The sequence below is a fragment of the Schistocerca nitens genome, chromosome 1 (assembly GCF_023898315.1).
Source record: "Schistocerca nitens isolate TAMUIC-IGC-003100 chromosome 1, iqSchNite1.1, whole genome shotgun sequence".
Lineage (NCBI taxonomy): Eukaryota > Metazoa > Arthropoda > Insecta > Orthoptera > Acrididae > Schistocerca > Schistocerca nitens.
The window spans coordinates 305742610-305814698 of record NC_064614.1 but is presented as its reverse complement, the minus strand read 5'-3'; the positions used below and the strand labels follow the sequence as shown (position 1 = coordinate 305814698).

At 42.7% G+C, this 72089-nt stretch overlaps 6 non-coding genes across 6 annotated transcripts; all 6 read left to right on the top strand.

Annotated features, from left to right (window-relative positions):
- Nucleotides 1-31596: 31596 nt before the first annotated feature.
- Trnat-ugu (transfer RNA threonine (anticodon UGU)) lies at nucleotides 31597-31670 on the top strand. Its single transcript has one exon. It is a non-coding gene; the product is annotated as a tRNA-Thr (tRNA).
- A 363-nt stretch (nucleotides 31671-32033) lies between these two features.
- Trnat-ugu (transfer RNA threonine (anticodon UGU)) lies at nucleotides 32034-32107 on the top strand. The gene has a single exon. It is a non-coding gene; the product is annotated as a tRNA-Thr (tRNA).
- Nucleotides 32108-32470: 363 nt separating this feature from the next.
- Nucleotides 32471-32544, top strand: Trnat-ugu (transfer RNA threonine (anticodon UGU)). Its single transcript has one exon. It is a non-coding gene; the product is annotated as a tRNA-Thr (tRNA).
- Nucleotides 32545-32907: 363 nt separating this feature from the next.
- Trnat-ugu (transfer RNA threonine (anticodon UGU)) lies at nucleotides 32908-32981 on the top strand. Its single transcript has one exon. It is a non-coding gene; the product is annotated as a tRNA-Thr (tRNA).
- Nucleotides 32982-33344: 363 nt separating this feature from the next.
- Nucleotides 33345-33418, top strand: Trnat-ugu (transfer RNA threonine (anticodon UGU)). Its single transcript has one exon. It is a non-coding gene; the product is annotated as a tRNA-Thr (tRNA).
- Nucleotides 33419-33781: 363 nt separating this feature from the next.
- Nucleotides 33782-33855, top strand: Trnat-ugu (transfer RNA threonine (anticodon UGU)). The gene has a single exon. It is a non-coding gene; the product is annotated as a tRNA-Thr (tRNA).
- The last annotated feature ends 38234 nt before the right edge of the window (nucleotides 33856-72089 follow it).

Genomic DNA, 72089 nt, shown 5'->3' with positions numbered 1-72089 from the left:
AAGGGAACGATCTATTGATACGTAATCAGCATGGTTTCAGAAAACATCGTTCTTGTGCAACGCAGCTAGCTCTTTATTCGCACGAAGTAATGGCCGCTATCGACAGGGGATCTCAAGTTGATTCCGTATTTCTAGATTTCCGGAAAGCTTTTGACACCGTTCCTCACAAGCGACTTCTAATCAAGCTGCGGGCCTATGGGGTATCGTCTCAGTTGTGCGACTGGATTCGTGATTTCCTGTCAGGAAGGTCGCAGTTCGTAGTAATAGACGGCAAATCATCGAGTAAAACTGAAGTGATATCAGGTGTTCCCCAGGGAAGCGTCGTGGGACCTCTGCTGTTCCTGATCTATATAAATGACCTGGGTGACAATCTGAGCAGTTCTCTTAGGTTGTTCGCAGATGATGCTGTAATTTACCGTCTAGTAAGGTCATCCGAAGACCAGTATCAGCTGCAAAGCGATTTAGAAAAGATTGCTGTATGGTGTGGCAGGTGGCAGTTGACGCTAAATAACGAAAAGTGTGAGGTGATACACATGAGTTCCAAAAGAAATCCGTTGGAATTCGATTACTCGATAAATAGCACAATTCTCAAGGCTGTCAATTCAACTAAGTACCTGGGTGTTAAAATTACGAACAACTTCAGTTGGAAATACCACATAGATGATATTGTGGGGAAGGCGAGCCAAAGGTTGCGTTTCATTGGCAGGACACTTAGAAGATGCAACAAGTCCACTAAAGAGACAGATTACACTACACTCGTTCGTCCTCTGTTAGAATATTGCTGCGTGGTGTGGGATCCTTACCAGGTGGGATTGACGGAGGACATCGAAAGGGTAATAGGGGAGAAAGTGTGGCAGATATGATACGCGAATTGAGATGGAAGTCATTAAAGCAAAGACGTTTTTCGTCGCGGCGAGATCTATTTACGAAATTTCAGTCACCAACTTTCTCTTCCGAATGCGAAAATATTTTGTTGAGCCCAACCTACATAGGTAGGAATGATCATCAAAATAAAATAAGAGAAATCAGAGCTCTAACAGAAAGGTTTAGGTGTTCGTTTTTCCCGCGCACTGCTCGGGAGTGGAATGGTAGAGAGATAGTATGATTGTGGTTCGATGAACCCTCTGCCAAGCACTTAAATGTGAATTGCAGAGTAGTCATGTAGATGTAGATGTAGATGTACAATAGCAGGATATCAAGATTTAAGTGAGTTTGAACGTGATGCTATTGTTGTTGCACGAGCGATGGGACACAGCATCTCCGAGGTAGCGATGAAGTGGGTATTTTTCTGTACAACCATTTCACGGGTGTACCGTGAATACCAGGAATCCGGTAAAGCATCAAATATCCGACATCCGTGCGACCGAAAAAAGATCCCGCAAGAACGGGGCCCACGACGACTGGAGAGAATCGTTCAACGTGACAGAAGTGAAACCCTTCCGCAAATTGCTGCAGATTTCAATGCTATGCCATCAACAAGTGTCAGCGTGCGAACCATTCAACGAAACATCATCGATATCGGCTTTCGGAGCCCAAGGTCCACTTGTGTACCCTTGATGACTGCACGATACAAAGCTTTATGCCTCGCCTGGGGCCGTCAACATCGACATTGGACTGTTGACGACTGGAAACATGTTGGTTGGTCGGACGAGTCTCGTTTCAAATTCTATCGAGGGGATGAACGTGTACGGTTATGGAGACAACCTCATGAATCCATGGATCCTGCATGTCAGCAGCGGACTGTTCAAACTGGTGGAAGCTCTGTAATGGTGTGGGACATGTACTGTTGGAGTGAGGGAGCCCTGATACGTGTAGATACGACTGACAAGTGACACGTACGTAAGCATCTATTCCTGTCCATTGTGCGTTCCGACGGACTTGGGCAATTCCAGCAGGACAATGGGACCGCCCGCACGTCCAGAACTGCTACACAGTGGTTCTAGCAACACTTTTCTGAGTTTATACACTTCCGCTGGCCGTCAAACTTCCCAGACGTGAACATTATTGTGCATATCTGGGATGCCTTGCAAAGTGCTGTTCAGGAGAGATATTCAACCCCTCGTACTCTTACGGATTTATGGACAGCCCTGCAGGATTCAAGGTGTGAATTCCCTTCAGCACTACTTCTGACATTAAACGAGTCCATGTCACGTCGTGTTGCGGCACTTGTGCATGCTCCAGGGGACCCTGCACAACATTAGGCAGGTGTACCAGTTTCTTCGGCTCTTCAGTGTATATGGCCTCTGGAACTGTCTAAAGGCGTTGAAAAAGTTTGTGCCGTTGTCTGTTGTGGTGCTACATACTTCATTTCGTATCTGATATTTTAAAAAGTGTTCATTTCTTCGGCCAGAGCATCGTATGTGTGCCTTTCTTTTATGCGTCTAAAGGCCAACACTCTCATTTTTCTTTTTAGTGTGATTGGTTCAAGCCAATGACCAGTTATTCCAATGAAGCTCCTAAAACACAGTAACGTAATGTAGTTGAATAATCAATGGACTGCCCTTGAAAACACTAGGAAAGCTGATGAGAACTGTGTTGATCTGCACATTAAATTACATAATAGGCTAAGTAAATAAATTAAATAAGAAATAATATAATCTAAAATGATAAATTTATGAGCGTACCTTTTGCTTTACTTCATACATCGGTGGTAGTTGCTACCACGTGGATACCCTCGCAAGTTCGCCTTGCATTTCATGCTTCATTCCTTGTTCAATCTTTCGCTTACATTTTTTCTTTACACAACTGACAGAGATTATGGCAAACCCGAACCTACAAGATCTTTAAATGACGGCTGCTGTACTATTGGAATGTCTGAGCAGTATCTATGATAAAGTTCGTTACTACTTCAGGCTACATACTTTGAAGTCGAAGGGTTGCTCCAAGATGAACCAGTAATGCTACTGCTGTACTCTTTTTTTTCTGCCTTGCGATTTTTTTTCTCAATTTGTTTTAAAGGATGTGGGTATTTATCTAAAAGAAAGCTGAGAATTGAAAATATTAGATTGTTCACGTTTATCATAATAAACGTTGAGAATATATCCTATTTAAATAAAACAGTGCCATCAGTTACACTTTTATTTCAATACCTAAAGCCGCTTTTACACTGAGTTTAAAAATTTATTTCTGTTCGCAACATTGTTTGTAGCTTGTTCTGTAACATGTTGGCAACATTGTTAGTTGTTCGCGTTCCCGTCTAAACTGGCGACAAACATGTCTACACACGTATTCGCATTGTCTGCTACGCTAAACTGGCAGCAAACAGTTCACACCGTGTACTACCCTGTGACAAGTGAAGAATTAATAATATGTGGTGCTGCGTTAACAGTTTGTAACTCCTTTTTTTTTTTTTTTTTTTTTTTTTTTGGTAACAGGATATATCTAGCAATCCTTATATATTTCTATTTATTCCACATTTCATATCCAGCCATATCTCATATACTTCCTGCAGTTTGTGAAGCTTTGGATGAAGGATTACGTAAACGTAATTCAGTTATATTAATATCTCTGAAACATATATTTAATTCATCATATATTTGTTTTTATCTTCACATTAATTAATCCAAAGTGTCAATTTCAGTACAAATAACTTATTTAGCCTCAACTTCACTCACACTGCCAATGAATAAAGAGAGGAATCTGCTGCTGACCATCCTGAATCGCATCCGAGTTTACTGCTGAATGCTGCCTCCTACATACATTCATTTCTGCTTCATAGAAAGCTTCGTGATTTTTGTTGTTGTCGCCGCCCTTTCGTAGGCTGGTGACTCACGTAACTTTTGACAAATTTTCCAGTTGCTGCTGCGGTATGGACAAGTGAGAGACTTAATTGATGCATCTACTTCTTTGCTGCTGGTGGAATTCTTTTGTAGGCAGTAATACTTCTGTTTAATATTTTTCTATGACTTCGAACAATCCAGAGACACTTCTCTGCGACGTAGAGTGGGAGAAGTTTGTAAACTTCGTTTCTTGTCCACCTCATTTCGTAAACCAACACATGGAAAGACAACAAGTAACACTACAGATGAATGTTATGAATGAATGAGCAAGATTAAATGCTGCAATGGCACTAAAAAGGATAGTAACTCACACATTTTTTAAGTACGTTGTTAAAAAGATTTAATTTCGTAACAAAAATTATTTCTTTTATTTCAAAATAAAGGCTGGTGTTATGCTGTCTAGTGTCTTGGTATTCTCACAACACAATCTGTTTCATGCGATTAAAAAATAACGACACTTTATTTAAATCGTTAGCAACAAAATAACTTAGTCACAGTTTAAGTTATGTTATGGAAATAATAACGCCGTTACCAACCGTTACCATAAAAGAGTAAACGTTACTAGTAACGGCTTTACAAGTAACGTGTTACTCCCCAACCCTGATGTCAGCTAATGGCTATCCAATTCACATTTTAAGTGACAACCGACTGAAGAGTCTGTTTATGTTCAGTGTCACTGTGAGCTGTGTTTGTGAAATTATATTTATTTTCCCTTCCTAACATTTTATATTTTATACAGTTCGGCATTCTAACGCGAACTACTAATACTTAATTCTTACCAGCTAAGAGAATCATTAATTATATAAACGCCTCTGGCATTTACTCTGGTTGCCACATAAATTATGTTGTTATAATGACACAGATTTTATTACTTGTAATGGTTTGGTAACTGACTGGTGCGTTCACGGCATACATTTATCGCGTCACTGTCAGAGACTAACAGCTGCATCAGTTCTTTCCGTATCAATACATGTGGCCGCGAAAACTTTGTACTTTTCCTGATGGAAGGCACTTTATCACAAGTGTCAGACAACCAAAGGAATGACGAAACCCCATTTAAATTCACGGAAATATTGCGTAAATTTCGCAAGTACGAACCGCAGCTGTTGTTATGGTTAGAGTATACTCGGAAATACAGCTTTGTGGCAATCCGATATTTTTTCTTTCTAGTTCTTATCATAACTGGTCAAGCCTTTTTTCAAAACTTTTTGCAGCATTCGACAAATTGCAAATATAACGTTATAGGTACTGTTTTACGGTTTCCATTTTGCTGTCAGCTTACTTGTTTTACTAAATATGATGTTTGAATATAGCTTAATTTTCAATTTTTCATAGGTTAAAAATGAGAAAAATTTGTGGGAATCGCGTCAAGCCATTAAGTAAGAACTCTAAAGAAACGTCACGGCATTTCGACGAAGTCATCCGGCGGGAAGGTCGCGTGATTTAGCGACCCAGTCGTGGTGCGATAGCGTGCCTCAGTGTTACTTTAACCAGGAATGTATGCTTGAAGCACTGTGAACAGGCCTGTTCTAATCTAGGAAGACGGGAGTGTCCACCCATTCTCAACGTGAAGATGTAGAACAGAGGGCGGCACTTTCTGATCTGGAAAGTTGAAATAAACATTCTGGTTCACGGTCATGGTAACCTGAAAGAATGGGCCCAAGTCACGATACGAAAAACATCTCCAAAACATGGCAGTACACTCGATGTCTTGCACGATTTGCAAAGAGGCAAAATCGCGGCTCCTCAGAACGAATTACACGCCTCAGTCAGCTACAGTCCACTTCCTGTTTTACTTGGCCCATACAAGACATGCAGCTTTTTGTGCCTCTGTAAGCAATGGCCTTTTGCAAGCACCAGACTCCAAATGTCTATTGAATGCAGTCTCCTTTTGCTTGTGTACCTGGAAGCTTGTGAGGTGGACCTGCATTTATTGACAGCAGAAATTTCTGTTCGGTTTGAAACCAACTGTAATTGGCCTGTCCCTGTCGGTTAGGATCTTTTTATGACCACTTTCGCCATTCCCTATAGTTACGTTGGACAGTTTGCGCTGATACACCAACAAACCGAGCAACTCCATTCTCGCTGAGTTTATGATCTCGTCCAAACGCGGGACCGCCTTTCCGCCATTCTGTCGGGTCTCCATGCCGACCCATCTTACCGCACTGACCCAGACAACCGACTGGTAGGACGTACGTCAGCGGTGATGGCTTCATGACCTGCTGTTACTTTACAGCTCTCCAAAGTGTGCTTTTTTAAGGTGAGCTTACTGATGTTGACCTTTAAAGAGACGTGGGCTATCCAGTGTACATCTTAGAGACGCTTGATCTCTGTTCCACTCACATGGAATCACGTGAGAAGACATGTGCCTCCAACGACTTTTTTTTTCCGGCGCAAAGTAGTGTGGCGGCATTTTACGCATTTTATAATGCTACTAATAACAGAAATAAGCAAAACAACTCCTTCTCCACACAAAACGATGTGGATTCTCCACGTCTTTCTTTTGAAGAATGAATACGACTGAACCCATATTCACTTCTCGTTGCGAAGCACGTCAGACATGATGTCCGTCATGATTACTGCACGCTCAGAAACGACCTGCTGCATCTCACGGAACATGCTCCTCTTCGTGATTTGTTACAGCAGCGCAGATCACACACTTTCTTTACGAAAATGGACGCACGTAAAATAGCTGCGTTAATTCTGTTAGCGACTGTCGAAGAAGAACGGGGAAAATTGCGAAAAAGAATCTGCACTCGTCGTTGACTTGAACAAAAGTCCTGGCAGAGGAATACTACATAATGCTGTACGAATACCTGAGACCCATACTGGTAGAAGTTATTTGTTAACCCGAATGGATTTCCATCTCCTTTACGGTTTTAAATTGAATATGCTTAGACTATAGTGTTCATGCTTAAGCATGAATGTTATCCATATTCTCGATGCTGTGTTGACTATTATCACTCTAAAGCAACATTCTTCACAAAGGTTTCAAGATGGGGATTCGTTTCGTAATTTCATTTGAATGGAAGAGGAGATTTTTTCGAAGCCGCTCACCAACGTTGAAAAAGATATTTACCGGAAAGATACAAACATGAGGCGGACCATAAAACCATGAGATGAGTAGATGAATTTTACACAAAGTTTCATAATAGCAAAAATTTCCTGTGTGTAACTTGTGTTTACTTTCTGACATAGACCGGCAGCAACATAAATATTTCCGGCCACTGGGGAAACAGTCCAGTCGTTGGCGTATGCAACAATAATTGTTCACGAATTGCAGCAAATACGTTATTTATAATTAATATTATCGAATATTGCAAATAATAGATTATTATTAATTAAATTAATAAAAAAGACCCAGAATATTGTAGAAAACAGAAGCTGAAAAAAATTTGTAAGTAGCTAGACATACACCAGCTAATTTTCACTTTAATGCTCACAACGCTATTTACTACTCTATCGCTTCGACTTGGATACAGCGCCTCACTTATGGTATACACTATGTAACGGCTGCATGCAAACACGTCGTTACTTGATATTTAATTATAACAAAGTGTACCAAAAACGGTAGATTAAAACTGAAGAAACTGCAAAAAGGTGGGAATTTAAGGAGATGGGACCTGTTTAAACTGACTAAACCAGAGGTTGTACAGAGTTACAGGGAGAGCATAAGGGAACAACTGACAGGAATGGGGCAAAGAAATACAGTAGAAGAAGAATGGGTAGCTCTGAGGGATGAAGTAGTGAAGGCAGCAGAGGATCAAGTAGGTAAAAAGACGAGGGCTAGTAGAAATACTTGGGTAACAGAAAAACTATTGAATTTAATTGATGAAAGGAGAAAATATAAAAACGCAGTAAATGAGGCAGGCAAGAAGGAATACAAACGTCTCAAAAATGAGATCGACAGGAAGTGCAAAATGGCTAAGCAGGGATGGCTAGAGGACAAATGTAAGGTTGTAGAGGCTTATCTCACTAGGGGTATGATAGATACTGCCTACAGGAAAATTAAAGAGACCTTTGGAGATAAGAGAACCACTTGTATGAATATCAAGGGATCAGACGGAAACCCAGTTCTAAGCAAAGAAGGGAAGGCAGAAAGGTGGAAGGAGTATATAGCGGGTCTATATAAGGGCGATGTAGTTGGGTACAATATTATGGAAATGGAAGAGGATGTAGATGAAGATGAAATGAGAGATACGATACTGCGTGAAGAGTTTGACAGAGCACTGAAAGACCTGAGTCGAAACAAGCCCTCCGAAGTAGACAGCATACCATTAGAACTACTGACGGCCTTGGGAGAGCCAGTCTTGACAAAACTCTATCATCTGGTGAGCAAGATGTATGAGACAGGTGAAATACCCTCATACTCCAAGAAGAATATAATAATTCCAATCCCAAAGAAAGCAGGTGTTGACAGATGTGAAAATTACCGAACTATCAGTTTAATAAGTCACAGCTGCAAAATACTAACGCGAATTCTTTACAGACAAATGGAAAATCTGGTAGAAGCCGACCTCGGGGAAGATCAGTTTGGATTCCGTAGAAATGTTGGAACACGTGAGGCAATACTGACCCTACGACTTACCTTAGAAGAAAGATTAAGAAAAGGCAAACCTACATTTCTAGCATTTGTAGACTTAGAGAAAGCTTTTGACAATGTTGATTGGAATACTCTCTTTCAAATTCTGAAGGTGGCAGGGGTAAAATACAGGGAGCGAAAAGCTTTTTACAATTTGTACAGAAACCAGATGGCAGTTATTAGAGTCGAGGGGCATGAAAGGGAAGCAGCGGTTGGGAAGGGAGTGAGACAGGGTTGTAGCCTCTCCCCGATGTTATTCAATCTGTATATTGAGCAAGCAGTAAAGGAAACAAAAGAAAACTTCGGAATAGGTATTAAAATCCATGGAGAAGAAATAAAAACTTTGAGGTTCGCCGATGACATTGTAATTCTGTCAGAGACAGCAAAGGACTTGGAAGAGCAGTTGAACGGAATGGACAGTGTCTTGAAAGGAGGATATAAGATGAACATCAACAAAAGCAAAACGAGGATAATGGAATGTAGTCGAATTAAGTCGGGTGATGCTGAGGGAATTAGATTAGGAAATGAGACACTTAAAGTAGTAAAGGAGTTTTGCTATTTGGGGAGCAAAATAACTGATGATGGTCGAAGTAGAGAGGATATAAAATGTAGACTGGCAATGGCAAGGAAAGCGTTTCTGAAGAAGAGAAATTTGTTAACATCGAGTATAGATTTAAGTGTCAGGAAGTCGTTTCTGAAAGTATTTGTATGGAGTGTAGCTATGTATGGAAGTGGAACATGGACGATAAATAGTTTTGACAGGAAGAAAATAGAAGCTTTTGAAATGTGGTGCTACAGAAGAATGCTGAAGATTAGATGGGTAGATCACATAACTAATGAGGAGGTATTGAACAGGATTGGGGAGAAGTGGAGTTTGTGGCACAACTGGACAAGACGAAGGGACCGGTTGGTAGGACATGTTCTGAGGCATCAAGGGATCACAAATTTAGCATTGGAGGGCAGCAAGGGGGGTAAAAATCGTAGAGGGCGACCAAGAGATGAATACACTAAACATTTTCAAAAGGATGTAGGTTGCAGTAAGTACTGGGAGATGAAGAAGCTTGCACAGGATAGAGTAGCATGGAGAGCTGCACCAAACCAGTCTCAGGACTGAAGACCACAACAACAACGACAACAACCGAAAACGACGCACTTTTGATAGATCATTACTGTGCCGTAGCACTGAAACGACACACTTTCAAAACACAAACACTGAAATCATTAAATACAGGAAGTCTTTAACCAACGATATGTAATTTCATGTAATTTTATTATAACAAAGCCACGGAGTGGCCGAGCGGTTCTAGGCCCTACAGTGTGGAACCGCGCGACCGCTACGGTCGCAGGTTCGAGTCCTGCCTCGGGCATGGATGGATGTGATGTCCTTAGGTTAGTTAGGTTTAAGTAGTTCTAAGTTCTAGGGGATTGATGAACTCAGATGTTAAGGCCCATAGTGCTCAGAGCCATTTGAACCATTTTTATTATAACAAATCGTACCTAAAACGATGCGTTTGCCAGATATTCTCAGTGTGCTGATGCTTTCAAACTACGTATATTCATACTACATAATCTACAATAAAAAAATTTAAAAAAATATGGAACCTAACTCCATAGAATACGGCGTCTCCTAAGTTCTGCTTGTGATGTAAAACCGATGTCGCAGCTCACTGGTAACGTTCCTCTCCGCGAGGCAAAAAGCTGACGTGCGAGAGTCTTCATTTCATGGTTTGCAGTGAAGTGGCACGTGGAATTACACGCTGTGACGTCACCAGCTCCTCGTCCACGTACGTTTTCACGTCTCGTGGTAGGGCGGATTTAGTATGTTTATTGTAGAATGCAAATCTTATATTAAAGTAACTCTATTGTGAGCAAACCAGCCGTCACTAGACGAAATCGATTAGTCTGTTTTCAGGCTGGTACGCTGACAGTGCTGCGGTCGCGGAGTTGTGCTTCAGTTATTTTTTTTTTTTTTTCCTCCACCCATCAGCCCCACTCTCTCAGTCTACCGGAGCGCACCAGCTCCAGCCGCTCCCACGGCTGGCCTGCTGTAGACTAATGGAGGTGGAGAACGTTTTGTGGACAGTGCTTAGTAGTCAGTAGCTGTGACTGACAGATGACGGCTATACAGACTACAACGATGGGTATTCACCGATCAGTTTTGTTCATACACTCGAAACGTTCCTTTTGTCTTTTGCTCGGAGCTTCCGTGGCGTCGCGCAAAATCACACTTGAGGCCGCGCCAGAATCCACGCGCTCTTGGCGATGTGCGGAGCGCGAGACAAACTAAGCGATGTGCTCCTCCGCAGATGAATCGGGAACGGTTGTTGAAGGACCTGGATTACGGTATATTGATATTTTTTTACTTATGGACCGTCTGACAGCAACTGAATAAAACACAATTTTTGTGCCATACGCGTTTCGCCTTTATTTTCTGCAAGGCATCATCAGTGGCAGGTTGCGTGGACAGTTTCTTACATATTACGCTCCTGTTGCATTTTTGGTGTTGTTCTTCTTCTTATGAACGCCAATTTGCGGTTTTTCCCACATTCCACAGCACTATGCACTGGACGCTTGTTTTAATGCAATAATGGATTAATTCTTCACACTGCTACACACACAAAATCGGTCAATATAAGGACCGCCAGCCTCGCTTTGACTCGAGAACACTGTTAAACTTCACACTGCTATGACGATAATCAAAGCTCTATAGCAATCCAACTTGCGAGCTCCGACCACTGAAATGGAATGTGTTCGCCGTTAACAGCTCTGCATTCCGCCTCCCGCTGACTGCTTGCAGCTCTCGTCGCCGATAATCACCACAATAACAAAACAGGAATGTACGAGTAGTTCAAAGTCAATAGGGAAAGAGCCACTAAAAAAACCGCTTCGATTTGCATGGAAACAACAAAATTTAACGGTATAAATTAACCCTATCCTAATCCGTCAATTTCGTCCTAACCCACCTCCAGCTAGTTAACGGCTCCACGCTCTCTTCTGAGGTCCCTCTTTTTCCGAACAGGTTCAAGCTCAAAATAATTTGAAATACCTAAGTAAAGTTCCACATTCACTCCTGGGAACGCATTTAGGATTCTCCCAGTCTGTTGTATTGCACTAAGTATCTCGACACAGAAATCCTGTAATATTCTCGAATCAGCACATGCGCTCAGCACTATCGAGAGTCCACGACTCCAATACCCAGGAGAGCTGTCGATTGAGTACTCGATTCTGCGATCTCCCAAAATGCTTCTCGAAATTATTTAACGTATAGACCCTTCAGATAATTAAAATCCGGAGACATCCTCATCGGCCATTTCCTGCTGTTGCCTAAAATGCTGTGCTGCCTCCTGTCAGAACATAAAGAACTTTTTCTGCAGTGGATGTTGGAAACAGCCGACGTGTGGAAATTACTCTTCCTGTAAACCAGCCATTTACGATTTTTCCAGAACCCATTTAGGAGGATTATGGAAAGACCGGTCCATCATCTCCAGCCTGAAGGAAGCCTCCTGCCACACAACGAGTCGTAGACAGTAGAGTAGGCACAGGAAGAGCATACTTCAACAAAACTTGCCATCTACTTGTGGACCAGAGGCAGACAAAAAAATTCAGAGCGTACATTTCCCTTTGTGATGACACTGTCCGTTTTTCTTCCGGGACACATATTACCCTACACGCCCTTAGTGAGGTGATTCGCAAACATCACAGTCGTCTTGTCAAAGTAAGAATTCTGCGACGCATTTCACCGAGTATTGGGCCGGCCGCTATCATTACAAATCAAATGAGATTCAACCTATCTGCCGCAATCTCAAGGCAACTGACAATGCTAATACGATCACAGATACGCATGCCAAGACACATTGATCAGCTAGAACATTACGGCCACCGACCCAATATCGATATAAACCAGGCCAGGCGATAGCAGCGTCACCTGGCAACGAATGACTGCTAGTCAGACACACGGACGGTGCATGTAGTATCATTCAGCGTGCTGCCCGTGTGTGGGATGGGATAGGCGCACGATCTATCTGAGCCTGACCGAGAGCAGATTGTGATGGCCCGGATATTCGGCACGAGCATTTCGGAAGCTACACGACACGTCGGGCGTTTGAGGAGTGCTGTGGTGATTGTCTTCAACACGTTGCGAAACCATGGTGAAACCACGTCATGGGGTTGGACGGCAATCCCTCATTGCAAATGCCCGACTTCGTAGATTGGGCAGACAGGTAAAACAGGGCAGACGGCGAACTGTGGTGGAACTAACAGCAAACTTTAATGCTGGACAGAGTACAAGTGTGAACACACAGTGCACCGAACACTCCTAACGATGGGCCTCCGCAGCCGACGACTCATGCATGTGCGAATGTTAACATAGGAAAGTACGACTGAAATGAGCACGTGACCACTGGCACTGTGGCGCAGTGGCAGAGCGTTTCATGGCCTGATGAATCCCGATAACCTCTTCATCAGGCCGATGGGAGGGCGCGAATCCGTCGTCTTCCAGGGGAACAGCTCCTTAACACCTGTACTTATCTGGGGAATATTCATGTGGGCGTCTATGGGCCCAGTGGAGCTCGTGCGAGGCAACATGAGGGCCAAGGAGTATCGCACACTGGTTGCAGACCACGTACACCCCTTCATAACGATCATGTTTCCCTCTGGCTGGGGGATTTTTCAGCAAGATAATGCGCCATTTCACAAGGCCAGGACGGTGACGCAGTGATTCAAGGAACACAACGGCGAGTTCTAATTGATGCGTTGGCCCCCCAACTCGCCAAATATGAACCTGATCGAACACATCTGAGATGTGAGTGAACATGGCGTCAGAGCTCATCGCTCCCCTCCCCTGAATTTGCGGGAATTAGGTGACTTATTTGTGCAGATGTGGTGTCAGCTACCTCCAACAACCTACCAAGGCCTCACTGCTTCCATGCCACCACGCCTCGCCGCTGTTATCCGTGCCAAAGGTGGACATACCGGCTATTAGGTAGGTGATCGTAATGTTCTGGGTGATCAGCGTGATTAAAATTGGTCAACACTACTTAATAGCTGGGATCATCACGACCTGAAGTCAAATCCCAGCGGTCGCGCGGGACACACGATGTCAATAACGGTTCACAGCAATCTAGCTACCATAGCATGCATTCGCTTACGCTGCAAGTGGTGGTGGAGACGCACGTTTGGGGATTCCGCGAGCCAGTGTGATAAATCGATTGTAGAGGAGACAAACAAGGTTCCACTTAACTCTGTAACAAATGTCGACCATTGCAATAACTCTGTAACAAATGTCGACCATTGCAATCTCCACTGCTTTCGACTCTTCAAAACTCACATTTGCTAACCTTGCAGGACATGTCATAAACCACAGTAAGTCAACGTTGAAGCTAAGGGACATTAGGGACAATACCCTGGCTCAGAATAAAACTCAGTACCTAACTGACGACATATGCAAGCTAGTTTTAGCCTTAAAACATCAGGCTACCCAAGGTAAACTAGATGAAAACGCCACACCATTCATTCGAGACAGAATCATCAGTATCTTCAGTTTGATAAAAGAGAATTAAAAGTCTACAATGGTACGAGACCTAACAGAGAAAACAAGCTCCATGCGATGAATGTCATTAAGCCGTCGATTCTGGCGATTAGGGGAGACATGGTTAACCCTAACTCGCAGGCTAGATTATGCGGATACTACATAATTCGACAAGAATAGATTGATGCACTGTGTGGTATCCCACTGTTCGTTCACGGTACTTAAACATACCAGCAAGTAGAAGTACTACATATCGTATGATCACAATTTTAGAATGTGGTAGCAAGTATGAAAACCTAGGTGGATCCTTTAAAACAATGTCACTTTACTGCCGACCAAGATCAGTCATATGAAACGTTGTATGGCAGGCACTTTTCTCAAAGTTCCAGCCACTTTACTTAGTTTGCAGCCATTTTAGTGACCGTGTTGCAGTGGAGCTACCAGGCAACAGATCTAAATTATACAAAAATTATTTCACTAATGGGAAACAAAAACCTTCACTGTTAAACAGCCTTTTGCCGACATTGGTTCCTTTATCTTATCGAACAAACTCAACTGCTCATAATTCCGTCTGTTCATCTCTCGCCCTACAATGTGATTGGCAAGTCTTAAAGACCCTTTGAGGTCGGATCACTATTCCATTATGATTAGTTTCAACAGCATACTCATCTCTTCTGCTGCATAGAGCTGCACAAGGCAAATGGAACAAAGCCGAATGGGAAGATTATTCGAATTTGACAAGAGGAAATGTATAATTTCCGTCTATGTCTTGTTGGATATACGGCATATTACTCTTTCATGGAGGCTGGAAAAAACACAGAGAGTTGTTCACCAGTCCCGAAAAAAATAGTCTTCGATATGTAAGGCTTTTACTTTAAGAAGAACAGCATCACAAGAATTTGAGCAGCAGCTCGCACAGAAAATTCACGTAAAATACACGTGCCTGGACGCGAGAGCCAAGCTCTTCTCAGGAGAATACAAAAGAGCCGCTTCTAAATAGTTGTGTCGCTCAGCAGTAGTGCTAATACGACGGACGCGGAAAATGAAGATGTATAAAAACAGGAAATACGATAATTTTCTATGTACTGTCAGTACAACGAAGGAAATTCAACTCGTACTCACAGAAATCTCACAAACTGCCCCCAGGATTGAAACCATTTGTTAAACTTCCTGGGACGTGGTTCAAACATATGATTGAGCTCATACTGAAGCAGGGTAAAGAACTCACTTAAACCAATTCTTGTTAGCCACATTCCATAATTCCTACACTAACAAAACTCTGGAACAGACTGTTAAAATACGACTGGAATGGTAGCCGTAATATGATCTTCAATACGTAGCACTCAAAATGGCTACATTGAAGGAAGAGACAGTTATTCAATATTAACCACCGAAATTAACTACCGGTACTGAGTCCCTCTAAAAACCATTGTGTAGTGGATGTATATATCATAGACGATATAGGTAGTGTAATTATGCGTGTTAGTAATATACCAGAAACCTCATCCCACACCCCTAATTCTTTAAAGAATCGAACTCCCATGCATAAAACACCTTCAAACGTCTGATTACTTTACAAATGACTTAATGCGTTACATATGGTTCAAGACGCAATTCCCTAATTATGTTAGTTTTACTGTATTAGTTTTGGGTTATTCATCAGATGATTGTCGTCTGGGTAATTTGCGCTCCGTTTAAAAAAAAATAGTTTTCACGCATCTCAATGTTTATGACATCATAACTTCAGGCCTACATGTCGTAGAGCTATATTATTTTGGAAATACATTCAATAATATATGTGAATACTGTTTGAAAAGTGTGTTGGGAATAGTGTTAGTAGTAAAGAAATAATAAATGGAAACGTTATCTCTGATGCTGAACTTTTACTGCAAGAACAACAAAAATGTAGTAAGCGATAAACTTTCTAAACTTTCTTTTCCTTTAGTTATTTTGTGTGTGAATTGAGGGGCGGGGGGGGGGGGGGGTGATAGCCAGCAAGAAAAAGTTTAAATATCATTTAAAATTATGTGTAAAGTTTGCCGGAAGTCATTAAGTGGTCTCATTCTCGAGTATTGGATTAATATATTTTAGGTACACTACTCGCCATTAAAATTGCTACACCACGAAGATGACGTGCTACAGACGCGAAATTTCACCGACAAGAAGAAGATGCTGTGATATGCAAACGATTAGCTTTTCAGAGCATTCGCACAGGGTTGGCGCCGGTGGCGACACCTACGACGTGCTGACATGAAGAAAGTTTCCAACGGATTTCTCATACACAAACAGCAGTTGATCGGCGTTGCTTGGTGAAACGTTGTTCTGATGCCTCTTGTAAGGAAGAGAAATGCGTACCATCACGTTTCCGATTTTGATAAAGCTTGGGTCGTAGCCTATCGCGATTGCGGTTTATCGCAACGCGACATTGTTACTCGCGTTGGTCGAGATCCAATGACTGTTAGCAGAATATGGAATCGGTGGGTTCAGGAGGGTAATACGGAACGCCGTGCTGGATCCCAACGGCCTCGTATCACTAGCAGTCGAAATGACAGGCATCTTATCCGCATGGCTGTAACAGATAATGCAGCCACGTCTCGAACCCTGAGTCAACAGATGGGGACGTTTGTAAGACAACAACCATCTGCACGAAAAGTTCGACGACGTTTGCAGCAGCATGGACTATCTGCTCGGAGTCCATGGCTGCGGTTACCCTTGACGTTCCATCACAGACAGGAGCGCCTGCGATGGTGTACTCAACGACGAACCTGGGTGCACGAGTGGCAAAACATCAGTTTTTCGGATGAATCCAGGTTCTGTTTACATCAGCATGATGGTCGCATCCGTGTTTGGTGACATAGCGGGGAACGCATATTGGAAGCGTGTATTCGTCATCGCCATACTGGCGTATCATCCGGCGTGATGGTATGGGGTGCCATTTGTTACACGTTTCGGTCACCTCTTGTTCGTATTGGCTGCACTTTGAACAGTGGACGTTACATTTCAGATGTGTTACCACCCATGGCTCTACCCTTCATTCGATCCCTGCGAAACCCTACATTTCAGCAGGATAATGCACGACCGCATGTTGCAGGTCCTGTACGGGCCTTTCTGAATACAGAAAATGTTCGACTGCTGCCCTGGCCAGCACATTCTCCAGATCTCTCACCAACCGAAAACGTCTGGTCAATGGTGGCTGAGCAACTGGCTCGTCACAATACGCCAGTCACTACTCTTGATGAACTGTGGTTTCGTGTTGAAGCTGCATGGGCAGCTGTACCTGTACACGCCATCCAAGTTCTGTTTGACTCAATGCCCAGGAGTATTAAGGCCGTTATTGCGGCCAGAGGTGGTTGTTCTGGGTACTGATTTCTCAGGATCTATGCACCCAAATTGCGTGAAAATGTAATCACATGTCAGTTCAAGTATAATATATTTGTCAAATGAATACCCGTTTATCATTTGCATTTGTTCTTGGTGTAGCAATTTTAATGGCCAGTAGTGTAATATGTGACCCGTGAGCTATGCTGCTTCAAGACACACACACAGTTTCCAACTTCAATATTTGACTTACTGTGTTAAACCTTTAACGTAATGTTATCCCTCTTAGTGAATAGTTTATGACAGAATTTTAAATTTGTTCAATAATGTCATTAAGAACAAAAATTAAATGTCTGTTGGCCCCTGGAAGCCGTGAGATAGGCAACCTGCCGTTGGAACATGGTAACAGTAGCCGTTTAGTAATCTACATACAGTAGATATAAAAGGCAGTGTCCTGACTGACTTGCTCATCACCGCCCAGCCCGCAAACTGCTACGGATAGAACCCTGAAATTTGGGAAGTGTATGGATGTTATACTGTAAGTGTCGTTTAAGAAGAGATTTCTCTAAATTCCACTCTCAAGACGGTGAAATAGCGGGCGAAATGTTTTTTGAAAATATGTCGCTATTAAGGTAAATTTGAAGGCTAGACCTCCGGAAATTGATATTTGATTTCTTGGCCAAAAATAAAGAAATATGTGTTTCAGAATTTTTAGAAATTTGACCCCTACGGGGGTGAAATAGTGGTTAAAAGTAATTTTAAATAAAACGTTATTAAAGAACTGATGAAGTATTTTTAAAGCTACATCAATGAAAACTGGTGTTTCAGATACTGTTTCGAAATAAAAAGACAATTATGTGCCCAGTGTTTTGGAAATTCAGCCTCCTAAGGGAGCGAAATAGGGGATGAAAAGTTTTATGAAATTGTTGATGGTGTTGAGACAGCAACCAGCCACAAATTTATTTTCAGTTCCTTTATTCAAAAGGTACCGTTACCGGTTTCGAATCATTACGATTCATCTTCAGAAGGTTTTCATGCTTTCATTACAACATGTAGTGCGTTTTTTTACAGATTAATTGTCGTAAAATGTAAATAATACATAATTATAAGCACGCCACACAGATGGTTGTGTTAATGAAAATAAATTTGTGGCTGGTTGCTGTCTCAACACCATCAACATTTGTCTTCAAATAACAGCCACGATCTCCAACCATCTCATCATTTGACAAAATTGCATTTTATGACATTATTTCATTATGAAAGCATTTTTAAAGCTAAATATAAGAAAACCTGTATTTGGCTTCTCTGTTAGAAATAAAAATATGTGTTTCATTGTTTTTGCAAATTCAAGCTCTATGGAGATGTAAGAGGGGATGAAAATTTTCAAGAAAGTATTCCGTTACATTAAAAAAAAAATAAAGCTAAAGAAATGAGTGTTAGGTAATGAAAGTTTCTATGAAAGTATCACCACAAGAACGCAAAAGGCATGATTAACAAAAATCATAGACTTCACCTACCAAAATCGCTTTTTCGTCAGAGAACATTCAGTAAAGGCCATGTTAAGGTGTTGTAGTTTGAGAACAACATAAAAAATCGATTAAACAAAATCTGTGAAGACCATACAGTCTATGCAACAGAAGCAACAGGCAGTAAGCTAGTATGGAATTCGAAAAGAAACGAGGCAGGGTTTGTACAATTAAAACAGCTGAAGGAAGAAGGTGCGGTCCCTTATATGTGCGCCGAGGCCCAGGACTCGCGGGTGTACAGCCACCTGGCTACAGGGTAAACAGGTGCAAGCGTCGACCGTCCACTGCACTTGGTAGCGGTGAAAATAGATAAATGGATGCTTCAAAAGAAGAGTAAATGGACGTAGGGCGTTTCCTTAGAACGAAAGGACTGTGGGGAGCGGAAATTCATCAGAGAATGGCACAAATATACACTCCTGGAAATGGAAAAAAGAACACATTGACACCGGTGTGTCAGACCCACCATACTTGCTCCGGACACTGCGAGAGGGCTGTGCAAGCAATGATCACACGCACGGCACAGCGGACACACCAGGAACCGCGGTGTTGGCCGTCGAATGGCGCTAGCTGCGCAGCATTTGTGCACCGCCACCGTCAGTGTCAGCCAGTTTGCCGTGGCATACGGAGCTCCATCGCAGTCTTTAACACTGGTAGCATGCCGCGACAGCGTGGACGTGAACCGTATGTGCAGTTGACGGACTTTGAGCGAGGGCGTATAGTGGGCATGCGGGAGGCCGGGTGGACGTACCGCCGAATTGCTCAACACGTGGGGCGTGAGGTCTCCACAGTACATCGATGTTGTCGCCAGTGGTCGGCGGAAGGTGCACGTGCCCGTCGACCTGGGACCGGACCGCAGCGACGCACGGATGCACGCCAAGACCGTAGGATCCTACGCAGTGCCGTAGGGGACCGCACCGCCACTTCCCAGCAAATTAGGGACACTGTTGCTCCTGGGGTATCGGCGAGGACCATTCGCAACCGTCTCCATGAAGCTGGGCTACGGTCCCGCACACCGTTAGGCCGTCTTCCGCTCACGCCCCAACATCGTGCAGCCCGCCTCCAGTGGTGTCGCGACAGGCGTGAATGGAGGGACGAATGGAGACGTGTCGTCTTCAGCGATGAGAGTCGCTTCTGCCTTGGTGCCAATGATGGTCGTATGCGTGTTTGGCGCCGTGCAGGTGAGCGCCACAATCAGGACTGCATACGACCGAGGCACACAGGGCCAACACCCGGCATCATGGTGTGGGGAGCGATCTCCTACACTGGCCGTACACCACTGGTGATCGTCGAGGGGACACTGAATAGTGCACGGTACATCCAAACCGTCATCGAACCCATCGTTCTACCATTCCTAGACCGGCAAGGGAACTTGCTGTTCCAACAGGACAATGCACGTCCGCATGTATCCCGTGCCACCCAACGTGCTCTAGAAGGTGTAAGTCAACTACCCTGGCCAGCAAGATCTCCGGATCTGTCCCCCATTGAGCATGTTTGGGACTGGATGAAGCGTCGTCTCACGCGGTCTGCACGTCCAGCACGAACGCTGGTCCAACTGAGGCGCCAGGTGGAAATGGCATGGCAAGCCGTTCCACAGGACTACATCCAGCATCTCTACGATCGTCTCCATGGGAGAATAGCAGCCTGCATTGCTGCGAAAGGTGGATATACACTGTACTAGTGCCGACATTGTGCATGCTCTGTTGCCTGTGTCTATGTGCCTGTGGTTCTGTCAGTGTGATCATGTGATGTATCTGACCCCAGGAATGTGTCAATAAAGTTTCCCCTTCCTGGGACAATGAATTCACGGTGTTCTTATTTCAATTTCCAGGAGTGTACGAAGAGCACTGCATGTCCTTTGCAAAGATCAACACACGACAGGAGCTATTCAAGGAAGGACGGATGACACTGATCGATGAAGCACAATCTGGAACGCAACACCGCATTACCAATACTATTGTCGAACAGGTGGATGTCCTCATTATTGAAAACTAGCGAGTTACGGCGTCAGCCATTGCCCCAGAGGTCGGATGGAGCGTCGGGATTACAACGGACATGCAGTGCTCTCCATACACTTGTGCCATTTTCTGACGAATTTTCTTCCCCGGTACTTCTTCCACTGTATGGGAACGCATACACCCATTTGCTCTTGTTTTGAACCATCCATTTCCCTGTTTTGACCACAGCTGAGTGCCGTGGTCCGTCGTCACGTGGATGTACGACTATGTCCCTCTAGCAGTGGGTATGGGGCCTCAGCTTCTTGTAGGGGCACACGTTCTTCCATTGGCAACGGCATTACGATTCCTTGAGCAGTTTTCATTTTTCAGCCACCGGCTCGTTTCTTTTTGTATGTACCATACAAATATGATTATAAACGCGCGGTGTGCCGCCATACTAATGAAGCTACTCGCACATTTTCAAAATGGTTCAAATGGCTCTGAGCACTATGGGACTCAGCAGCTGAGGTCATTAGTCCCCTAGAACTTAGAACTAGTTAAACCTAACTAACCTAAGGACATCACAAACATCCATGCCCGAGGCAGGATTCGAACCTGCGACCGTAGCGGTCTTGCGGTTCCAGACTGCAGCGCCTTTAACCGCACGGCCACTTCGGCCGGCCGTACATTTTAATTGTGCAATAACATCTGTACGCAGAAGTACAAAGCTATAGACGTCATTTATATAGAAGACGTGAAGAAGACTAGCATGTTCCCGGGGTAGGTCCTTCAAGTTTTAGTAACAATGAAGAGCTTCTTGTTCTTCTTCCTTAAGATCGGTGTTTTACATTGTGTTTTAAATGTGTTCTTATAATTTTCGTTTTACCTTTTTATTTTTTGTGTTTGAAATCAAAAATGAAAAAATCAAGTTTCTTTTATGTAAAACCTTTCATTAATTTCACTTTTACAAATTTTTAAATTCTCTTGTAAATATCTCACATTTTAAATTAGTTGTTTTTTCGTCTAGTGTTAGTTTTCCCTTGGTTGAAGGGAGGGTTGAATTTAGCACTGGCAGTCCACGCCCGCCATTAGGGATCGAGGGAGATGAAATATGAATAAAGAAAAAGATGCAGAGAGACTAGCATGACAACATATACCACCGGAGATTTTAATGATCATTTTTGAAAATGTTGTATAGCTGAAATTGTGTGATTAGTGCAGGAAAAAAAGGGACAGTTGCAGGAGGGACAGAATCCAATACAAAATACTTAGCAACTATGGACCCAGGCTCAAAGAAAATAATGCCATTCATTGTTTATCTTGTACTGGCCGACTTGGCTGAGTCTACATTTGCAGACGTTCGTAAACTGAATAAACTGTTATTGCCCATTCTAGAGTTTATGATCTTAAAACTTGACTACAGTAGTATCTGCTCTTGATAAACCAATGTGCTGCTATTTATTCTGTGTCTTCTGTCTCTATAGTGATGGGGAATCGGAGACGGCCATAGATATATGAAGAGCTTTCTCGCTATAGGATGTTGTTATTTCGTCTACTTTCGTACTATTGTCTCTTATGGTGTGACATCTTACGGCAACTATGAACACTCATCAAGAATGTTCTTAATACAGAAAAGGGCGGTCAGGCTGATCAGCGGTGTCAGTTCGTGAACTTCTTGTAGGTCGTTGCTGAGATGTCTAACCTCGCCATCTCTCTACATACACCCCATAACACAATTTCTTTGTGATAATATTGACTCATTCGGAACAACTCCAACATTCATTCAGTGAATACTAGACGCAAAAAAAAAATCTCTAAAATAACCCGTCCTTAAGCATAACACAGCATAACACAGAAAGGTGTTCACTGTTGAGCAGATTTAATTTTCAACTTAAATGAACTTTTCAAGTCTTCAGCCCTAAGAGGGAAGGTTCTTTATGCACTCTCCTGTTTTTTTACAGAGTTTCCTTGCAGCTGTTGCGAATTTTCCTGTGTAGTTTGCTCTTATTTCATATACTACCTCATAAAAAATTTTTCATGTTTTATTAATCTTTAAATTTTTTGTTTATAAATATTCTAATCAGGATTCTGATAACATGTGCTGACTATTTCCGTGACCAAGTAGCATGCTATCACGGAATGAGACACAAATAAATACTGCCATCCTCATCTTCCAAGAAAAAAAAAAATCTCCTCCACGCTCTCCCAAATGATTGCGTTCTGACATTTTCGCTCCCAGCAATAGGAAAATGTTAACTGTAACACCCTACATCACTTCTGTTGGTTTGTTAGTATAGCTACATTTGTAAAATATGCAACACCCGGAAAGAATGGCTCCAATGACTCAAATTCATTGGCTGTGTAGAACGGTGTACCATCAATATGTGATTAGGGGTTCCAGCTACCTCTCGTTTTTGACCAGAAAGTCAGTGTCGTATTAATCTTAGTTGAAAGAAAGCATATTTCATTGACATCCTACAGAGCAATTGCCATGGGTAAGCTCGTTCAAACATGGCAAAAATATCGGTGCCATAGTGTGCTGTTTAGACTCGTAGGGGACAGACTGGTATGTCTGTGAAATACGCATGAGACCAACACAAATCAGAAGCTTGTAAACAGTGACAACAGTACATCGGACCACTTAATGTGCCCAGAGGACGGTACAATCACCATCTTGTCTAGGGATCATAACGGACAGTACGATTTGGTCGTGAGTCATCAGAGTGCTTCATTAGGTGCCAGCTCGTGTGCATCGACGGTTGAGCACAGACTTGTGCTGGCTAGACTAGCTGCACGCACGCCGCCTTTCAGATACCACTAACACCTAAGACTACAACAACAAATGAACGACAGTTGTGACTAACCGAGTTGCAAAATGTAGTGCTTTCGTATGAGCCCCGCTTGAACTTACCATATAACGAAAGCAGCATACAAATAACATGTTAGTTTGGTGATTGCAAACTAGCAGCTTGTATTGTGGATACAACCAAATGTTTGTATTCTGGATCCACATTTATTATAAAAATGTATGTATGTAAGTATGTGTGTGTGTATACGCTCCACATCTCCTGGACCACTGGAGTGACTTCAATCAAATTTGATAAAGTGACGACAGACAACTACCTGTCATTGTTCAGGAGGTATGACGTTATAAACAATTAGGTGCGTGAAAAACTGCCGTATCATGTACGTCGTTTAAATTTTTTACTTCTGTCCTACTGCAATAAATTTCGTAGGCAGTATCCACATAATATACCAAATGCACCTACAAAATTATATCATGGTACCACACATAGTTCAGTAGATATGACGTCACAAACATTGGGTTGCGTGAAAACACTGCCGCATTGTGCATGACATTTAATTTATTACTTCTTTTCTGCTAACTCTGTTCGCAATACATTTTGCTGGCAGTATCCACATATCTCGCTGAGTATATCTACAAAATTATATGGTTGTAAAATATATAGACCAGGAGATATTACGTCATAAGCACTGAGATGCGTGACAAGTCGCCACATCATGCTTATAAATTTATTGTTTCTTTGCTGCTAACTATATTCGCAACATATTCCGTTGACACGTCACTGGGACAACATAATGAACATTTTTTCAGATGAAATGCATCGTTGAGAGCGTCTTTCAGCATAAATGAGACACGTCTGTCGAGTAATGCCGTTGACAAAACCATAGTAATATTATACCTCCTACTTGTAATTTCCCCCTTTACTAATCTGCCATGCGGATTTGTTGACTATGGTCGAATGAATTCAATCCCAACAAGAAATTTTCACCGCAGTCTTTTCCGAAATGGATAACTAATTAGTGGGAAGTATACTACAAGTTATTCTTCCACATAACTTGCTATACTCTCTCTGCTTTCTTGGTGCAGTCACACATGGCAATGTACGAAATGAAAGGGGTACCAAGAAATTTCGAATAACTCGCAGCAGAATCAAATTACTTAATTTAGAATAAATAAATGGTCGCCAGTCCAATTGGACAACAGCTGCTCGTTATAGATATGTAACCAGAACAGCAACGACTACTTATTTAGATGATTAAAAATTCTCCTGGATCCTGGGCTCTGTCGTTGCATAAAAAATAAAGTACTTTAAAATAAGTAAACTATAAAACCAATATTTCAGAAGTATTAAAACGACCTTCCTCACTCAGGGCAAGACAAGACTTGCCATGAGGAAGACCCTTGTGGTATGCCTGAAACGTCGGTTTTGTATTTTATGTATTTTAAAGTATTTTATATTTTATACAATGACTCATTACAACACCCACAAGAATTTTTATCATCGTGACAACGGTTACCGAAACTTAAATAGTTAAGTCAACTACTTAGTTCTTAAAATAAACGTGTGGCAACCGACACACCTACATGGTACAAAAATAACAGTAAGAAAACATTAACAATTTTTTAACTCGTTAAGAAGTTAAAAGTTATAATTTGTAATAATAAGTAAATGCTCATTACTGAAATGACTGACTGGTGAAAATTTTCTGTTATAGTAGGAATTATGTAACCCCAGAGTTACACTTGTTTACATATGCAGAACACGTGGAATCTGCATGTGTAGCTCTTTGAAATTTCCCGTATTAAGAAATTTAGACGTTACATGAATTAACTAATAACAATTAACCTCCAGCACAATTGCAACACTGTGGGGCAAACTAGGCAAGCCAACACAATATTACACTCTGACAACTAGCTAGGGTGAAAAGTGCAGAATTTATAGCTTTGACTTGAACATTAATTTGCCAGTGTTGCTTTAATTAAATTTTCTTTATTGTAACTTCATTTCGATTTTAATAATGAACATTGCGTCTGATTGTTAGGGGACAGACTAGCTAACTTACTGAGGAATTATTACTAACTATTTTCAATCATATTGTCAACAAGAAATCAAAACTGACAGTATTACTATTTTTAATACTGTCTTTTGTTATTCAGTGACTCTCGGGCTTTCTATAGCATAAAACTTTCAGGACCCTTGTCAGGGTGACAATGACATTAGATCGGATGCATTTTGAAAACACATGTGTGATGGTGAGGAGCTGGCAACACAGACGCATCGTGCAGCACATCGGAATGTACAGAAGAATGGGAATAACTTCGCACTACCAAATCAACAGTTGTAGCTTAATGAGCTACACCCACCAAGAAGCTATGGTTCGATACCTCACCATATTTCATTTCTATTTTTTAGACGTCCGTTCCCTAGTCCTCGTCGTTTATAAGCAGGGCATCATTTTGTCAAATAACAATAGCTTGTCGCAGAACAGTGGATCCATTAGACTGCATGCATGCGTCTACTAACCGTGCAGCGCACAACCATAACTCGTCATGTGAAGTTCATGTAGGATGGCTTTCCGATGAAGGACACCAACGTAAATACCTCGATAAGCTCTTGGTGCTGCTTGCATCCGACAGACAAGCTGCTGCTCGTGCGTACGCATATCTGTCGTCACAGAACGAATGTTTTTCGTCACCTGGAGCAATGCCTGCTTATAAACGACGAGGACTAGGGAACGGACGTCTAAAAAATAGAAATGAAATATGGTGAGGTATCGAACCATAGCTTCTTGGTGGATGTAGCTCATTAAGCTACAGCTGTTGATTTGGTAGTGCTCCCTGCCGCCGTTGGATAAGCAGCTGCAGCAGCAAGTCGTATACCCCTAGCTTACTTATTTATTACATAGTTCAATTCTTAATTTCTTTGAGTGTTTTTGGGTACTTGCATTGTTTAATTCATAAATTTCTGGCGTATTATAGTATTTGAGAGTTGTAGCATCGCGCTTTAGTGTTTACTTCGTAGATTCTTACTTAAATTGCGTGTGAGTTTCGTATAGGAGGTGTAATTTCGAGTTTTCGTTACTGTAATCGTAAATTCAGGCAGATTGTAGCGCAGTCGCTAGGCATTTGTACAGGTTAGTTAATACATTCTTTGCGTGTTTCCCTTGCGTTATCTAGGCACTGACTCGTGTTTCAGTAACTGTTGTTCAACATCGATTAGAATGGACAGGGACTGTGATTGCTGTGTTCGGATGAGGGCTGAGTTGGCATCCCTTCGCTCACAGCTGCAAGCGGCGCTGACTTCGGTCGCGCAGCTTGAGGCTGTTGCCAATGGGCACCACTATGGGGAGCCGGACTTGGGTATCACGGGGATATCAACCTCGTCCCGTCTGTCCCCAGATCGGTCTGCCGCTGTGGTTGCCCCGTTGCTGCCCGCAGTGGGGCTGACCCCCCCCCCCCCCCCCCCCCTATGGTTGACTGGGAGGCCGTTCCAAGGCGTGACAGGCAGCGAAAGACGTCCCCGGAGGCTGATCAGAAAGCCTCCCCGGTGCGTCTGACAAACAGGTTGCAGGTACTGTCTCTGACTGAGCCAGATGAAGCTGCCTGCCCTGTTTCAGAGGATGATTCTCAGTCTTCAAGGTCCGGGCAATCACAGAGGGTGGGCTTATTGGTAGTTGGGAGCTCCAATGTTAGGCACGTAATGGGGCCCCTTAGGGATATGGCGGCTAAGGAGGGGAAGAAATCCAGTGTGCACTCCGTGTGCATTCCGGGTGGAGTCATTCCTGATGTGGAAAGGGTCCTTCCGGATGCCATGGAGAGCACAGGGTGCAGCCAGCTGCAGGTGGTGGTACATGTCGGCACTAATGACGTGTGTCGCTTTGGATCTGAGGAAATTCTCTCTGGATTCCAGCGGCTATCTGATTTGGTGAAGGCTGCCGGTCTTGCTTACGAGATGAAGGCATAGCTCACCATCTGCAGCATCGTTGACAGAACCGACTGCGGACCTTTGGTGCAGAGCCGGGTGGAGGGTCTGAATCAGAGGTTCAGACGGTTTTGCGACCGTGTTGGCTGCATATTCCTTGACTTGCGCCATAGGGTGGTGGGGTTTCGGGTTCCGCTGAATAGGTCAGGAGTTCACTACACTCAGATGGCGGCTACACGGGTAGCGGAGGCTGTGTGGCGTGGACTGGGCGGTTTTTTAGGTTAGAAGGCCTCGGGAAAGTACGGGGTGGGCTGCAATCTCAAAGGGTGCATGGCAAATACAGGACGTGCTTGTATCAAGGAACAGTCGGAATTGTAGTTGTAAATTGTTGTAGTTGTGCTGGGAACGTCCCTGAGCTTCAAGCGCTAATAGAAAGCACAGAAGCTGAAATCGTTATAGGCACAGAAAGCTGGTTAAAGCCTGAAATAAGTTCTGCAGAAATTTTTACGAAGTCTCAGACGGAATTCAGGAAAGATAGATTAGGCAGAATTGGTGGTGGAGTGTTTGTGTCTGTCAGTAGTGGTTTATCTTGTAGTGAAGTCGAAGTAGATACTCCGTGCGAATTGGTATGGGTGTAGGTTATACGTAACAGCCGAACTAAGTTAATAAGTTCTACCGACCCCCAGACTCCGATGATATAGTTGCGGAACAGTTCAGAGAAAATTTGAGTCTCGTAACAAATAAATACCCCACTCATACGGTTATAGTTGGTGGGGACTTCAACCTTCACTCGATATGTTGGCAAAAATACTTGTTCAAAACCGGTGGTAGGCAGAAAACATCTTCCGAGATTGTCCTAAATGCTTTCTCCGAAAATTATTTCGAGCAGTTAGTCCACGACCCCCCCCCCCCCATGAACCATGGACCTTGCCGTTGGTGGGGAGGCTTGCGTGCCTCAGCGATACAGATAGCCGTACCGTAGGTACAACCACAACCGAGGGGTATCTGTTGAGAGACCAGACAAACGTGTGGTTCCTGAAGAGGGGCAGCAGCCTTTTCAGTAGTTGCAAGGGCAACAGTCTGGATGATTGACTGATCAGGCCTTGTAACAATAACCAAAACGGCCTTGCTGTGCTGGTACTGCGAACGGCTGAAAGCAAGGGGAAACTACGGCCGTAATTTTTCCCGAGGGCATGCAGCTTTACTGTATGATTAAATGATGATGGCGGCCTCTTGGGTAAAATATTCCGGAGGTAAAATAGTCCCCCATTCGGATCTCCGGGCGGGGACTACTCAAGAGGATGTCGTTATCAGGAGAAAGAAAACTGGCGTTCAACGGATCGGGGCGTGGAATGTCAGATCCCTTAATCGGGCAGGTAGGTTAGAAAATTTGAAAAGGGAAATGGATAGGTTAAAGTTAGATATAGTGGGAATTAGTGAAGTTCGGTGGCAGGAGGAACAAGACTTCTGGTCAGGTGACCACAGGGTTATAAACACAAAGTCAAATAGGGGTAATGCAGGAGTAGGTTTAATAATGAATAGGAAAATAGGAACGCGGGTAAGCTACTACAAACAGCTTAGTGAACGCATTATTGTGGCCAAGATAGATACGAAGCCCACACCTACTACAGTAGTACAAGTTTATATGCCAACTAGCTCTGCAGATGACGAAGAAATTGAAGAAATGTATGATGAAATAAAAGAAATTATTCAGATAGTGAAGGGAGACGAAAATTTAATAGTCATGGGTGACTGGAATTCGAGTGTAGGAAAAGGGAGAGAAGGAAACGTAGTAGGTGAATATGATTTGGGGCTAAGAAATGAAAGAGGAAGCCGCCTGGTAGAATTTTGCACAGAGCACAACTTAATCATAGCTAACACTTGGTTCAAGAATCATGATAGAAGGTTGTATACATGGAAGAACCCTGGAGATACTAAAAGGTATCAAATAGATTATATAATGGTAAGACAGAGATTTAGGAACCAGGTTTTAAATTGTAAGACATTTCCAGGGGCAGATGTGGACTCTGACCACAATCTATTGGTTATGACCTGTAGATTAAAACTGAAGAAACTGCAAAAAGGTGGGAATTTAAGGAGATGGGACCTGGATAAACTGAAAGAACCAAAGGTTGTACAGAGTTTCAGGGAGAGCATAAGGGAACAATTGACAGGAATGGGGGAAAGAAATACAGTAGAAGAAGAATGGGTAGCTTTGAGGGATGAAGTAGTGAAGGCAGCAGAGGATCAAGTAGGTAAAAAGACGAGGGCTAGTAGAAATCCTTGGGTAACAGAAGAAATATTGAATTTAATTGATGAAAGGAGAAAATATAAAAATGCAGTAAATGAAGCAGGCAAAAAGGAATACAATCGTCTCAAAAATGAGATCGACAGGAAGTGCAAAGTGGCTAAGCAGGGATGGCTAGAGAACAAATGTAAGGATGTAGAGGCTTGTCTCACTAGGGGTAAGATAGATATTGCCTACAGGAAAATTAAAGAGACCTTTTGAGAGAAGAGAACCACTTGTACGAATATCAAGAGCTCAGATGGCAACCCAGTTCTAAGCAAAGAAGGGAAGGCAGAAAGGTGGAAGGAGTATATAGAGGGTCTATACAAGGGCGATGTACTTGAGGACAATATTATGGAAATGGAAGAGGATGTAGATGAAGATAAAATGGGAGATACGATACTGCGTGAAGAGTTTGACAGAGCACTGAAAGACCTGAGTCGAAACAAGGCCCCCGGAGTAGACAACATTCCATTGGAACTACTGACTGCCTTGGGAGAGGCAGTCCTGACAAAACTCTACCATCTGGTGAGCAAGATGTATGAAACAGGCGAAATACCCTCAGACTTCAAGAAGAATATAATAGTTCCAATCCCAAAGAAAGCAGGTGTTGACAGATGTGAAAATTACCGAACAATCAGTTTAATAAGCCACAGCTGCAAAATACTAACACGAATTCTTTACAGACGAATGGAAAAACTGGTAGAAGCGGACCTCGGGGAAGATCAGTTTGGATTCCGTAGAAATGTTGGAACACGTGAGGCAATACTGACCTTACGACTTATCTTAGAAGAAAGATTAAGGAAAGGCAAACCTACGTTTCTAGCATTTGTAGACTTAGAGAAAGCTTTTGACAATGTTGACTGGAATACTCTCTTCCAAATTCTAAAGGTGGCAGGGGTAAAATACAGGGAGCGAAAGGCTATTTACAATTTGTACAGAAACCAGATGGCAGTTATAAGAGTCGAGCGACATGAAAGGGAAGCAGTGGTTGGGAAGGGAGTAAGACAGGGTTGTAGCCTCTCCCCGATGCTATTCAATCTGTATATTGAGCAAGCAGTAAAGGAAACAAAAGAAAAATTCGGAGTAGGTATTAAAATCCATGGAGAAGAAATAAAAACTTTGAGGTTCGCCGATGACATTGTAATTCTGTCAGAGACAGCAAAGGACTTGAAAGAGCAGTTGAACGGAATGGATGGTGTCTTGAAGGGAGGATATAAGATGAACATCAACAAAAGCAAAACGAGGATAATGGAATGTAGTCGAATTAAGTCGGGTGATGTTGAGGGTATTAGAGTAGGAAGTGAGACACTTAAAGTAGTAAAGGAATTTTGCTATTTGGGGAGCAAAATAACTGATGCTGGTCGAAGTAGAGAGGATATAAAATGTAGACTGGCAATGGCAAGGAAAGCGTTTCTGAAGAAGAGAAATTTGTTATCTATACAAAGACAGTAACTTGTTCTCGAAAGAACAGTTATTGTTGATGACCGTGCAGCTTTCCCCTGAAATAAATTATGACTAACTGACAACCTCAGCTGCTGACAGCGGGGCACACATTTTCAGCTGTCCACATCGAGGTATAACAACAACACCTGTCAGCAGCTGAGGTTGTCAGTTAGTCATAATTTATTTCAGGGGAAAGCTGCACGGTCATCAACAATAACTGTTCTTTCGAGAACAAGTTACTGTCTTTGTATATATAGTAAAGGCTACCCAGTCATTGACCTTTGTCTGTGCGAATGCGCACAGGTTGCCCAAACTCTTACGGGAATCGCCAGCGCGTGCGCGAGTAATGAGTGGGTGGGCAAATGTCTATAAGGTACAATACATATGTAGAATTGTGGACAGTTGGGAATGTGAGTCTCACGGGAAGCGTGCAAGGAATAAGTCCCTGCAGTCGCGCTATTCATCTGTGTCCTCGGTGGCTCAGATGGTTAGAGCGTCTGCCATGTAAGCAGGAGATCCCGGGTTCGAGTCCCGGTCGGGGCACACATTTTCAGCTGTCCACATCGAGGTATAACAACAACACCTGTCAGCAGCTGAGGTTGTCAGTTAGTCATAATTTATTTCAGGGGAAAGCTGCACGGTCATCAACAATAACTGTTCTTTCGAGAACAAGTTACTGTCTTTGTATATATAGTAAAGGCTACCCAGTCATTGACCTTTGTCTGTGCGAATGCGCACAGGTTGCCCAAACTCTTACGGGAATCGCCAGCGCGTGCGCGAGTAATGAGTGGGTGGGCAAATGTCTATAAGGTACAATACATATGTAGAATTGTGGACAGTTGGGAATGTGAGTCTCACGGGAAGCGTGCAAGGAATAAGTCCCTGCAGTCGCGCTATTCATCTGTGTCCTCGGTGGCTCAGATGGTTAGAGCGTCTGCCATGTAAGCAGGAGATCCCGGGTTCGAGTCCCGGTCGGGGCACACATTTTCAGCTGTCCACATCGAGGTATAACAACAACACCTGTCAGCAGCTGAGGTTGTCAGTTAGTCATAATTTATTTCAGGGGAAAGCTGCACGGTCATCAACAATAACTGTTCTTTCGAGAACAAGTTACTGTCTTTGTATATATAGTAAAGGCTACCCAGTCATTGACCTTTGTCTGTGCGAATGCGCACAGGTTGCCCAAACTCTTACGGGAATCGCCAGCGCGTGCGCGAGTAATGAGTGGGTGGGCAAATGTCTATAAGGTACAATACATATGTAGAATTGTGGACAGTTGGGAATGTGAGTCTCACGGGAAGCGTGCAAGGAATAAGTCCCTGCAGTCGCGCTATTCATCTGTGTCCTCGGTGGCTCAGATGGTTAGAGCGTCTGCCATGTAAGCAGGAGATCCCGGGTTCGAGTCCCGGTCGGGGCACACATTTTCAGCTGTCCACATCGAGGTATAACAACAACACCTGTCAGCAGCTGAGGTTGTCAGTTAGTCATAATTTATTTCAGGGGAAAGCTGCACGGTCATCAACAATAACTGTTCTTTCGAGAACAAGTTACTGTCTTTGTATATATAGTAAAGGCTACCCAGTCATTGACCTTTGTCTGTGCGAATGCGCACAGGTTGCCCAAACTCTTACGGGAATCGCCAGCGCGTGCGCGAGTAATGAGTGGGTGGGCAAATGTCTATAAGGTACAATACATATGTAGAATTGTGGACAGTTGGGAATGTGAGTCTCACGGGAAGCGTGCAAGGAATAAGTCCCTGCAGTCGCGCTATTCATCTGTGTCCTCGGTGGCTCAGATGGTTAGAGCGTCTGCCATGTAAGCAGGAGATCCCGGGTTCGAGTCCCGGTCGGGGCACACATTTTCAGCTGTCCACATCGAGGTATAACAACAACACCTGTCAGCAGCTGAGGTTGTCAGTTAGTCATAATTTATTTCAGGGGAAAGCTGCACGGTCATCAACAATAACTGTTCTTTCGAGAACAAGTTACTGTCTTTGTATATATAGTAAAGGCTACCCAGTCATTGACCTTTGTCTGTGCGAATGCGCACAGGTTGCCCAAACTCTTACGGGAATCGCCAGCGCGTGCGCGAGTAATGAGTGGGTGGGCAAATGTCTATAAGGTACAATACATATGTAGAATTGTGGACAGTTGGGAATGTGAGTCTCACGGGAAGCGTGCAAGGAATAAGTCCCTGCAGTCGCGCTATTCATCTGTGTCCTCGGTGGCTCAGATGGTTAGAGCGTCTGCCATGTAAGCAGGAGATCCCGGGTTCGAGTCCCGGTCGGGGCACACATTTTCAGCTGTCCACATCGAGGTATAACAACAACACCTGTCAGCAGCTGAGGTTGTCAGTTAGTCATAATTTATTTCAGGGGAAAGCTGCACGGTCATCAACAATAACTGTTCTTTCGAGAACAAGTTACTGTCTTTGTATATATAGTAAAGGCTACCCAGTCATTGACCTTTGTCTGTGCGAATGCGCACAGGTTGCCCAAACTCTTACGGGAATCGCCAGCGCGTGCGCGAGTAATGAGTGGGTGGGCAAATGTCTATAAGGTACAATACATATGTAGAATTGTGGACAGTTGGGAATGTGAGTCTCACGGGAAGCGTGCAAGGAATAAGTCCCTGCAGTCGCGCTATTCATCTGTGTCCTCGGTGGCTCAGATGGTTAGAGCGTCTGCCATGTAAGCAGGAGATCCCGGGTTCGAGTCCCGGTCGGGGCACACATTTTCAGCTGTCCACATCGAGGTATAACAACAACACCTGTCAGCAGCTGAGGTTGTCAGTTAGTCATCATTTAAATTTGTTATCATCGAGTATAGATTTAAGTGTCAGGAAGTCATTTCTGAAAGTATTTGTATGGAGTGTAGCCATGTATGGAAGTGAAACATGGACGGTAAATAATTTGGACAAGAAGAGAATAGAAGCTTTCGAAATGTGGTGCTACAGAAGAATGCTGAAGATTAGATGGGTAGATCACATAACTAATGAGGAGGTACTGAATAGGATTGGGGAGAAGAGGAGTTTGTGGCACAACTTGACCAGAAGAAGGGATCGGTTGGTAGGACATGTTCTGAGGCATCAAGGGATCACCAATTTAGTATTGGAGGGCAGCGTTTTAGGCTCTGAGCACTATGGGACTTAACTTCTAAGGTCATCAGTCCCCTAGAACTTAGAACTACTTAAACCTAACTAACCTAAGGACATCACACACATCCATGCCAGAAGCAGGATTCGAACCTGCGACCGTAGCGGTCGCGCGGTTCCAGACTGTAGCGCCGTTAACCGCTTGGCCACCCCGGCCGGCTGGAGGGCAGCGTGGAGGGTAAAAATCGTAGGGGGAGACCAAGAGATGAACACACTAAACAGATTCAGAAGGATGTAGGTTGCAGTAGGTACTGGGAGATGAAGAAGCTTGCACAGGATAGAGTAGCATGGAGAGCTGCATCAAACCAGTCTCAGGACTGAAGACCACAACAACAACAACAACAACAACAGTCCACGAACCCACGCGAATTTTAATGGTTGCGAAAACACACTTGACCTCTTAGCCACAAACAATCCAGAGCTGATAGATAGCATCATGACTGATACAGGGATTAGTGATCACAAGGTCCTTGTAGCTAGGCTCAATACCGTTTCTTCCAAATCCACCAGAAACAAACGCAAAATAATTTTATTTAAAAAAACTGGGGAAAGTGTCACTAGAAGCCTTCCTAAGAGACAATCTCCATTCCTTGCGAACTGACTATGCAAATGTAGACGAGATGTGGCTCAAATTCAAAGATATAGTAGCAACAGCAATTGAGAGATTCATACCTCATAAATTGGTAAGAGATGGAACTGATCCCCCGTGGTACACAAAATAGGTACGAACTCTGTTGCAGAGGCAACGGAAAAAGCATGCGAAGTTCAGAAGAACGCGAAATCCCGAAGATTGGCTAAAATTTACAGACGCGCGAAATTTGGCGCGGACTTCAATGCGAGATGCCTTTAATAGGTTCCACAACGAAACATTGTCTCGAAATTTGGTAGAAAATCCGAAGAAATTCTGGTCGTATGTAAAGTACACAAGCGGCAAGACGCAGTCAATACCTTCGCTGCGCAGTGCCGATGGTACTGTTACCGACGACTGTGCCGCTAAAGCGGAGTTATTGAACGCAGTTTTCCGAAATTCCTTCACCAGGGAAGATGAATGGAATATTCCAGAATTTGAAACACGAACAGCTGCTAGCATGAGTTTCTTAGAAGTAGATACCTTAGGGGTTGCGAAGCAACTCAAATCGCTTGATACGGACAAGTCTTCAGGTCCAGTTTGTATACCGATTAGGTTCCTTTCAGATTACGCTGATACAATAGCTCCCTACTTAGCACTCATATACAATCGCTCGCTCACCGATAGATCTGTACCTACAGATTGGAAAATTGCGCAGGTCGCACCAGTGTTTAAGAAGGGTAGTAGGAGTAATCCATCAAACTACAGACCTATATCATTGACGTCGGTTTGCAGTAGGGTTTTGGAGCATATACTGTATTCAAACATTATGAATCACTTCGAAGGGAACGATCTATTGATACGTAATCAGCATGGTTTCAGAAAACATCGTTCTTGTGCAACGCAGCTAGCTCTTTATTCGCACGAAGTAATGGCCGCTATCGACAGGGGATCTCAAGTTGATTCCGTACTTCTAGATTTCCGGAAAGCTTTTGGCACCGTTCCTCACAAGCGACTTCTAATCAAGCTGCGGGCCTATGGGGTATCGTCTCAGTTGTGCGACTGGATTCGTGATTTCCTGTCAGGAAGGTCGCAGTTCGTAGTAATAGACGGCAAATCATCGAGTAAAACTGAAGTGATATCAGGTGTTCCCCAGGGAAGCGTCGTGGGACCTCTGCTGTTCCTCATCTATATAAATGACCTGGGTGACAATCTGAGCAGTTCTCTTAGGTTGCTCGCACATGATGCTGTAATTTACCGTCTAGTAAGGTCATCCGAAGACCAGTATCAGTTGCAAAGCGATTTAGAAAAGATTGCTGTATGGTGTGGCAGGTGGCAGTTGACGCTAAATAACGAAAAGTGTGAGGCGATACACATGAGTTCCAAAAGAAATCCGTTGGAATTCGATTACTCGATAAATAGTACAATTCTCAAGGCTGTCAATTCAACTAAGTACCTGGGTGTTAAAATTACGAACAACTTCAGTTGGAAAGACCACATAGATAATATTGTGGGGAAGGCGAGCCAAAGGTTGCGTTTCATTGGCAGGACACTTAGAAGATGCAACAAGTCCACTAAAGAGACAGATTACACTACACTCGTTCGTCCTCCGTTAGAATATTGCTGCGCGGTGTGGGATCCTTACCAGGTGGGATTGACGGAGGACATCGAAAGGGTGCAAAAAAGGGCAGCTCGTTTTGTATTATCACGTAGTAGGGGAGAGAGTGTGGCAGATACGATACGCGAATTGGGATGGAAGTCATTACAACAAAGACGTTTTTCGTCGCGGCGAGATCTATTTACGAAATTTCAGTCACCAACTTTCTCTTCCGAATGCGAAAATATTTTGTTGAGCCCAACCTACATAGGTAGGAATGATCATAAAAATAAAATAAGAGAAATCAGAGCTCGAACAGAAAGGTTTAGGTGTTCGTTTTTCCCGCGCACTGTTCGGGAATGGTAGAGAGATAGTATGATTGTGGTTCGACGAACCCTCTGCCAAGCACTTAAATGTGAATTGCAGAGTAGTCATGTAGATGTAGATGTAGATGAAACCGGTAGTCTTCGTCCACAAGTAATTGACTGAGCTCATTCTAAGACAAGACCTACTCCACAAAAAGAGGACGCTATTCTTGAAACCGTTCACCAATCACCTCGGTGAAGTACTCGTGATACTGCTGGGCTGTTCCAGATATTTCAAAGACTGGTTGTTGAAGTGTTGCACAACGAAGAACTACATCCACATCATTACACATTAACTTAACACCAGCGCCCAGAAGCCCACATACGGCGGCTAGTTTTTGAATGGCTTTTGTACAAATTGGCTGATTACGAACATTTTATAAATAATTTGATATGGACTGATTAATCTACCTTCACTTCTGAAGGTATTTTGAAACTGCACAACAGACATTGTTGGTCAGAACACAGCCCACATGTCACCCGTGAACATGGCTTTCAGGCACGCTTTGGCATAAACCTATGGGTTGGAATCGTGGGAAGAGTGCTTTTGGGCCCTTACCTATTGCCGGACAAGTTGAATGTGCCCGTGTATTGACGTTTCTTTGCAATACTTTGCCTGCTGCATTAGAAAACGTTCCACTTGGTGTTCGATGACAGTTATGTCCCGGACTCCATATTCTCCGGACCTGAGTCCACAAAAATTTTATTTGTAGGGGCACTTAAAGGAACAAGTTTATAGTACTTCACTCATGGATGTACACGACCTAGTAGCTCGCTTACATGGCGCTTCGGCAATGCTGGATGTAGGTGTGTTGCGAAGTAAACTAGTATAATCTACCTATTGTGTTTTTTGTACCTCATTGGATAAGGACGATGTTACTGGCTCCAATAATATTTGCTACTGGCTTTATTTGTGTCATGGACAAAAAAGTTGTCACCTACATCTGTAAGAAATGTGGAAATTTGTGGTAAGGTCTTATGGAAGCAAACTGCAGAGGTCATCGGTCCCTAAGCTTAGTCACTACTTAATCTAACTTAAACTAACTTACACTAAGGAGAATACACACCCTTTTCCGAGGGAGGACTCGAACCTCCGACGGGAGGAGCCGCGCGGACCGTGACAAGGCGCCTGAGACCATGCGGGTACCCCGCGCGGCACATTTGTAAGAGGTTCATGTTATGTCTAAATGTTTAAATAAAGATAACGGCAACAGAAATAAATACACAAGATAACGCATTGTGAAGATGTGAACTGGATACAATTTGATGCTTTAACTGAAAAAAAAAATGTTTGGTGCGAACGCGACTTGAACGTCGGTGAGTCTGCGTATTCGTTCCCTACCTCGTCCCACTGAGTTAATGGGACAGCTGCATCTCAGTGCAGCGTTCATGCTAACTGTTCTTCGTCACGCGACGCACAGTTAAGGCGTTGCCAGAGCCTCACTTTTTAAATCGCATTTCTGTTAAACCGGGTCTAGGTTATGTTAGATATGCTTTTATCTTGCATTGGGATGAGGAATTGCATGCCTCTGCCAAGTGTTGTGTCTTTTCTTCAGCCTGTATGACGCAGCACACAATGCCAGCCACTGGACTCGCATTCGGGAGGACGACAGTTCAAACCCGCGTCCGGACATCCTGATGAATGTTTTCTGTGATTTTCCTAAAGCGCTTCAGGCAAAGGTCGTGATGGTCCCTTTGAAAAGGCACGGCCGATTTCCTTCCCCATCCTCGCCTGAGGCTAAATTTACACTGCCCGCTGCCGGCCGCTGGTGGCCGAGCGGTTCTGGCGCTACAGTCTGGAACCGCGCGACCGCTACGGTCGCAGGTTCGAATCCTGCCTCGGGCATGGATGTGTGTGTTGTCCTTAGGTTAGTTAGGTTTAAGTAGTTCTAAGTTCTAGGGGACTGATGACCTCAGCAGTTGAGTCCCATAGTGCTCAGAGCCATTTGAACCATTTTTTACACTGCCCGCGATGCGATGCCGAGCCGAGCGGAGCGATGAAGCGCTGAAATCGCGTGACAATGGGCAGGATTGGTTTAACAGTGGCAACAGAGCGGTGCCCGTTTAGACTGCAGGCTGGGCCGAGCGATGTGATGCGATGCGGTGCGATGCGATGACTCCGCTGTAGTCGCAACCGAGTTTGCGTTTCGCGCGAGTGTTTGGAGCGATTGCTTGTTTGCGCTTGCGTCTGTATTGCTTGCTTGCGATGGACGTCGAAAGACTAATTAACAATGTGCTTGAACGCCCTGTGTTGTGTGACCAGAAAAATAAATATTACCACAATAGGGATTTTGTTCGTCAAGCATGGAATGAAATAGCTGAAGATTGTGGAACAGACAGTAAGTACAAAAAAGTAAAATAAAAGACTCCAAGAAATAAGTAACACCAACAACTTCGTTTATTTTCTAATTTTAATCGTGTATAGATACTATTACAGTATTTTGATAATGAAATGACGTTCACGATAGTTGCAGTATTTGATAATTTCGACATGAAATGTATTTGCATTAATGACTGTTGGCATAGTTTTTGAAGGCCTCTCTGACATTCCTCGCTTTTCTTGAAGCACTACTGTTTGCTCTGTCATTTTGGAAGTATGCTGCTAAAGCACTGTGTTCTGTTATGTCCTGGTCAATAGACAATTGAAGGGAAATGTCAGGCCCATCTTTATCGATTATTATATTGTGCAAGACGCTGATGCACTGAATAATAATGTCTGCATGTTCTACAGAAGTTTCAATTTCTTTTGGAGAAGACGCCACTTGCTGGCCATAATTCCGAAAGTGCGTTCCACCACCGTTCTAGCCCTCGACAGCCTCCTGTTAAATAACCTCTCTTCCTCAGTCAGTGACAGTCCAGGGAAGGGGCGCATTAAGTTTTCCAGTAGTGGAAAGGCTTCATCTCCAACCAACACTAATGGAGCTTTTACTGAAGTACCTGGTAGTTCTTTCAGCGGAGGCCAGTTTTCAGTTTCGTTCAAAATATTATTGTACAAGTTACTTGCTCTAAATGTGCCACCATCTGATTGCTTGCCATAGCCTCCAGTGTCAACTGCTATTAATCTGCAGTTAGCATCGGCTACAGCTAGTAAAGCAAGCGAAAGATATTTTTTGTAATTGTAATACATTGTCCCAGAATGAGGGGGACATTTAACCCGAACATGCTTACCATCAATGGCCCCCACACAATTTGGAAAATTCCAGTTGGCATACATGTGTTTTGCAACGGTTTGAAGCAGTGGTATAGTAGGAGAAGGCAGGTGTACAGGGCTCAGAATTTCACATATTGTGGCGCACGTTTCATGCACACATTGTGCGAGTGTAGTTAGACCCATCCGAAACGACTGTGCCAGTGCATGGAAAGACATCCCAACCGACAAATATCTGAAAAAGAATGAAATGAGCGTAATTGATGGATGTGTAGGATCTCCATTTACAGTTAATGTGCTAAGGACAAAAAATATATTAAGTAAATTATTTACGCATATTTTCACGTCTATATTTTCAGGCGAGGTACTGAAGAATAAATGGAAGAACCTACGTGACACTTTCCGCTCTGAACACAAAAAAACTGGTGCTGAACTTTCAGGAGACGAAGGTGGCATGCCGCCTATCCAACCCAATTGGCCGTGGTACGAGCTAATGACCTTCCTGACTGACATAATGACGCCACGGAAGACGAAGACTGATGTTCATCACAGTAAAAGAACAGCATCGCAACACGACGACGCACACGACGACGTACCATTCTCACCAGCTCTTACAGAGAGAGAGAATGTTTCACCAGTCTTCAAGACTGTCTGTAAGTGCAGAGGGTAGCGTTTTGATGCCTCCTCGCTCACCCACCCTACACACAAACCAAAACAAGAGATCCAAGAAATCGACAAACTCTGAGTTGCTAAATATAGAGAAGCAAAAGTTGAAGCTAATTGAGCAACAAATGTCGAAATCAGAAATGCAAGATGACAGCTATCATTTTGTAGTGAGTTTGCTGCCAGAAATGCGAAAACTATCACCAGCACCTCACTTGAGAGTCAGGATAAAAATTCAGCAGGTTCGTTGATGTCACCCTATGCACCTGAAAATCCAGTTGAAGTCGTAATTGCTGGAAATCCGAAGAATGAAATAGTCATTTCTGAAATTCAACCTGATGACATTGTTATTTCAAGCCACCAAGATTCTGAAAACTTTGATACTTAAGTGAGTGAACTGTAATATATTTTATTTCTCATTGTCATTTACGTCAAAATTTATTAAAAGAAAGTTTGAATCTATCACAATTTGTAAATTTTTCATAATAAAATGATTGCTGTAAACTTAATATTGTGTACTTACCCGATGGTGATCATAACTTTCTCTTCAGGGGTAATAGCCATTCTGAAATTTGTGTTTTGCTTCTGTAATCTATTTGAAACAGACGACACAATATAATCAAATGTCTCTGTACTCATTCTGAAATAATTCCAAAATTTATCCTCATCTTTTCTCAAGTCACTGTACAAATGATGAAATCCTCCTAAAGCCCTCCTCTCCTTGTTGATTTCATGCACCCATTCACGACTGCGTTGAATTCTCAGAGCACTGTTTTCTAATAAAAAAGAATTTACTGGGTCGAGGAAACACGACGTCGTGCCGAGACTGCTCAATTGCTGGCCAGATCGCGCGCGCGCTGTATCGTGTGCAATGTGAACGCTCCATCGCATTGCATCGCTTTGGCCAATATGCCTCGCATCGCGTCGCGTCGCGTCGCATCGCATCGCAGTCAGTGTAAACGTACACTGATACCGATGGAACCGATGACTTCACTGTTTGGTCCCCCTCCCCCGACTCAGCCAACCAGCCAACAATGTCAGCCGGGTGGCAGCCGGACTGGTAAGTCCTGGACGCCTGCTGGCGAGCCGGAATGTAAGAAACATTGTTTGCCCGCTTTCAGAGCGCCGGTTGACGCGCTGCGTGACATAATTGAGACGCACGGCTTGTATTCTTTCTCAAACGATTTTGTAGGAAATAATACATAAAAATTGTATTTTTACGTTACTCATAGCCTTATAAATCAGCTTCTTGGTGAAGCGCCCATCATTTCGTTAATGATCAGATTTACTGTGATAATGCCCTTAAAACACTGCGAGAAATCCCAAAAGCTTGCAATGAAAAATAGGATGGCTATGACTTTCCGTTTGGTGCGTATTACATCAAGCATTGCTGCATATGAACTGTAGCTAACACACTGAATTTTTCTTTAATTTTGGGAGGAAGTCTCTATCCGTCACCTATATCGAGAAAATTTATTTTACATAGCGCACTCACTTCCAATAGCGCTCTCAAAATGAAATTTTCATAACATCCGTGATATCCCATAAAAAGTTTGAGATGTCGAAACCAGATCTGGGCAAATTATAGCATGCAATGAGGAGAGTATTTTGCCATATGGTTAAAATGCGTAACTTCATTATCCATAACGTTATTCAAGTAACTACGGATTATTTCAGTGAAACAATGTAGTTTTGAAGGGCCATCAATAGCTGGTTGAACAAGATTTGCTGTAGGTTTTGCAGCAATATAAATTAAGAAATTACACATTTTTTTTATACCGAGTATATGCTTTTTTGTAAGTTATTGACATGACTTGCCCTCAGTTCCTCATTTAATAAAGCAGTGTTTCAGTCTTCTGTAACAGTTGCATCTTCTAACAACCCTACCACAACAAAGGTCAAAAATTGATTATGATTGTAGTGTTGCTCACGCTGCTAAATATTGCATTTTCGGGCAACAACAAAGTTATATTATGTGGCAGGTGTCATTAGAGCACAGTTGATAAAGTCATTTCATGTAATAATGAATAAACTAGGCACTCATCTTTTCGTGTTTCCCACGCTGGTCTCGTTGTGAACTCATGGCTCAATCGTCGAAAATCTAGGTAGTGATGATTTCAAGCTCGGATGCAAAGAGGCCTAGGTGTTATTCTGCGATATTCAAAAGTTTTATAGATGTGTTTCATAAACCATTCTTGAAGATTAAACTTTTGCAAGTTAGGACAATGGTGATGTGAAAAAGTAATCAGCACTCCGAATTTAAGTTACACTTCTTTTTTATTACTTTTGCTGCAATATCACGTAACTCGTTCCAAAACATCACTTCACAATATAAAACATACTTGAAAATATCTTCCTCACTGTTAAAGTTTACATTTCATAAACTGACTACAATTTGCGTCTTTTTAACATGACGACCAAAGCTTGACTCTCTAATAACCGCTTACGCGCCCAAAAATCAGAGTTACAAGTACGTCAAAGACCATAGTGACAAAAGAAAGAATACACATACGAATAATATCATTGAAATATATACATATCGATGTATCGAAATACCTCTACATTAATTAAATCAAATCTGAATGTTGTCACAGAAATATGTTAACTATTTTACAGAAAAACAGTAGAATATTGCTGGTATCGAGAGGTTGAGGTGAGGTGCCGTAATGGTTACGTAATTCAAGTACCATTACAATCTGCACTCGTGTTAGTTAGGTGACATCGTGTAAACGTGGTAGTGTTTTGCCAGAAGAAGCAAATTTTAACATGGCAACATAAAATTGTAGGTGTTACTAAAACTTCGCCACTGATGACAATTCTCTGAAGGTAAAGAGGCGAAAATAGATCGCTGCTTTTTTTTCTTTTGCAGCGGAATACTGTAACCTAGTGTGTTTTTAATAATGAACAGGTGTTATTGAAACTTACCAAAGAAAAAGCAGAACTTCTTGAACAACTAGAGATAGAACGCACGTATTCGCAGGATGTGTACATTAATATGTTCTGCCGAAATGATCAGCATTTCAGTCCCTTCGGTTCAGCATGTGTGCTGTTGCCTAATAGCCACAGAGTCCATCACGGGCTTGTTCCACGTTTGATGATATCGACACGTATAAGGCGCGAAAGGCGTATTGTAATATAGCCATTCATGCTGCATTCACATGGCTCCAAAGTTCACCTGTGGTGGTTGGCATTGAGTCACAACGCTGCACCCGTCGTTTCACCATATCCCACATATTTTCTATTGGCGACAAGTCTAGTGATTTGGGGGGCATGGTCAAAAGGCTAACATCTTGTGACACCAAGAAGGTACATGTTTGTGCAGCAACGCGTGGTCGTGCACTGTCTTGCTGAAAAATGACGTCTAGGATATTGTGCAGAAAGCGTATGGCTATGGGTCGCAGGATGTCATTCACCTAGCTCACACTGGCCACAATGCCTTGGACACGCACCAACTGTGATTTGTGGTTGTACCCAATACCACCCCACACCATAAGGCCTTGCGTTGGCGCTGTATGTCTCGTGAGAATGCAGTCACTGTGATGCCGCTCCCCCTGTCTATGGCGAACCAAAATGCGGCCATCATTCTCAAACAAACAGAACCTGGATTCTTCCGAAAACACTGTGTGATGCCATTCCTGTCCCCAGTGACGTCGTTCCACACACCATTGCCGTCTAGCATGTTTCTGCACATTCGTCAAAGGTATCTGGAGAAGTGGACGACGTGCACATAACCCATGCCGTAATAAACGGCGACGGACTGTCACCCCTGATAGTGTGCGATGTATTCCACTGTTCTACTGTTGCGCCAGAGCCGAGGAGGACATGCGACGTGACCCATCTCGTCGTGTTCTACGGCCTTCCGTGAACCATTATGCACACATCCCTTGCACTGCCGAAACACTTCATCCCACACGATCAGCAATTTCGCAGGTGGATGCATCAAATTCTCTCATGCCAATAACGCGCCCGCTTTCAAACTCTCTGGATGGACGATGCGTTTCGCACATACGTATGCGAGGCATCCTGTATGTCTGCTCAAGTCACACAGATCCATTGTCTTAGGTTTATAGCGACAACGAGAGCGGCAGGTACATTTAAACGGTAGGTGGTGTTGCTCCGCGATACCGATACTGACCTTGAACCTTAGGACCAACATAATTCAAATCCTACTTATTTCTACAGAACATATTAATGTACATGTCCTATGGATATGAACGTTCTATCTGTAGTCTTTCAATGTGTTCTATTTTTTCTGCACACGAGTGTATTTTATGTCTACACTTCAATGATATGAGAAAAATTAAAATATTTCACAGTACGCAGTGCACCATCTTTTTATTCCTGTCCCCATTCGAATGAATTATTGAACTGTTTCACCTCAAATATCTTTTGATATAATCTACTTTCATTTTGATGACCAATTGCATGAAAGGAATTAGCCTCTTTTTTGCGAATAGAACTACTCTCCTTTTTGGCTGAAGAATAATAGTTCTTCTTGAGACAATATATTTTGTAGCTCTGAAGCTGTGATATATCTGATGACTTGCAGAATCCTGTCAACTAATTGTCAAGGGAGAAATGAATTATCAGTATCTTTGAGGAACTAAAATATATCTGAGGTGAATAAGTGTAGTCCTTCATCCAAAGGATCAAAACAATGATGTGCTATGTGTGCTATTTAGTGTGATTTACTTCATAACTCTCGGTTCATTGACCTGTACAGAGAAATCTCTTTCGTGACTTTCAACACCAGTTGTTCATTATCAAAAACATGATGAGATACAGTATCCACTGAAACTGCAACAAAAGCAGAGATTTAATTGCTCCAGAGATCTTACCCGTTTTCTTCTTCAGAGAAAGGTCATCAGTAGAGAATTTTGACTAGAAACCTAATTTTTTCTTGATGCCACGTTAAAATTTGCTTCTTTTGCCGAAACACAACCATGTCTTTTCAGGCCTAGGGCGAGAGGGAACACTAACAGTACTCTGTTGCTAAGAAAGGCGTGTATCTGGAATGTGATTAAAGGAATCTTTCGAACAGATAACATCTTTGTTATGTTTCGTGAAAGTGCAGAGCACTCAGACCTACATGCCTTTTTCTCTCTCGCTCTGCATGTGAGCGCGGAAAGCATCACCTGGCTGCAGAGCCTGGGAACAGTAATGGGCGTACTTTCACAGTCACGAGAACGTTTCTGATTGGAGTTTCGTTACAGATTCAGGAGAGGGAAGTTTAAATGTTATTGTACATTCCTTTCATTGGTAATACGAGGTGGAGCTCCGACTGACTCTGGCGGTTGACGGGAAGTGAAGCACAGAACTCAGGAAGAGAGAAATAAGCAAATCCGGGAGGCTGTTAGCTCACCAGTATACTTGGAGGTAGGTTGGTCTGTTCGGCAGCAGGCAGTCTTGGACTTGGCTTGTGTACAGATCCCTGTCTTTTCACACTGACGATTTGCAGAGGTGAAGGGAAGCAGTTGACGATATACAGTACACCTGGACGTATCACGACTGATGCTGGCGCATCTTCAGCGATGGCGACGCTTCCTTTGCTGCCATGGTCATCTGTTCAGCAATGGTGAGACAGTAACGAAGTATAGTAGTCGATCTACAGTTCGTTTAGCATGGGATTGTTAGATGGTGGATGCATATGTTTGTAAGACTCATCAGAGATTACCAGAGAAGAATCTTGGGCTTTTGGCTAAGTTTCTCCTTTCCCTTGGCATCGAGTAATCCCTCATACCGGTATCAATCGAGGGAGAACTGGTAACTTACTTTTGTGTGCGATATGAAAACATTCCTTATCTTATTCCTTGTCTATTTGGTCTTTCCTCCCAGTATTTCAACTTAATATCAGTATTTTTTCTGTTTATGATGTGTTCTTGTGTACGGTCTATTTCTTTTTATAACTTGATTGGGCTAAATTTTTGTAAAGTTGAGAAAAGCCTTTTGAAACATTAAAATCGTAATATCCTGGACACTGAATTTAATTTCGTTGTTAGATTTTGCACCTTTCATTTATACGAGGGTCGTTCACAAAGTTAGTCCGGTTCTATTTCTATCCGCGGCATCGCTACGATCGCAGTTTCGAGTATGCGCGGCAGCTACTCTGACTCAAGGAGAAGACATGTACACCATTTTCAGATCTCTGCTGCCGACGTGTGCTTTGTAGTGCTTCTTTATAGTGTCAGCCGTAATTGAAAATGCCACCGTGTGTGATATCAGATCTGTGATTCGTTTTATAAATGCAAAGAAAGTTAAACCAAAGGAAATTAATCGGCAAATCTGCGAGGTTTACGGACAAAATGTTATGAGTGAATCAATGGTTAGAAGATAGGTCAGACTGTTCAATGAAGGACGTGATCAAGTGCACGATGAAGAACGAAGTGGACTCCCGTCTGCGGTTGCTGATGAACTGGTTCACACAATTGAAGAGAAGATTAAGAACAACCGTAAGTTTACATTTAGTGCCCTTGCTAAGGAAGTTCTGCAAATCTCACTATCACTAATTGATGAAATTGTTACTGAAAAACTGAAATTTCGAAAATTTTGCTCACGTTGGGTACCCAAAATTCTTGCGGAACAACACAAAAAACAACGGGTGGGCAGTGCACTTCAGTTTTTGACACGCTACAGTGAAGGAGGCGATGGTTTTCTTTCTCGGATAGTGACGGGGGATGAAACTTGGGTATCGTACGACATCCCTGAAACAAAACGGGAATCAATGGAATGGATGCACACTTCATCCTCAACGAAGGTTATGCCTAAGCAAATCATGACACCTCGAAAAGCCATGTGCACCGTTTTTGGGGCAGAAAAGTCATTTTGCTGATTGATTTCTTACCATAAGGCCAAACAATCAATGCGCATGGTTACTGCGAGACCATTAAGAAATTGCGCCGCGCAACACAGAACAAGCGCCGAGGATTTCTGTCAAACGGTGTTTTTTTTTTCCCACGATAATGCCCGACCTCACACGGATCTCTTACGGGAATTTCACTGGGACGCGTTTGATCATCCTCCGTACTGCTCGGACCTCGCTCCTAGCGACTTTCATCTCTTCTTACTCCTAAAATCTGTCCTTGGTGGTCACCACTTCAACGATGATGACGAGCTGAAAGAACATGTTACCACATGGTTGAATACAGAGGCCGCAACCTTCTATGAAGAAGTCATGCAAAAACTTGTGCAACGCCATGACAAGTGCCTACAAAATTTCGGAAGCTATGTAGAAAAGTAGTTTAGCAGTTGTAGATTTTTGTACAATAAATATTTTTTCTGTAACTGTACACGTTTGTTTTATATTACCAAACGGTACTTACTTTTTGGACATACCTCGTAGTATGTAGAGTCTCCTTTGCCAAAACTCAGTTACTAGGGCCTAGATATTACTTTAGTTTTTTAGCAATCAGGATATTGGCTAGCTTTCCCGTCGCGTGAGACGTTTATGGTAACTGGGTTCATTGGAGTGGTCTGTTTCACAAGGTTCTAGGCATGACAGGCACTCTAATCGAACTTTGCTTCGAAGCTCAGACGGCGCCTTGCAGGGAGAACTCAGTGCCTTTGAACGTGGACTAGTCACAGGAAATCACTTGAGTAACAAATACATCAGGGACATTTCAACCCTTCCAAAGCTGGCCAAGTCGACTGGTGAATACGATTCTAAAGTAGAATACGAAGAAACAATTACAGCTAAACCTAAACCAGTCAGACCCCATGTACTGACGGGCAGAGACTATCGAGCACTGCAAAGGCTGGACGTAGAAAATCGCATGAAAGCAGCGGAAGGAATCATTAGTGAGTCACAACTTGCTACCAGTAGTATATCTAGTACAATATCTGTGCGCAGGGAGTTACAAAACAAGGGGTGCAATTGTGGAGCAGCTCTTCGTAAGTCACGGTTTCTGTAGTCAGTGCTAAGGTAGCTAGAGACGGAGTAAAGAATGACGCCACTGGATAGTGGATGACTAGAAACGATTGCTTTGGAGTGGCGAATCGCGCTACACTGTGACAGTTCGATGGAAGAGTTTTGGTTTGGCGAACGTTGCCTACCACGAAGTGCAGTGCCAACAGTGAAGTGATGTTACAGTAGGGGGTTATTTTTCGTAGTTAAAGTGTAGTCCCCTTATTGCACTTATGAAAACACTAAATACGGAAGGATATGGCCACATTTTACAGCATTATATAGCCTGTACAGTAGAACAGTTCGGAGACGATGATTATTTATTTCAGTATGACAGTGCATTCTGTCATAAAGCAAAATCTGTAATGTAATTGTGGATAGTAACATTCCTGAAACGAACTGGTCTGCCCAGAGTCCCGTCTGAACCCAACAGAACACCTTTGAGTTGAGCTACAACGTCGAGTTCGCTCCAGACCCAGCGTCCAACGTCACTATCTTTTCTGGTTTCAGCTCTTGAGGAAGAATGTTCTGCCATTGTTGTTGATAATTCTTCTGGGTTATATGGCCGTGGTCCATGGAATTCTTCTATTCCTATCGTTTCGTCCAATACTACGTTGGACACTTTCAGAGGTATGGCTGGTCCTGCTGAGTCCAGCCAGCAGGACCAGCCATACCTCTGAAGATGTCCAACGTAGTATTGGACGAAACGTTAGGAATAGAAGAATTCCATGGACCACGGCCATATAACCCGGAAGAATTATCAACAACAGTACCATCCGGTCGTGAAAGCCTTCATTGTATGTTCTGCCATTCCTCCACAACAATTTAGACACCTCATTGAAAGTGTCCCTAGACAGAGTTCATGCCGTCTTGATGTCCAACAATAGGTTACCGCATACTTTTTGTCATATAGTGTATAATCAGCTGTGTGAGGGATTTTGGTAAAGCACAGAGTGACTGAGAGTTTCCTTTATTTATGTGACATGGTTTGTTGAACGTATTGTATCTATACCTTGAACCGTCCATGCCAGTGAACTTTTCAAGCCAATGACCTATGAGACTGTGTTAAGTAGGCCTACTATATTCGACAACAGCATCGCAGTAGGAAGACTAAGCACAGAGGTGAACACAGCCAGTAAGAAATAAGCAACGAATGTGAACATTAAAGCTGCCTATACTGCTGATCGTTCCCGGCACAAGTTAAAAAACTCATATCTCAATAAGGATCGCAGATATGTTTTTAGTGCCGCGCGGGATTAGCCGAGCGGTCTAGGGCACTGCAGTCATGGATTGTGCGGCTGATCCCGGCGGAGGTTCGAGTCCTCCCTCGGGCATGGGTGGGTCTGTGTTTGTCCTTAGGATAATTTAGGTTAGGTAGTGTGTAAGCTTAGGGACTGATGACCTTAGCAGTTAAGTCCCATAAGATTTCACACACATGTTTTTAGGGTCCATTCTAGCTTTGACTACTACAATATCGTGAGTGTCAGACAGTTTTCTTAAACACCATGTGTAATTACATGAAAGCGACTGGAATATACCACGACGAGCGAAAAATGTTAAATCTGGAGTGTCTACGTATAATACGAACCTCGATAACGTACGTACTCTCATTTCCTTACAGACACGATGAAGGATAATCCTGTCATTATGAGTCACCTGAACATATAAAAAGTCGCTACTAAAGGCAACAGAAGCTGTAGGAAAACTACTCTCTTCTCGGGAGAGGTTCAGCTTGGGATACTTCGAGGGGTGGAGAAATAATGAATAAAGCAGATGATTTTAAGAAGCTATTTCTTCTAATTCGATCAAAAGTTAGTTAAATTCATGTTGCCTAACCATTTAAATGACTTCAACACAAATTACGTGGAACGAGTTAGTTAATTGGCTATGTATACATGATTGATTTTTGTTTGTGGTTACATGCTGTGCATTTACAGATTAGCAATTAGCACAATGAATTGAATTTAATAAAGGTTGCATATCAACTTTTGACATTACTCATGTTTCTAGTACACATGGTAAGGTGTGAAATAGGTAAGGTTATCAGGAAGAAGCGATTTGAGATTAGGCTCAAATTTTATTTTCCTACCTGTGCGACCTTTTATGTTAAAGAGCATATGATCAATCATTATTATGGCTCCACAATGACCCACTGACCCACTGACTGCTTCAGTAGTGATTACCGAAGACATATTTTTTTCTTATAATATTGGTGCTGTAGACATTATTATTCTTGTCTAATTGTCTTAATGGTTTATTTATGGCGAATTTCGTTAGTGAGTCTCTTAGAAGAGACAGTCTAATGCGATATTTATTTTAACAATACGTGTTAACAGCGACAGCAGGCGGGACAGCGTGGTGCCGATCTACTACATCTGTATTGGCAGAGGGTACTCCCCATTCCTTTGTTTATTTATTTGCAGCATGCTCCATTAAAATATTTCTAATACTACATGTATGTATTTCTGTGTGTGTGTGTGTGTGTGTGTGTGTGTGTGTGTGTGTGTGTGTGTGCGTGTGTGTGTATGTGTGTGTGTATTTGTGTTTGTGTGTGTGGAGTGTAGTGTAGTGCAATGTTTGTGTTGTACGATGATTGTGATGATGATGATGATGATGATGATGATGAGAGAAGGGAGAGGGTGCAACCCTGTGCCGGCACGTAGTCTACTCCTCACGAATAGCATCAAGGGACCTGCGAAGTTTAACGACACTGCCGAGAGGTTTGGTATTTAAACCAGGACACTGGCGCAAAGTCAGTGGCTTAACGCCACCACCTCTCCTCTACTTGCCGCCCAAATGCTGACAGTGAGAATTTTTTCCACCACTTATGTGGTGGACCGCCACCGCACAAGCGTGCCTCACGGAGGCAGATTGGGGACTTCCCAGTATACCTTTAGTTAGGGACTGTACTCGTTGCATTCGCATATGGAGTGGGGGGGGGGGGGGGAGACTGATTGCTTAAACGTCTCTATGCGTGCTGTAATTACTCCAGTCTTGTCTTGAAGATCCCTGCGGGAGCGAATCTTAGAGGTTGTAATATACGAGTATTTCTAAATATTTCATTTACAACTTGTTCTTGAAACTTTTTATGTAGGCTTTCACGTGATTGTTTGCGTCTATCTCGAAGCTTCTGCCAGCTCAGTTTTGTTAGCATCTCTATGACACTGACCTGAGGGTCAGGCAAATCTGTGAGAAATTGTCCTGCCCTTCTTTGTATCTATTTGACATTCCCTGTTTTTCCTACATGGTGTGGGTCACACATACCTGAGTGATAGGATGGGTTGCATGAGAACCTTATAAGCAATCTCTCATGGGCACTGATTGCATGTGCCTAGTAACTCTTACCTGCTTTACCTGCTAGTGAGCCTATGTGGTCACTGCTTTTCATTCAAATTATTACACCCAGATATTTGTATGATTTGAAACCCGCCAGGTTAGCCGACCGCGCTAACGCTCTGCTTCCTGGACTCGGGTAGGTGCGCCGTCCCAGATAGAATCCGCCCGGCAGATTAACGACGAGGGCCAGTGTGCCGGCCAGTCTGGATGTAGTTTTTAGGCGGTTTTCCACATCCCCCTAGGTGAATACTGGGCTGGTCCCCACGTCTTGATCTTATATTTCCTCAAAAGTCTACCTATCTTGGCGGGCACATACCCAGCATACGGAATAAAAGCCACAAACCTAAAGGTGTCTTCAGAAGGTTCAGGTAGAGGTCTAAACTCAAAAGCATGTCGAATCTGGCGGATCGTATAGCCGTCCTTAAGATGCTGCAGTTCCTGTGGTAAATTTTCAGCATGCGAGACAGCTCGTTTAACCAAGGTACGAAGGACTCCTGTACGTTGAAAAGGTGGATGGCAACTGGCAGCATGCAAATACTTGTCGGTATGAGTCGGTTTCCTATAAACACTGTGCCCAAGAGTTCCCTCTTCTTTTCTATACTTTTATACCGCTGAAATATTGTGCTCAGATGACAGTTTGATCCGGCTGGAAACCCGACAAGAATTTGATATACTAATACGCCGAGGAAGTCTACATAGTTACATCAAGCTGCCAATCATTACACCACATTGAATCCGTACCAAGGTCCGACTGAATATTTGTACCGTATTGTTCAGAGAGTACTTCATTGTAGATGACTGAATCACCTGCGAAAAGTCTAAAGATGCTATTAATGTTGTCTGCAGAGTCATTAATACGCAACATTAACAGCAAGGGTCGGAACAACACTTCCCTGGGGCACACCTGACTTTACTTCTACGTATGTCAATGACTCTTCATCCAGTATAACACGTTCCGGCCTCACGTCAAGTTACAAATTTTACTTGATACACTGGACGACTATACTTTTGATAATCAGTGCGGGTTTGGTACTGAGTCAAGACGGGGAACACTGCATCTACCTGACTTCCTTGATCTACGGCTTTCAGGCTGTCATGTGGAGAAAGAGCTCTTGAGCTGGCTCTCGCTGCGCGGGCTCTCTGCTGCCGCCAGTACAGCAATGGCACGCAATCACTGCCGCCCGTTTTTGAATTAATATCCCTGTTTTTAAGTGTTGTTAAACTAGGCAAATTTGGAACCGTTCTATCGAAGATATACTTAAAATTCCGCTTAAAAAAGAAATGAAAACCTAGGAACTAACCAACCTTTTCCTTTTCCCTAGTTTGTACAAATGTATTTTAAATGTAAACTTTTCGATTAATTCCATTTATAATCTGGCTCAAAAACCATTTTCCTATCGCACTTCTTAAGCAGCAGTAGCTTTCCCAATTTTCGTTCGCCACCATTAATTAATGATGCTAGAAAACCTGTAAGTGGGCTGCTTCTGTGTTGGCAGCGATGTGTAGCGCTTAGCATTGGACCTCTGACTGCGCTTTCTTTGTAAGAGACTCTGTGGCTGGTTGGACTCGCAGTTGGAAGTTAGTCGCAAGTAGTGATGGAAGTACTGTTGGGCAGTTGGAGGTGAACAGCCAGCAGTGATAGATGTTAGATGTGAGACGTTAGCATTGATGGAGGGTAGAGGTCTGAAGTGTTAGCGTAGGCTAACGAACTGTACATGTTCGACTTGGAGATTTAAAATCATTAATGATTATATAGCTTTGCACTAGATGTCAATGACGATTTATATTCGTGTCTGAACTGGATGTCACATTACTAAGCTAAAAAATACATTATTTGGTTTGCAACAAAATCTTTCCTGTGCTAACCACATGCCTATTAGTAGTTAGTGGCTTTAGTAGGTAGAATCTTTTATTTAGCTGGCAGTATTGACGCTCGTTGTATTGAAGTAGTTCGCGTAATGAAGATTTTTGTGAAGTAAGTGCTTAATGAAATGTATAGGTTATTGTTAGGATTTCTTTTTAGTCAGGGCCATTCTTCTGAATTAATTATCTGAAGTCAGGTTATCGTTTTTTTGAGCAGTCAGATTACGTTGCGCTAGGATATTGTGGGTCTCAGTTATTCAGCAATTTAAGTACAGCCTCCCTCATTTAAATAAAGAAGTTTCAAACCATACGGCCACTGATAGTCTCCAGTTCCAACAGGTGAGGGGCCCTTTCTAGCTTACTTGTACTTTCCGGAATTGGCAACACCTTACATGTGTTAATAAGTCACATACGTGCAGCCGGTTAAAGATCCGCGCCTCCGACTCTATCCCGGTGGTTTGTCCTCGGCTCTGAATGAACCAACGTCATCGAGCATAAGGGAAGATGCAGCGGTGTCTCGGATCCCAAGCAACGTGAATGGTGCTGCAGCCGTCGGCCCCCAAGTCCTAGCGTTGCAGCAGCCATTGGTAGCTGCTAGAAGCTTGTCGACACTGGCCAACACAACTTTTAACTGTTTGCTGTCTGTGGCACATTCTCCCTGCATCTGTACTCAAAAAACAAGGTCACTGTGCATACCTCGCTGTACTGAGTGTCTCAGTACAGAATTAAAACGCTCTTTAGGTAAAATTATGATAAATTATTTTCTACGTTATTGTCAAAGTACGAGGTGAGTAATGAAGTTTCGTCACCTGAAAGAAGCAAACTACGACAACAAAACTTGGTATTATTTATTCTCTACAAATCTATGCTTCAATGTGACATATCTGTCCCACTTAGACGGTGCTACACTGCCGACTGTTAACAAATTACAAGCATACGGAATAGATTCCCAGGTACGTAAATTTCTCGAAGATTTCTTGAATAATAGAAACCCAGTATGTTGTCCTCGACGGCAAGTGTTCAATAGAGACAAGGGTATTGTCAGGAGTGTCCCACGGAAGTGTGTTAGGATCGCTGTTTTCTATATAACTTACGCAAAAGACACAGTATAAGCAGCTCTGGCATATGGGAAGATGTCATCGTTGAGTGACTGTAGGAGGATACAAGATGACTTGGACAAAATTTCTGGTTGGTGTGATGAATGGCAGCTAGCTCTAAATGCAGAAAGACGTAAGTTAATGCAGATGAGTAGGAAAAACAAAGTTATAATTTCGAATACACTGTTACTAGTGTGGAAGGCGAATGGTCGACTATGGTTTATTGGGAGAATTTTAGGAAAGTGTGGTTCATTTGTAACGGACATCGCACATACAACACTAGTGCGAACCATTCTTGACTACTTTTCGAGTGTTTGGGATCCCACCAACAGCTTAGATTAAAGGAAGAAGTCGAACCAATTCAGAGACGGAATGCTAGATTTGTTACCGGTGGGTTCGAACAACGAGCAAGTATTACGGATGTGCTTCGGGAACTCAAATGGGAATCACTGGAGGGAAGGCGACGTTCTTTTCGAGGATCATTATTGAGAAAATTTATGGAACCGGCATTTAAGGTTGACTGCAGAACGATTCTGCTGCCGCCAACGTACATATCGTGTAAGGATCATGAAAATAAGATCAGAGAGATTAGGCTCGTACGGAGACATATAGATAGTCATTTTTCTCTCGCTATATTTCCGAGTGGAACAGAAAAGGAACTGAGTAATAGTGGTACGGGTACCCTCGGCCAAGCACCATTCGGTGGCTTGCGGAGTATGTACGTATATGCAGATGTAAACGTAGAACGATGAATGATTTGGCGGAGACGCTGGTTGCAGTTCCATTTTGGCTGTTCAGGAAACGGTCCACTTCGAAAATCAACTCGTTGTCTTCTCGAAATGCCTGCCACGCAATGGTTCCCTCATCTGAGAAAAAAGGAAGAAGTCACCGAGAGTCATGTGAGCAGAATAAAAAGGGGCTAGGAAAAATTTATGGCCCAAGGAGTGGCTTGTTTACTGCGTCCAGTACAGAATCAACTGAGGCTGTCGTGGAGCAAAATACCCGAGTCGCTTTGTCTTGAAAGCCTCCCACAATCGTGTTAGAAGATTCCGGTAACATGCTACTGTGGCGGTTTGCCTTTACAAGTATAACATATTAGCATAATATCGTGGTAGTTTCAGAAAACTCTCTGCTTCATTCGTCCATGATGATTAGGTGGCTAAAGATATTGTATGGATTGGACTGTCGTAGCTGGGACATCTCTGCTGCTGCCTCCATTCGGCGCGTGCGAGCATTAGCGGAAACTTGCAGGCGGCGACCTTTGTCGTGGCCAAAATGTCATGCAAGGCGCTGAACACTAATCCGTGGAGAATCTTCATTTTTCCCACTATCGTTTCAATTGAGATACGACGGTCTGAGCACGTAATGTTGCTGTGTTATTCCCCTTCAAATGCAGAAAACGAATTATCTCGCGATACTCCACATTATAAGCGGGGTGCGCCAATTTGATTTTAGGTCCTATAGCAGTGTGTTACAGTACGAGGGTTTGAAAAATCAGATAAATTTACATGAAAGAATGAATACTTTTTTGTGCTTTCATTTTTAGTAAGATTGATTATTCCAAGGATCGTACAAAGAATTTCAACAATATGCAGTTCATAGTTGACAGCCGTCTCAATTGGTCAGTGTGTCGTCTGCACCAAAAATAGAGAAAATCGAGTTTCGTGTTATTATTAAACATTCTCATTTGAAGCGTTGAACTACTGTGCAAATCAAAACAGAACTGGAAGAAGTTCACGTTGACTTTGCACTATTATTGAAGACCATTTACTTTTGGATTAGTAAATTTAAAAGCAATCGGACAACCACCGAAAACGAAGAGCGCTCCGGCCGTCCAACTGAAGTCACCACAAAGGAAACCACTGAAAAAATCCATGATACGGTAATGCAAGACCGTCGAATAAAAATTCGTGAGATTGCTGAGACTGTAGCCACCTCAACTGAGCAAGTGTAAATATCCTGCACAAAAGAATTGGCTATGAGGAAGCTGTGTGCGAGGTGGGTGTCACGATTTCTCCCAGTCGACCAAAAATGGGTCAAATGTCTCTGAGCACTATGGGACTTAACATCTGAGGTCATCAGTCCCCTAGAACTTAGAACTACTTAAACCTAACCAACCTAAGAACATCACACACATCCATGCCCGAGGCAGGATTCGAACCTGCGACCGTAGCAGTCGCACGGTTCCAGACTGAACGCCTATAACCACTCGGCCACACCGGCTGGCCAGTCGACCAAGAGGGCATCCAACACAACATTTCAACACAATGTCTGGTGACGTTTAACCGCGCTCCACGAGCCTTTTTTCGCAGATTTTTGACTTGACGATACCTGGATCCATCATTACACACCAGAGTCAAAACGAGAGTCAAAGCAATGGAAAATGGCTGGTGAAAGTGCACCTAAGAAGGCAAAGACCATTCTGTCTGCTGGTAAAGTGATGACCATTGTTTTTTCGGATTCCCACGGAATAACCCTCATACATTACTTGGAAAAAGGCGGAACCATAAGTGGGCCATATTATGTTGGATGCAATGTTGGCACGCAAAGGAAGAGTTCTTTGCCCAGGATAATACACCATTCCAGACATCAGCGATAATCTACACCTACCTCTACATAGATACTCTGCAAATCACATTTAAGTGTCTGGCAGATGGTTCATCGAACCACCTTCAGCCGACCGCTGTGGCCGAGCGGTTCTAGGCGCTTCAGTCAGGAACCGCGCTGCTACGACGATCGCAGGTTCGAATCCTGCCTCAGACATGGATGTGTGTGATGTCCTTAGGTTAGTTAGGTTTAAGTAGTTCTAAGTCTAGGGGACTGATGACTTTAGATGTTAAGTCCCGTAGTGCTTACAAGGGAACCTCCCCATCGCACCCCCCTCAGGTTTAGTTATAAGTTGGCACAGTGGATAGGCTTTGAAAAACTGAACACAAAAAAATGGTTCAAATGGCTCTGAGCACTATGGGACTTAACTGCTGCGGTCATCAGTCCCCTAGGACTTAGAACTACTTAAACCTAACTAACCTAAGGACATCACACACGTCCATGCCCGAGGCAGGATTCGAACCTGCGACCGTAACGGTCGCTCGGCTCCAGACTGAAGCGCCTAGAACCGCTCGGCTACTCCGGCCGGCAACTGAACACAGATCAATCAAGAAAACAGGAAGAAGTTGTGTGGAACTATGAAAAAAATAAGAAAATATACAAACTGAGTAGTCCATGCGCAACATATGCAACATCAAGAAGAGTGTAAGATCAGGAGCCCGGTGGTCCCGTGGTTAGCGTGAGTAGCTGCGGAACGAGGGATCCTTGGTTCAAGTCTTCCCTCGCGGGAGAAGTTTAATTTTTTTTATTTTCAGACAGTTATTATCTGTCCGCCCGTCCGTCCGATGCGAGGTAACTGCGCCGTAGTATGGGGACGTTGTATTAAAACGTTAAAAACATATGTTTTGACAGAGCACAGGGAAAACTGTGCGACTGTGAAACTGTTGCATTCATTTGTTGCAGTTTATGTGACAAACTCTCATGTTTTCATCACTTTTTTGAGAGTGATTATCACATCCACAAGAAAACCTAAATCGGGCAAAGTAGAAGAATCTTTTTACCCATTCGCCAAGTGTAGAAGTTAGGTGGGTCGACAACATATTCCTGTCATGTGACGCATATGCCGTCACCAGTGTCATATAGAATATATCAGACGTGTTTTCCTGTGGAGGAATCGGTTGACCTATGACATTGCGATCAAATGTTTTCGGTTCCCATTGGAGAGGGACGTCCTTTCGTCTACTATTCACACGGTTTTGCGGTGCGGTGGCAAAACACAGACACTAAACGTATTACAGTGAACAGAGACGTCAATGAACGAACGGACAGATCATAACTTTGCGAAAATAAAGAATGTAAATTTTTCACTTGAGGGGAATACTTGAACCAAGGACCTTTCGTTTGACAGCTCCTCACGCTAACCACGGGACCACGGAGCTCCAGAGGTCAGACTTTCCTTAATGTTGCATATGTTGCGCATGGACTACTCAGTTTGTATATTTTGCTTATTTTTTTCATAGTTCCACATAATTTCTTCCTGTTTTATCGATTGATCCGTGCCAACTTGTAACTAAATCTGAGGGGGGTGCGATGGGGAGGTTCCCTTGTTAGGGCCATTTGACCCATTTTTGAACCACCTTCACAATTCTCTATTATTACAATCTCGTACAGCGCGCGGAGTGAGTTCTGATTTCCCTTATTCGTGGTGATCGTTTCTCCCTATGTAGGTCGGTGTCAACAAAATATTTTCGCATTCGGAGGAGAAAGTTTGTGACTGGAATTTCGTGAGAAGATTCCGTCGCAACAAAAACGCCTTTCTTTTAATGATGTTCAGCCCAAATCCTGTATCATTTCAGTGACACTCTCTGACATATTTCGAGATAATAGGAAACGTGCTGCCCTTCTTTGAACTTTTTCGACGTACTCCGTCAGTCCCATCTGGTAAGGATCCCACACCGCGCAGCAGTATTCTAAAGAGGACGAACAAACGTAGTGTAGGCAGTCTCCTTAGTAGATCTGTTACATTTTCTAAGTGTCCTGCCAATAAAACGCAGTCTTTGGTTAGCCTTCCCCACAACATTTTCTGTGTGTTCCTTCCAATTTAAGTTGTTCGTAATTGTAATTCCTAGGTATTTAGTCGAATTTGCGGCCTTTAGGTTTGACAGATTTATCGTGTAACCGAAGTTTAACGAATTCCTTTTAGCACTCATGTGGATGACCTCACACTTTTCGTTATTTAGGTTCAACTGCCAATTTTTGTACCATTCAGATATCTTTTCTAAATCGTTTTTCAATTAGTTTTGATCTTCTGATGACTTTATTAGTCGATAAACGTCAGCGTCATCTGCAAAAAACCTAAGACGGCTGATCAGATTGTCTCCCAAATCGTTTATATAGATAAAGAACAGCAAAGGGCCTATAAAACTAGCTTGGGGAACGCCAGAAATCACTTCTATTTCACACGATGACTTTCCGTCAATTACTACGAACTGCGACTTCTCTGACAGGAAGTCACAAATTCAGTCACATAACTGAGACGATATTCCATAAGCACGACATTTTACTACAAGCCGCTTACGTGGTACAGTGTCAAAAGCCTTCCAGACATCCGGAAATACGGAATCGATCTGAAATCTCTTGTTAATAGCACTCAACCCATCATGCGAATATAGAGCTAGTTGTTTTTCACAAGAACGATGTTTTCTAAACCCATGTTGACTATGTGTCAATAGACCGTTTTCTTCGAGGTAATTCATGATGTTTGAACACAATGTATGTTCCAAAATCCTGCTGCATATCGATGTTAATGATATGGGCCTGAAATAATGTGGATTACTCGTACTAGCTTTCTTGAATGCATCAGTATACTCTGAAAGGAACCTAATTGGTATACAGTCTAGACCAGATGACTTTCTTTTATTAAGTGATTTAAGTTGCTTCACTACTCCGAGGGTATTTACTTCTACGTTACTCATGTTGGCAGCTGTTCTTGATTCGAATTCCGGAATATTTTCTTTGTCTTCTTTGGTGAAGGAACTTCGGAAGGCTATGTTTAGTAACACTACTTTGGCAGCACTGTCTTCGATAATATCCCCATTGCTATCGCGCAATGGCGAAAGTGCAGTAACTGGGCTTTGAATTGGTTCCTCACCCGTCCTGTTCACCAGACGTAGCCCCAAGAAACTTCTTCGTATTTCCTAATTTGAAGCTTGGATTTCTGGGAAGAAATTTTCATCAAACGAGGAAGTGATAGTTGCATTCAACGAGTATTTTGCAGAGCTTGACAGAATCTATTTCTTGTATGGCATGAAGAGCTAGAGAATCGATGGACCAAGTGTATACCCCTCAGAGGAGAATATGTAGAGAAGTAAGGCGAGTTGTTTACGAAACAAACATTTTTTTCTTGTTGTTTACCAAACTTTTAAACCACCCTTGTACTATGACGCGGGGATTTCACTGTGTACCAGAACTGTAGAAACGTACCTAAAAAATATTCGGTTGTTTATTTTTCGAAGTGATAATTAAAATGTTATAACTACCTCTGATATGATCCTTACCCCAGGCGCGCAGTCACCAAATTCACTTATTGAAGTAGATGTATTGTTGTAGACTGAAGAGCCAAAGAAACTGGAACACCTGCCTAATATAGTGTAGGGCTCCCTCGAGCAGTCATAAGTGCCGCAACACGACGTGGCATAGTGCTGGAGGGAATTGACACCATGAATCCTGCAGGGCTGTCCATAAATCAGCAAGAGTACGAGGGGATGGAAATCTCTTCACAACAGCACGTTGCAAGGCATCCCAAATATGCTGAATAATGTTCATGTATGGGGAATTTCGTGCCCAGCGTAAGTGTTTAAACTCAGAAAGCGCTCCCGGAGCCACTCTATAGCAATTCTGGAAGTGTGGCGTGTCGCATTACCCTGTTGGAGTTACCCAAGTCCGTCGGAATGCACACTGGACATGAATGGATGTAGGTGATCATACAGGATGCTGACATGTGTGTCACCTGTCAGAGTCGTATCTAGATGTATCAGGGGTTCCATAACACTCAGATTGAACTCGTACCCTCCCCCTACCATTACAGAATTTCCACGAGCTTTAACAGTCCTCTGCTGTCATGCAGGGTCCATGGATTCATGAGGCTGTCTCCATAGCCGTACACGTCCATCCTCTTGATACAATATCAAACAAGACGATTCTCTTCAGTCGTCGTTGGCTCCGTTCTTGCAGGATCTTTTCCCGGCCGCAGCGATGTCAGAGATTTGATTTTTTACCGGATTCCTGATATTCACGGTACATACGTGAAATGGTCGTACGGGAAAATCCCCACTACATCGCTACCTCGGAGATGCTGTATCACATCGTTCACGCACCTACTATAACTCACTTAAATCTTAATAACCTGCCATTGTAGCAGCAGTAACGGATCTAAGAACTGCGACAGCCACTTGTTGTCTAATATAGGCGTTGCCGACCGCAGCGCCGTATTCTGCCTGTTTACATATTTGTATTTGAATACGCATGGCTATGTCAATTTCTTAGGCGCTTCAGTGTATGTCTTCTTATACTCTATACTTTGCAACTTCTGTATTACTGATAATAGCAAAATTTTGAAATGACTCTGTCAAAACGTTGTCTTACTTCTCCTATTTTCGCCAAGTAATGTCTTACGGTGTAATATTCTGAGGCAACCCTTCGCTGAGAAACAAATTGTTCATTGCGGCAGAGATGCGTGTAATAACAACTATATCTGGTGCCAATGTGGAACTTTTTCTGCTCGGCTGTTCAAACTGTTGCCTATGATGACGACGATAGCATGAAATGTGTTGCCAACAAATATAACACAAGAAGACAGAGCGAGGTGGCGCAATGGTTAGCACACAGGACTCGCATTTGGGAGGACGACGACTCAAACCCGCGTCCGGCCATCCTGATTTAGGTTTTCCGTGATTTCCCTAAATCGCTTCAGTCAAATGCCGGGATGGTTTCTTTGAAAGGCCAAAGCCGACTTCCTTCCTCATCCTTCCCTAATCCGACAGGACCGATGATCTCGCTGTTTGGCCCCCTCCCTCAAATCAAGCAACCAACCAATACAAGAAGGAGAAATTACGTACACTATCTACCTTAACGAGGCAGAAAGAAGTGAGATATTCAAACACTGACTGAAATCTTATGTAGCTGCGATATATATATATATATATATATATATATATATATATATATATATATATATATATATATTCGGTGAGATAGAGTAGTGACTGGCGTATCGTGGCGAGCCAGTTGCTCGGCCACCATTGACCAGACGTTTTCAATTGGTAAGAGATCTGGAGAATGTGCTGGCCAGGGCAGCAGTCGAACATTTTCTGTATCCAGAAAGGCCCGCACAGGACCTGCAACATGCGGTCGTATATTATCCTGCTGAAATGTAGGGTTTCGCAGGGACCGAATGAAGGGTCGTAACACATCTGAAATGTAACGTCCACTGCTCAAAGTGCCGTCATTGCGAACAAGAAGTGACCGAGACTTGTAACCAATGGCACCCCATACCATCACGCCGGTTGATAAGCCAGTATGGCGATGACCAATACACGCTTCCAATGTACGTTCACCGTGATGTCGCCAAACACGGATGCGACCATCAATATGCTGTAAACAGAGCCTGGATTCATCCGAAAAAATGACGTTTTGCCATTCGTGCACCTAGCTTCGTCGTTGAGTACACCATCGCAGGCGCTCCTGCCTGTGATGCAGCATCAAGGGTTAACCGCCGCCATGGTCTCCGAGCTGATAGTTCATGCTGCTGCAAACGTCGTCGAACTGTTCGAGCACATGGTTGTTGTCTTGTAAACGTCCCCATCTGTTGACTCAGGGATCGAGACGTGGCTGCACGATCCGTTACAGCCATGCGGATAAGATGCCTGTCATCTTGACTGCTAGTGATAAGAGGCCGTTGAAATCCAACACGGCGTTCCGTATTACACTCCTGAACCCACCGATTCCATATTCTGCTAACAGTCATTGGATCTCGATCAACGCGGATAGCATTGTCGCGATACGATAAACCGTAATCGCGATAGGCTACAATCCGACCTTTATCAAAGTCGGAAATGTGATGGTACGCATTTCTGCTCCTTACACGAGGCATTACAACAACGTTTCACCACCAACGCCGGTCAACTGCTGGTTGTGTATGAGAAATCGGTTGGAAACTTACCTCATGTCAGCACGTTGTAGGTGTCGCCACCGGCGCCAACCTTGTGTGAATGCTCTGAAAAGCTAATCATTTGCATAACACAGCATCTTCTTCCTGTCGGTTAAATTTCACGCCTGTAGCACGTCAAATTCTTGGTGTAGCAATTTTAATGGCCAGTAGTGTATATGTGATGTCGATGTGTGAGAGTCAGCTTCATTTCGTTGACTAAGTTTCCTTATTGTTCATTTGAGCAGAGTCTCACACACGCTAAACATCACACATAACTTGGTGTACACTTTTGAACATCGAAAACATTTTACATAAACAAAACAGTTACAAAGATGATGGCAGGAACATCTATGTAACTGTTTTGTTTATGTAAAATGTTTTCGATGTTTAAAAGTGTACAACAAGTTGTGCGTGATGTTTAGTGTGCGTGTGAGACTCTGCACAAATGGACCATAAGGAAACTTAATGTCAACGAAATGAAGCCGAATGGCATAACAAACACAAAAAAACGCACTTGAAAATGGGAGTCATTTCCCGAAACGCGTCGGGTGAAAAATAAAATAAAGAAAATCGCGACTGGTAACAGATGAGTTTTTTGTAAACAATCCTATTGTTTTCACAGTCGCAGGCTTTCAGAACCATTTATAATGGATCAAATCAGATTAAAGAATTATGCTACCTAGGCAGTAAAATAACCCATGATGGATGTAGCAAGTAGGACATGAAAAGCAGAAAGCACTGGCAAGAAGAGCATTTTTGGCCAAGAGAAGTACACTAGTATCAAACATATGCCTCAGTTTGAGGAGGAAAGTTCTGAGAATTTGGAGCACAGCATTGTGTGGTTGTGACACGTGGAGAGTGGGAAAACCGGAAAAGCAGAGAATCGAAGCATTTGGAGTGACAAAGTAAGGAATGAGGAGGTGCTCCGGAGAACGGCGAGGAAAGGAATATATGGAAAACACTGACAGGAAGAGGGGACGTGGTGGTGGGACATCTATTAAGACATCAGGGAATAACTTTTATGGTGCTAGAGGGAACGGTAGAGTGTACAAACTTAGGGGAAAACAGAGATTGGAATACATTCAGCAAATAATTGAGGACGTAGGTTGAAGTGCTACCCTGGCGTGAAGAGGTTGGCGCAGGAGAGGAACTAGTGGCGGGACGCATCAAACCAGTCAGAAGACTAATGACTCAAAGAAAAAAATTATGCCAGCGTTTTTCGCATCAGCTCCAGTTGAAGCATTTTTTTTTTTCATTTCAGTTCATGTTTGCATTCCATACAGTATATACACTTTTCCAGATCGAGGGCACTTTGTGATTAGTAGTTTATCAAAGAACTAACTGAAAGTTGTACATTCAATTAAATTCTCAGAAATATTGCGTCGTTATTCTAAGTGTGAACGACAGCTGTTGCTTCGCTTCGAATGGTTTCAGAACTATCTCACAAAACGTTCTTAAAAATCTTTCACAGCACTGCGGTTTTCCGCTATTCTTTCCGTTTCCGTTATCTTACAGCATATTTTTTAAAACACTCCGTAGTGACGAATAAACTAAAAGATAATGCTTGAATCTGTGTTGTGTAATTCTCTTCTTTTTCTACGGTCTTCTTTATGAATGTTTCATTCCTGTCAATTTACTTCTTTTATTATGTTTGGTATTTTAGAATACCTACCTGAAAGTTTAAATGAATAGTGTGAAATATGCTGCAAATTGAATTGTTCAGTGAAATTAAGTGAAAATCCTGACACTTCTTGGAACTGGGGATTTATGGGTGAGGAGGAGGGGTGAGGGTAACAGATATTTTTTTTAACTGTTCCAAAATACATAATGAAATTTTCATACCTCGCCCCGTCCCTTCTAGCGCCTACCCCAAACATCTTGAATTGCAGTGGAGAACGACGTATCTCATCTGTTCGTAGAGAAGCTCAGCATCCCAGCAATACACGAAAGCAATGCATGTCTTCGTGCTGCTCAATGGTGCTAAGTCACGGCACTTTTTCAATTTTCGTATCGACCGACTAGGCTCACGTGACACCTTAAATTCCTCTTCAGTCTTCGTTGTTTGCTGTTTCTCCTGTACTCGTTCATCTTAATTTCGTTCGTCATAATCGTTGTTTTAGGAAAGCTTGCAACTGTGTCATTCATGATTTAAATAATGAAAAACTGTGCCAGTTACTTATTTTTACATGCTTAGTACGACGCGTTTCGAGTATTTATTCTCATTTTCAAGTGAATTTTTGACACGAATATTTTTGGCGATATTTGCTTGTGTTATTTTCTGCCTCTCTTGCGTTGTAAATTTCTTTTAGAGGTTTACTGCAATTGGAAAATCGGTCAAAATGAACCTTGGAGTGTTTTTATACGCTAGTATTGGAAATTATATTTTTATTTGTCTGCTTACAAAAAATGGTTCAAATGGCTCTGAGCACTATGGGACCTAACATCCGAGGTCATCAGTCCTATAGACTTAGAACTACTTAAACCTAACTAACCTAAGGACATCACACACATCTATGCCCGAGGCAGGATTCGAACCTGCGACCGTAGCAGCAGCGCCGTTCCGAACTAAAGCGCCAAGAACCGCTCGGCCGCTACGGCCGGCGTCTGCTTACAGATAGTGTGCCTCCTCTATTATAAAGAATGTCACATACACGCAAATCATCACTTAGGCCTACACTGTTTGTTTTTGTAATAAAAACATGCCACAAAGATATTACGACACTATGGTTTCACAAAGAGTTTGTAATCAGTCAAAGGTGTTAAGTGTTTTTGGATTACATCATATATATAAAGTTGTCAGTTATAAAATTTATTTTTACCACTATTAACTCTTGAATTATTGATTAAATTTTTGTTATATTACAAAATGAACATATTTTTGAGAATTACTACATTTTTAAGAAAATTACTGGATTTTTATGAAAATTACTACACTTATCATATGCAGGAAACACATCTGGAAAAATTAACTGCTTCACTATCTAGTTTGTCATTGTGAAACTTCTTCTCCTTGGTTTATGTGGTGTACAAAAATATCAAGCTGCTCCATTAAATTCATTATGTGTGATTCTTGGATGTGATGGGAGTATCGTAAGATCTTCTTCTATATTCTCGAGTGAGTGTCCAGCGTTTTTTGTACGTGTAGCTATTGCTGATTTTGTAGATTGGTTATGTGTGTGTCACACAGATGTACATAAGGAAGCTGTGTATAAAACGATGGTTCACAGAGCAAACAAAATGCCGATGAACAAAGAGGACAGGGAAAAAGAATTAGACACCATTAAGCAAATTGCAGTGGCCAGTGACTTCGCCAGCTCAGTGATAGACAATGTGCAGAAAAAAATAACAAAAAAGGAGGTATCAATAATACAATCACCTGTGAATGGCCAGCACACCTTATGTAGGTAACATTTCTGGAATAATAGCAAACCTAGTTAGGTCACATAAAGTGAAGGTACTTCTCTCCACAAATAACAAACTGCAACATAAATTAGTCCACACATTAAACAATAGAAAAGGTAAATTCTCAGACTGAGGAGTGTACAAAATCACATGAAAAACTTGCTCAACCAACTACATAGGACAAATTGGCAGGAAATTTTCAAATCAGATACACTGATCACATCAACTGTCAAACAAATAACCAGTTTACAAAATAAGCTATAGCAATACACATAAAAAAATGGGAGTTCCATACGAAAACATAGAAGTGAATCTAAGACATTCAAAGCATCCAAACATCGCATATAATTGATTTAATGGTGGAACTTGAAGTTTTTGTACAACACAAAAACCAGTGGCTTAGCCGCATTGGTAACACCGGTTCCCGTCAGATCACCGAAGTTAAGCGCAGTTGGGTTTGGCTATCACTTGAATGGGTGCGCGCCCGGTCTCCTGAGCGTTGTTGGCAAGCGGCGTGCACTCAGCCCTTGTGAGGCAAATTGAAGAGCTACTTGATTGAGAAGTAGCAAATCTGGTCAGTAAAAACTGATAACGACCGGGAGAGCGGTGTGCTGACCATACGCCTCTCCCAATCTGCATCCAACAACGCCTAAAGGTTGAGGATGACATGGCGGTCGATCAGTGCCCATAAAAATGTAGTAATTCTCATAAAAATGTAGTAAGTCCCATGAATATCTACATTTTGCCATATAAAAAAAGATGTAATCAACAATTGAAGAGTCAATAATGGTAAAAATAAATTTTATAACTGACAACAATCGCCTTTGACTGATAGGAAACTCTTTGTGAAACCATAGTGTCATAATACCTTTGTAACGCGTTTTGATTACAAAAACATACAGTGCAAGTGATTATTAGCGTGTGGGAGACATTCATGTAATGGCGGGGGCACAATACCTATAAACAGACAAACAAAAATGTCACCTCTGTCGCTAGCATATAAAACACTCCGAGATTTATTTTTTCCGACTTTCCTATTGTAGTATAACCTCGAAAAGATATCCATAGTGTGCACAGTGCAAGAGAGGCAGAGAATCACACATAAAAACATCACCAAACACATTCATGTAAACAATGTTGTTGTTGTGGTCTTCAGTCCTGAGACTGGTTTGATGCAGCTCTCCATGCTACTCTATCCTGTGCAAGCTTCTTCATCTCCCAGTACCTACTGCAACCTACATCCTTCTTAATCTGCTTAGTGTATTCATCTCTTGGTCTCCCCCTACGATTTTTACCCTCCACGATGCCCTCCAATACTAAATTGGTGATCCCTTGATGCCTCAGAACATGTCCTACCAACCGATCCCTTCTTCTGGTCAAGTTGTGCCACAAACTTCACTTCTCCCCAATCCTATTCAATACTTCCTCATTCGTTATGTGATCTACCCATCTAATCTTCAGCATTCTTCTGTAGCACCACATTTCGAAAGCTTATATTCTCTTCTTGTCCAAACTATTTACCATCCATGTTTCACTTCCATACATGGCTACACTCCATACAAATACTTTCAGAAATGACTTCCTGACACTTAAATCTATACTCGATGTTAACAAATTTCTCTTCTTCAGAAACGCTTTCCTTGCCATTGCCAGTCTACATTTTATATCCTCTCTACTTCGACCATCATCAGTTATTTTGCTCCCCAAATAGCAAAACTCCTTTACTACTTTAAGTGTCACATTTCCTAATCTAATACCCTCAACTCACCCGACTTAATTCGACTACATTCCATTATCCTCGTTTTGCTTTTGTTTATGTTCATCTTATATCCTCCTTTCAAGACACTGTCCATTCCGTTCAACTGCTCTTCCAAGTCCTTTGCTGTCTCTGACAGAATTACAATGTCATCGGCGAACCTCAAAGTTTTTATTTCTTCTCCATGGATTGTAATACCTACTCCGAATTTTTCTTTTGTTTCCTTTACTGCTTGCTCAATATACAGATTGAATAACATCGGGGAGAGGCTACAACCCTGTCTTACTCCCTTCCCAACCACTGCTTCCCTTTCATGTCCCTCGATTCTTATAACTGCCATCTGGTTTCTGTACAAATTGTAAGTAGCCTTTCGCTCCCTGTATTTTACCCCTGCCACCTTTAGAATTTGAAAGAGAGTATTCCAGTCAACATTGTCAAAAGCTTTCTCTAAGTCTACAAATGCAAGAAACGTAGGTTTGCCTTTCCTTAATCTTTCTTCTAAGATAAGTCGTAAGGTCAGTATTGCCTCACGTGTTCCAGAATTTCTACGGAATCCAAACTGATCTTCCCCGAGGCCGGCTTCTACTAGTTTTTCCATTCGTCTGTAAAGAATTCGTGTATTTTGCAGCTGTGGCTTATTAAACTGATTGTCCGGTAATTTTCACATCTGTCAACACCTGCTTTCTTTGGGATTGGAATTATTATATTCTTCTTGAAGTCTGATGGTATTTCACCTGTTTCGTACATCTTGCTCACTAGATGGTAGAGTTTTGTCAGGACTGGCTCTCCCAAGGCCGTCAGTAGTTCCAATGGAATGTTGTCTACTCCGGGGGCCTTGTTTCGACTCAGGTCTTTCAGTGCTCTGTCAAACTCTTTACGCAGTATCGTATCTCCCATTTCATCTTCATCTACATCCTCTTCCATTTCCATAATATTGCCCTCAAGTACATCGCCCTTGTATAGACCCTCTATATACTCCTTCCACCTTTCTGCTTTCCCTTCTTTGCTTAGAACTGGGTTTCCATCTGAGCTCTTGATGTTCATACAAGTGGTTCTCTTATCTCCAAAGGTCTCTTTAATTTTCCTGTAGGCAGTATCTATCTTACCCCTAGTGAGAAAAGCCTCTACATCCTTACATTTGTCCTCTAGCCATCCCTGCTTAGCCATTTTGCACTTCCTGTCGATCTCATTTTTGAGACGTTTGTATTCCTTTTTGCCTTCTTCATTTACTGCATTTTTATATTTTCTCCTTTCATCAATTAAATTCAATATTTCTTCTGTTACCCAAGGATTTTTACTAGCCCTCGTCTTTTTACCTATTTGATCATCTGCTGCCTTCACTACTTCATCCCTCAAAGCTACCCATTCCTCTTCTACTGTATTTCTTTCCCCCATTCCTGTCAATTGTTCCCTTATGCTCTCCCTGAAACTCTGTACAACCTCTGGTTCTTTCAGTTTATCCAGGTCCCATCTCCTTAAATTCCCACCTTTTTGCAGTTTCTTCAGTTTTAATCTACAGGTCATAACCAATAGATTGTGGTCAGAGTCCACATCTGCCCCTGGAAATGTCTTACAATTTAAAACCTGGTTCCTAAATCTCTGTCTTACCATTATATAATCTATCTGAAATCTGTCAGTATCTCCAGGCTTCTTCAATGTATACAACCTTCTTTTATGATTCTTGAACCAAGTGTTAGCTATGGTTAAGTTGTGCTCTGTGCAAAATTCTATCAGGTAGCTTCCTCTTTCATTTCTTAGCCCCAATCCATATTCACCTACTACATTTCCTTCTCTCCCTTTTCCTACACTCGAATTCCAGTCACCCATGACTATTAAATTTTCGTCTTCCTTCACTATCTGAATAATTTCTTTTATTTCATCATACATTTCTTCGTCATCTGCAGAGCTAGTTGGCATATAAACTTGTACTACTGTAGTAGGTGTGGGCTTCGTATGTATCTTGGCCACAAAATGCGTTCACTATGCTGTTTTTAGTAGGTTACCCGCATTCCTATTTTCCTATTAATTATTAAGCCTACTCCTGCATTACCCCTATTTGACTTTGTGTTGATAACCCTGTAGTCACCTGACCAGAAGTCTTGTTCCTCCTGCCACCGAACTTCACTAATTCCCACTATATCTAACTTTAATCTATCCATTTCCCTTTTTAAATTTTCTAACCTACCTGCCCGATTAAGGGATCTGACATTCCACGCTCCGATCCGTAGAACGCCAGTTTTCTTTCTCCTGATAATGACATCCTCTTGAGGAGTCCCCGCCCGGAGATCCGAATGGGGGACTATTTTACCTCCGGAATATTTTACCTAAGAGGACGCCATCATCATTTAATCATACAGTAAAGCTGCATGCCCTCGGGAAAAATTACGGCCGTAGTTTCCCCTTGCTTTCAGCCGTTCGCAGTACCAGCACAGCAAGGCCGTTTTGGTTATTGTTACAAGGCCAGATCAGTCAATCATCCAGACTGTTGCCCTTGCAACTACTGAAAAGGCTGCTGCCCCTCTTCAGGAACCACACGTTTGTCTGGCCTCTCAACAGATACCCCTCCGTTGTGGTTGTACCTACGGTTCGGCTATCTGTATCGCTGAGGCACGCAAGCCTCCCCACCAACGGCAAGGTCCATGGTTCATGCACTTTAAAATGAGAACAGATTCTCGAAAGTCGTTGTGCTAAGCATGAATAAATAGTAACTTGTGCAGTTTTTCATTATTTAAATCACTCATTCATCTTCTCCTCATGTTACCTTTTTCTTACTTCCGTTCCTGTTGTATCTGATTTTTTATATTTTTTTATACTGAAGATCTTCTAAGTTTGGTATTTTATTCTTAAAAAGGCTTCTTTCTGTTATTTGCGGCTGTTTGATGTTTCTTTTTGATTCTTTTCTTGTTTCTGTTTCCCATGCTATAGTCGATTTCTTTCTCAAAAAATACAGTAATATTTGTTTCATTAGCCCTTTCTCTTTCATTCGTGCGAGATGTCCAAAAAAGATTCATTTTCGCTTTGCAATTACCTCTGATATTTTCTCTACATTTTCTTGGATCTCCTCATTAGTTCTAATTTTCTAACCATCTATACTTTGTGTTGCACCTATTGTCTATTTGATAATCTGTCTTTCAACTACTTCTATTTTCTCCGTTCATCATTGAGCATTCACATGAATATAAACATTATGGTCTTACAACTGTGGTGTAATGTTTTAGTTTTCTTTTTCTAGATGTGCATGTTCAGATTTTTTAGTCAAATCGTATACGGCTTCCATTTTATTAATTCTTACATCTATCTCAGTTTTATGTATATAGTTTCTCCACCATATGTAAATTTTCTGACTCATTCTGTTTTGGC